The following is a 72,089-nucleotide window of genomic DNA, read 5'->3' on the forward strand; positions in this document are numbered from 1 at the left end:
CACAAAAATTAGTCCAAGATTTAGCATATAACCTAACCTGGGCGAGTGTACAATATAAAGAATTAACATGGACATTCAAGGAAAGAGTGTCTCTCAGATCTTAAGCTGAAAGAATCCTGAAAACTAGAGTTCCCAAGAGCCATTTTACCCCTCATGCTAAGACAGTGTGAGAAGAACACCAGCTCAGAGCAATGCAAAGCTGAGATATGAAAAGAGAGAAATATTTGAGCACCTAGATCCTGCTATGCCTGAGTCCCCAGACTTTTATAGCTACATCAAGCAGATATCCTCACTGCACTCAACACTCAAATTGGGAGCTGGAAATATGAGGAACAGGAATTTCCTTTCCTTTACCTGAATATAGGTATTGTCTTCAACTTAAAATGGTTATCATAGAACAAGCAGAGGAACTGGAGTCAGAACTACGGAACTGAATCCTAGTCCTATTATTTATTTCTTTAAAATCTAATGATGGGATCTACTGATCTGGTCCCAAGGAGTTGGGAAGACAAGGATCTCTCTTCTCATCCCACAGTGAGCTCTCAGCCTAGTGGAGCACATGAACTTGCTAATTGACTGAATAAAATTTTGGAAAATTGTTGGTTTCTTAGAACCTTAGTCTTCTTACCTGTAAATGGGGAAATGTGAGAATCAAATGAGCTGTTGGACATGACAACACTTGGTAACAGTGCAGGGCCTACTCTGCAAGAGAAGGGCCTGTCCTGGTCACCAGTGTATCCTTTAAGTACTCGTGTGCTTAATTAGGTGCTAAATGCCTAACAACCACATGGTTAATGTTCAACTTGCTCGTTGAAAGAATAAAATAATCTGTTATCTAGCAAATCCTCCTCAGCTTGATGCTGAAACATTCTTTATTTTATTTTTACAACCTGGCTTAAAATATTCGCTAAGGAGGGTCTAGCTCTTGTTTGTCATGAGAAACTGTATAGAAGTTCCATGGGGACATTTTAACCCCACCTATATCAGTTGACTATTGCTGTACAACAAACTACCACAACAGGTATGATTAAAAACAAAACAAAACAACTATTATTTTTCTTGAGTCTATGGGTTGACTGGACAGTTCTGCTAATCCCAGCTGAGCTTGGCTGGTCTCACCTGGGCTTGGCTGATCTTGTCTGTTCCTGTGCATCACTGCCAGCTAGTGGGCCAGCCAGGGAATGGCTGGTATAGAAAGGCTTCAGATGAGCTGTGTCCCCTTCCTCAACAGGCTAGCCTGAGCTTGTGTTCATTGTGGTGGCATGTTTCCAAAACACTGCAGAATTGTTCAAGTCCTCTTGAGGCCTAGGCTCAGAACTGACTCACTTCCTCCATATTCTGCTTTCCAAAGCAAGGCATTGGTCAGCCCAAATTCAAGGGGTGGGGATATAGACTTCACCTCTTGAAGGAGGGAGCTATAAATCATATGGCCAGGGCAAAGGGGCAGGGAGGATAGGAGTGAGAGAATGATGCCACTGGTCTATCCAAGAATCTTTGAGCTAAGGTAGGAAAGTGATTTAATGCTGTTAACTCGGAAAAGAAAAAAGGTGGATCCTTTTATCTCTTCTCTCTTTATCTAATCCCTGCTGTTTTGTCTCCTGACACTGCCCTAGTGCAACTTTCATGATCTCTGCTGCCTAGATAATTAGGGTGGCTCTAAACTAATCTTTCTGGCTACAAACCAACTTAAAGACATTTATTTAGCACCTACTATTTCTCCAGTGTCCTGTTAAGCTCAAAGGGATAGAGGAAGTTGTTCTAAGCATATAGTTCTTCTCTTCCAGGCCTCAGCCCAGGTGGGGATACAGATATCTATCTATACTGCTGCCTGTCACCTGCAAATCCCTCTCCACCTTACCACCAAGGTTGTTTTAATAAAGCTCTTCATGTTGCCTACAAAATAAGGACCGCATTTCTTAAGCTGGTATTCAAGGCTTCCACGAATTGCTTCTAATCTTTCTTTCCACGCTTTTGACTCCTTATTTTTGGAAAAGAATCCAACACTTCTATTGCATCAGAATATTTAATATTTCCTACAGTTCCCTGGCTTTAATTCCTTTAGTATTTTCTCTACTTGTATATTCTCACTTTTCTTCTCTGGCTGCTGAAATGCCACTCACTCTATTAAAACCCTGCTCAGTTGTAAACCTCCTTTATAAAGTCTTCCCTTCCTAAACTACCTAGAATTGATCTCTTATTTTTCTCTGTTTCCATAGTCATTTTTTCACACTAATATTATCATCTACTTATGTTTTCCAACACACTAGATTTCATCCCCGTGAGAGCAGGCCTCAGTCTTCCCCACCTCTGTGTCCATCAAGTTACCCAGGATATCTGCCTCATAGTAGGTACTGAGTCAATGCTATCAACTTGATTTGAATCTCTTCCTCCTTCCCTCCTGCTCTGCAACCTTGCTTCCAAACTTGGAGCTGGTGAGAGTCACGGCTACTTTCCAGGACTCTCTTTGGCCAGGAATGTAAGCTGCACTTGAGTTGAGATATGCTGTAGGCTGCTGAATTGGCATGAGCTATAGGCCTAAAGAGTCCTGCTCTGTAACAGGGGACCAGTTGCGAATTGTAATCCCTCCTCTGGCCACTCTTCTGAGGCTTAAACTCACGTTGCCTTGCTCACTTTATTTTTAGGTGTCTGGCAGTTTAAAAGAGGGCTACAGCCATCTTTGGTTTATTATACTTATGCACAGCCTTGGAAACACTGTGCCCTGATTATAATAATACAAAAATTATAATAATACAGATGAGGATTCTTCTTTATTCCAAGTTTGAAACCCCTTGTTTTAGGCGAGTGGCTTTTAAACTTATGTGTGAGTAAGAATCATCTGAGGAATTGGAAGCATGTGAATTCTTGGGCGTTATCACCAGAGTTTTCGAATTCCTAAGTTTGGGCAAGGCCTAGAACTATGTAATTTTCTCAGACTCCCCAGGGGATTTGGCTGCTGCAGACCATACCCGGAGAAAAAAAACTACTACAGAATTATAAGCATCAGACAATGAAGAGAAATGTTGGTAGCATTCTGGCAACTAATATGATGCCAAAGTTGCCATCATATCCCGGAGACCAGGGAGGTCTCCAAATACCTCTCCTTTCACCATGCTACTCCTCAGCTCAAGAACATGCAATGGCTCCATCTTGCCTCTTCCAGATCAAGTCCGAACTCTTCCCCATGCCATTCTAGACTCAGCCCTTCTACAATCACTTCTCTTCTAGGTCTTGCTCAATCCAGATGTATTGCTGAAACCAGGCAAATTCTCCTGCGTTTCTGTCACTCACCCTTGGCTGCTTCCTGACACCTTACCTTCTGCTGGTGATAGTTCATTTCATCTCTACTGCTTTGATTTCTGCTTGTTTTGTATCTAGTTGCTTCTTCATTAAAGATCATCACAATTCTGTTGAATGCCTTCCTTATACCAGGCACTGTCCCACACATTAGTTTATTTAATCATCAGATCAGTCCTAGGTTAGAGGTGTTTTCATCATCCCGATTGCCAAAGATAAGGTTTTGGGACTTGCTCACAGTCACACAACTGGTCAATGGCCTTCAAACCCACAGTGACCCATCTAAGTGCCATTGTCATTTATCTAATGCTGTGCCACTTATTTGAAACCTACTTAAATCTAATTCTTCCTTCAAGGCTCCAGTCAAATACCTTCTTCTGAATTAAGATGGAAACCCCATTTTCTACATCTGTAAATTGAGTAAGCCTGCCTAGCTTGAAGGCCAGTGTGGGAATTAAGGTATCTAATATACTGTGCACAGAGCCAGCCAAAATCTGAGTGATTTAATGGTACTGGCTGCCCAGACGCCATTCACCTAGAAACCCACACAAAATCTCTTTCAGCGGGAGAGATGAAAATCATGTGGCTTTTGAAGAATGATGAGATTTAATTATCAGAATAAACTTTCTGGCATCAAAGCACGATTTACCCTTTTCCTGCAGGTCACAGGTATCATTCAAGGATAAAGATATTAGGAAGCATTCTTCCAGCTGGAACATTTTTTATCTCCTCTTCAAAGAGTAATCTCAGGACAGCCACAGCCATGGAAACAGAACATGGCAGGTGTAGCTGTGCCCTGGATTAGAGGCCCATTTTCCCTAGTGGGAAGGAGAAAGGCTGTGGTCAGGGAAGATGAATGGACCGGGGTCGTTTTGTCACGGTCTGCAAAGAGCACATTCTCCCTGCGCCTCGATCAATCAGGCCTCGTATTGAAGGCCTTTTGCTATCACTTTTGAGTGACTTGAAGCTTTTTTGTGTCACCAACAAGGGGCTTCTCATCTGCGTGGGTGACCCAAAATTGTGATCCAGCTTGCAGCAGTGCCTGGCCCATAATTAAGAGTAGATTTATTTGTTTCTTTGTTCCTTCTCAGCGATTGGGGATGGAGGTTGTTTGGCATTTTCCCTAAGAAGAGCTCACTTGCCTGTGTTTTCACAGCTTTGCCTGTTCAGTCAAGTGTGGAAGAAGCTGTTAGGTATGGTCTCTCATGGGGAAAGGAGAAAAATGCAACACTGAGAGACAATGTTGCTGGTGCTTTGATAAGACATCAATGTAGTATGAAATAACCAGAGTGGGCTATAAAGCGAGGCCAGTGTGGCTTCATATTCGGCTGATTGGCAGACTATTCACATGTCTGTTGGTAAACCACTCACTACCTCAGTTTTCCCAAACTGTAAAATGAAGTGCTCTTGCCTACCTCATCAGGTTGTTATAAGGATGAAAAATAGGTTAACAAAACATCTGAGGCGTAGTAAGACTACAGTGTCAGGAAATAACAGAAGCCAGATTTCGAATCTATCAGCGTTTACCGTAGCATGCAGGCATGTATGGCTGTTTCTTCATTTTAGTTCAGCCAACATCTGCAAGGAGCCTCCTGTGCTCCTGTACAGGAGATTGTACTAGGCTAGTCTCTGAGGACACAAATATGGTGAAGATTCTGTCCTCATGAGGACAGATGTCAATTTACATCTAGTATTTATACAGTACGTGTATCCTTGGAGAAACCAGAGCCCATATAATTTAAAGGGCTCAGATGCAGCCCCAGAGCTAGTTATTTCCAGAATTCATATCCAAGGCTTCTGATAATACTTTTTCCACTGACCGACAACTCTTATTTTAAGAAAGGAGCAGGGCCTGTTATATCATTCTGAACAAAGGCTCTGCTTAAGCCCAGCTACCCAGAGACCAGAGCAGAGTGTTTTACTGAATATAACAAACCAAATAAAAGCTAACTGAAGGCCAAAATGTGATCACATTGGGAAATGGAGCCACTGCTTTCTTGGCCTGAGCTTCTTGTCTGCTGGCTCCGGGAACACCTGGTCACCTCCTCCTCACCCAGGCACTGCAAACAGGTCATTTTGATGATCTAAGAGATGAGCCTTTGGTGATGTCAGTCTCTCCCTAGGCACAAAGCCCATAATCACATGCACTTGATCTTCGATCCCTATGTCCCTGGATCTCAGCACAGGAATGACTCAGCAAGGGCGAGCCTTTGGCCCTCCTCCAGAGAAGGGTCTGCATTGCCTCCACGAAAATGGTACTGGCTGCATCCCCTGGCCCACCCAGGCATATAAAATTATGCCTTTCAGCCAATTTAGACCCTATTTAAAATATACCTGCACCGTAGAGACAGGACAGAAATTTACTGTGTGTGTTTCCTTCAGAGAACTAGGGTGAGCATTTGCTAACTTTGTCCCTGTGGATTTACTTATTTTCCACTAAATTTCACTATGAGGATATTCAAACATAGAGAAAAGTAGAAAGTAGTCCTATACCTACTAACAAAATTATGTTATTATCCTTTTACTGTAACTTGCATCATCACATATTTATTGATTGGTCTATCCATTGGTCTATCCATCCATCAACCTATCTAATTTCATAAATAAAATGTAAAGTAAGCTACAGTATCAGTATATGTTCTCCTTAATACTTCAGCATTTTAATCATTATCTAGAGTTTAATATTTTTATATCCATTTTTCCTTTTGAACATGCAATGCAATGTACAAATGTATAAATCTTAAATCTTAAGGTAAGTGTTGAAAAATGCATATGCTTGTGTAAGGCAACCCCTAATGCGCATCACTGGGACCACCCAAAGCTTCCTCAACTCTGTCAATCCCTGCCCCAACACCCATGCCCTACTAGAAGCAAACACTGTTTTAATGTTTTTTTTTTTTAACCAAATTATTAGTTTGTTCTATTCTAAGACTTCATATGAATTGAGTCATGTCATATGTTCTCTCTTTTGTATAAGGTCCTTTCACTAAAGATAATGTTTTGAGATTCAGTTTCTATGTATTTAGACTAGGGTTTAATTACTGAAAATATTAAGACTTCTGGGAGGATTAAAAAGGATATCATAGCTAAAATACTTAAACGCAATGGCTGGCACATAGAAGGCATGCTATAGATATCAACTACTGATACTGTAATTGTTATTTATTCTTATGATTTTCACATCATCTTACATGTGGGAGTTGTCCTCAGAGAATATTCTAGATCCCAATATTGTGGTCCAGAGCTCCTTGGAATTATATTCTCTCTATGTCTCTCTCTGTGTGTCTGTCTCTCTCTATGTATCTATGTATCTATCTATCTATCTACCTATCTATCTATCTATCTATATCTATCTATCTATCTATCTATCTATCTATCTATCTATCTTTTACTTTTCCAAATAGATTATAACCTTTTTAGGAGCAGCACACATTGTAATTACTACATCTTTTTATCCATTGTAATGCTTTGTAACATGCTAAGCATGTTGGTGACAGTTTATATATGCATTTCATACTAGGTAAAAATTAAGGCTTTACTTGCATGGGAATAACTGGCTTAGGAAATGGCAGGGGGGCTACATTGGTCTGGAGTAGTTGTGATGTTTATCATGTTCACATCCCTGTTTCAGATGTCAAGAGTCCTGGGTTTGAATTCTGGTTCTGTTGTGAATCTGTCTTTTCTGAAGTGATTTACACAGGACTTGTGTCTCTGGATTCTTATTACAACTCTGTATGATAGATCTTATCATCTCCATTTTACTGATGAGGAGACTAAAGCTCATGGAAGTAGCCTGAGCAGTGGAACTGAGATTTGAACCTAGACCTGCCTGATTTCTTATTCCTGTGCTATGTTCTTGAAACTATGGTCTTTCTGACTTAAAGTACATATGGAGGAGAGAAGTAAGGCCAAGAAATTGGGCAGTTGATGCAACTACCAGTATGAACAGTGAATAAGATTAATAATAAATGGTTTCAATGTGTATACCTAGTACACATTGACTCAAACAACAGGCATGTGTCTAACCTTTTCATATTGACCATTTATTTTGGTCCTAAGGCAGCCTGGGAGGTAAACGGGCAAAGCTTATTCTTGCCACTTTACAAGTCAAGAAACTGAGGTTCAGAAAGGTAAGTGATTTACACAATGTCACAAAACTAGTAAGTGACAGGTGGTTACTGGAGGAGAGGGATGGAAGGGGGATTTGAAAACAGGTCTCACTCTTCAAGTAAAGGATATCCCGGTTGTGCTCTTACCTTTTGGAGGAGCGATATGTTGACAAAAGATATCTGTCGGCAAACAAATTTTAAATAATATGTTTAACCATTACTACTTCACGTGAGGTTGTCAAAATGGTTTCAAAATCGACTCATTTAAAAATGTACCTGTTGATGTGCCAGGCCCTGGGCCTGTTGGTCACGCATTCCCAGCAGACTTGACGGAATGAACCTTCCCCAAGAGTGATGCCATGCCATCACACGTTCTTCTTGTGAACCACTCAAAAGGGTTTAGTTCATTTATTCTCTCAAGAATTGTATTTACTTTCTTTATTCTCTCAAGTTATAGGCCTGAGTCATTTCATTAAATAAGTGTTCTGCTTTGGCCTTCTTCCAGCTAACACCTGCAAGATACCAGACTGGCATGAAGCAGGGGAGTAGAATCATCTTAAATTTAGCATCATGGAAATCTGTTCCTCGTGAACTCGTGGAGGCTACTCAGCATCCTCAAGACAGGGTAGTCACCTACACAGCCACTGGGCCCAGGAGAGAGACCTTCTCTCAAGGATTAGAAAGGGCAGCGTGGTTTTCCTTTACTTATACTCTGCCTGGTTGAAAAGCATGGCTAGCCTCTTCTGTTTAGAAAACAACAGAGAAGTCAGTGGGTGAACCCAAGGAGGAATTGTAGGGAACAGAGGAAATGGGAGCAAGAAATTTACATGTATTTTCACAGAATCCTGCAGCCATCCTGTAAGGAAAGAACACTTGTTGTCCCCAGTTTATTGTTTATCCTGTAAGGAAAGAACATTTAGTGTCCCCAGTTTATTGTCCCTTGGGGGACCAACTCACGCTAATTTGTCTGGGAATTTTCCAGACTTACCACTCAAAGTCCTACTCCTGGGAAATCTCTCAGTACTAGACAAGCAGGAATAATGGGTCACACACCGTGGATCTGAGATTCTACCTCTACTATAAAGACTGTGTTTTCAAACTTTGCACTCTCCTGCCTCTCATCCATGATGTCCTCTGATTGTCCAACCACTTTGCAATTTGGGGATTGTTACACCTGCTTTACTAATGGGAAAAGGAGGCTCAGAGAAGCCAATGGCTGGTCTAGGGTCCAGGGCCTAAGCACTAACAATTCAGCTCTGAAATCTAGCTCTCATGGGCTCTGAGGCCCCTCTGTGCAACTCTCCTAAAACCGATTGAGAGGTCAAGACTGACAGGTGTGAAGAAGAGGCAGCAGCTTATTTGGGGACTCCACCATCCGCTCTCAAGCTCCCCAGGTGTAATTCTCTTTCAGGACTTTAGCTTTTTATTCCTATAGGTGTTTATAGCTTTCTGACACTGGACATGATGCAGAGTCACAGGGGAGGAGCATAGTTCAGGGCACAGGTGGGGACTGCTGGGGTCCAGGGAGTGCTGAAAGGAGCCAACAGAAGTGTGGTCATTATCATCTGCTTCCCGGCAGACAGGCTGGATGTGGGATCCAGGCCCTGTGAGGGCCGGCCCGCTCAGAGGACCAGAGGACTGCAAGGACGGGCCAGAGGGGCAGGGCTGGATCTTTTTTTCAGACAGGAGGTGATCTGTTGAAGAAAAAAGCCTTCATGTGAGTCTGATTTGACCTGACAGCCCAGACCAACTGCAGGAGCTGAACACGCTGGGAGGGAGTGTTTTCTGTCCTTAGAACGTCCTTCTCTTGCGTGTCTGCTCTGCTTTTTCCTCCCAAGTCATTTTAAACATATCACAAGGGAAAGAGGTTACACATGCACTGTATTTACTCATCCTCTCATCCAACATTTACCGAGTGCCCACTGTGTAGCAGGGCACTGTGTGAAGTGCTGGGAGTTGGAAATGAAGAAAGCATGGCTTTCTCCCTTATAAAGTGACAACGTATTGAGAAAACAGATATGGAAGCAACTAATAGTGCAGTGTATAAGGAGAATGGGCTTGAAAGTTTCTTATATCTGAGTTCCCATCCTGGCTCTGTGACCTTGCCAAGTTACTCAAAACTGTCTCTGAGCCTCAGGCTTCTCATCTGTAAAATGGGGCTAATAATGCTGCCACACAATTACTGTGAGTGTTCAGTGCAATGATACCTGCCTTGTGCTAGGTCCAGTGCCTGTTGCATGGTAACTACTCAATTAACAAGAGTCATTTTTCCAGTTCTACCAGTAGCCAGTTCTAGAAACTTGGGTAAGTCAGTTAATTTCTCTATGTATCTGTCTGTCTTCTGTAAATTGGGAATAATAATGGTGACCACCTAGGAATGTTGAGAAAATTAAATGAGGTAATACCTGTAAAGCACTTCAGGCAATGTCTGGCATATAGTATGTATCAAATATATAATAGTTATTATCACCAATACCAACGGTAATACAAGCTACAGGTGATGAAAGCAAAAAGAGACATCCTAGGAGCAAATTATAAGAAAAAGAGTTGGAGGCATTGCAGGGTGAGAGTGGTGTGTGTATGATATGGGGGTGTGAAGATGCCCAGCATCCAAACGACAGGCTTCAATAGGGAGATTAGGGTCACACATGGGCAGAGGGTGAGTGGGCTTTAGAATGAGCCAGAATTCAGGTTCTGTCACTTACTAGGTGTGTGACCTTTTGAAAGTGACTTAACCTCGCCAAGCTTCCTCCTCAGTCACATATTGCTAGCAGTTTCTACTTTTTAATGTCAGCCTAAAAATAAAATGACATAACTTGTGCAATTGTTCAGCCAGTGTCTGACTCAAAGGAGGCCTTCAATAGGAGGTAGCTAATTATTATGATTTTTTAGTAGAGGATAGGATGAAGGGTGGGAGGAAGCCAACGGAGAGCGACTACGCTGTGGAGGAAAACTGTGATGAGGCTGGGAGGTGCGGTCTCTGACAATTTAAAATATGGAGATGTTGAATGTGGAAGCAGTGGGAAAGCTCAGTACTGTGACTCCTCGAGGCTCTTTCTTGATGCTGTACCATTTCTACCTCTCTCTGAGCCTCAGCTTCTGAGTCCTACATCCTTCAGTTTTGTCAGGTTCTAAATTTACCCTCATCGTAATTATTCACACTGTGTCTCATCAGCTTGTGAGCAGAAGAACTAGTGGAGGCCAAAACTGCGGGAGAGGAAGGAAAGAAAAGAAAAAGAAAGACAACTTCAAGCAGTAGAGCTGCCCAGTGTTGACTGCAAGTTGCGGGTATTGGCCAGTCCCGCTGAAATAACTCCTAGGGGCAGAGTTGGCTCATGTGTCTTTGAACGTTAAAATTAGAGCGAACCAAGATTAAATGCTCCCGAGAAACTGACCAGCCTGACATTTTTCTCCTCCCTCTCTCTTTTTATAACTATGACCACAGTAGTAATTCAATTGGAAACATATTCTGTCCCTGATTGCTCCAACACTGGCACTAGATCATTCCCAGGGCTTAATTTTTTTTTCTTATTAAATGCACACACTGCTGTTATTTTCTGCCAGGGCTAAAAATACATCTGACCAAGCAGCAAAGGCTCAGCCGGGGCCTCCTCCCTGTTCTCTTAGAGGGCAGGACCAGGCAGAACAAGCAGACCGATGGGCCTTCCAATTAATTTAGACAGCATGTTGTTTCCAAGGAAAACTGCCCCAGATACTGATATAATGGTAAAAATAAAGACGGAGTTCCAGCCTGAAAGGATGAATAACGAGAGCCTATATATCCAACCCCATTTACTACCAGTCTTTTTTCACTTCTGGCTACTACACTTCATCATTTCAAAGCACTTCATGTATTTTCAAGGCCTTTAGTCTTTGCAGATGCTGTTCCCTGGTCAGGAATGCTTTTCCTCCCTCTCCTGTGGATTTGTGATTGTGTCTTAGTCTCAGCTCAAGCACAATCTTATTTTCAGAGCCTATGAGCTGATGCTCTGTCTCTCATACCTTCACATTTCTCCTGCCTTCTCTTGTCTGAATGCATCATCTGCATCATAATCACCAGCTTCAGGTCTGTCCGCCCAAAAATCTTGAAGTTCTTGAGGGCAGGGGCAGTGTCTTATTGACGATTGTATTTCAAGTACCTAGCACAGTGCTGGGCCCAACAGGACTGGCACTAGGGTGGGGCAAGCAAGGTATTTAAGGACCCAAAATGTAAGAAGGTGCCACTCTCAGGTGCTGACTCTGTGCTTGTACCATCCTGAGAATGAGTGCTTTCTTAGAGCTCCCATCCTAGACTCCTAGCTTGTCTTATCCCAGTCTTGGCCTTGGAGCATGAAATATCAATCAATAAATGATTCTTAAGTGAAGGCTTGTCAACCACCTTTTCCTTTTGGAAATTGTCCCCTCAATTGGCATTTAGGATGGTTCTGGTTATCTTCGCACCTCTCTAACAGGAACTTCTCTGCAATCATTTTGGATTCTTCTTCCTCCACCTGTCCCTAAAACATTGCTGATGAGATGCTGCTCCTCTGTGCTCCCATGGTCATGTCAACATACCACCCATGTGTCCATTCAGTCACTTGTTACTAAAGCAAACACTGTTTGTGGAGTGCTTACCAGGTGCCAAGCCCTAGTTCTGGGTGTTTCAAGATAGCCTAGAGAAACAAGAGAATATAAGTTCTTCTGTTTTCAGGAAACTTACACTCTATGATACACACAGAGACAAGAATACAAATATATCAGATACAACGGTATTTGTCACATTGGTCTATCATTCATTATTGAGGTCTAAGACCTTGCTTTATTCATCTTTGTATGCTCAGCTTACCATGGTGCCTAGTAACAGATCATGTATAAAAAACAAGAATAAATGATTGATCGCTTAAATAAATGAATGAAAATGTAGCTTAAGTATCAACTTTTCTATAAAATATGTTCTAAATTTCTCAGGCAAAGTCTGGTTAACTCATTCATTCACTCACTCATTCATTCATTTAACAAATATTTATCGAGTGTCTCCTCTGTGCCTGGAATGGTTTGAGACATCTTATAAATTTCTGCCATGGTGCCTACCACAGTTTAGTACCATTATTTGTTGATTTCCTGTCTCTAGCACTCCACAAGGGCAGAAGCCTTGCCTAATTCATCTCTGGATCTCTCAACCTAACATAGCAGCTAGCATATTGTTGGTATTCAAAGTGTATACATATGTAACTAACCTGCACATTGCGCACATGTACCCTAAAACCTAAAGTATAATAATAATAAATAAATAAATAAATAAAAAAGAAAGAGGTATTTCAACAATTAACAAAGAAATGAAATTACCACACTATGCCCTGGCAGCTAAGTGCCCTCTACTTCTCTGAAAATTCCTGGGTTAATTGTTTATTTATCTTAATGTGCAATGAAATGTAGAGGATACCCAGGTTGTGAAAAGATCTTCATCCTCATTCTGAAATCCTTCCTGCAACTTTCTACTTTCTGTGACTTTGGAATATAATTCATTTTTCTCAAATTATAAGGATTTTGGAGGAAAACTTAGTAAAAGGCAAGAAGATTCTATGCAGCCTTGTCAATTTGCAATGTCCTCAGTATAATAACTCAATGAGAGCTTCTCTCTGAGGTCAAAAAAAAATGTTTTCAAATGGACTGTTACAAACACTTTGACTAGATTTCTTACCTATTCATGGTCAAGACTTAGGTACTAGTCTTAGAACTGCCCACAACTCATTGATGATCTTGGACAAATCACTCTCCTTCTTTGGACTTCACTTTTTCTTTCTGGAAAAGGAAATTGGGCTGAAATGTACACATTTCCTGCAATTCTGATCGTTGGAGGAGTCTGTGAGTCTCCTCCAGAGAAGAGACTGGTTCATATGGATTCTTGTTTTTCCTCCAAGTAGGTTGATAGGCACAAAAATGACATTAAGAAGGGGTACTTCTTGCTGTCCTAAGATGGCCAGTTCATGGACATTTATTGAGAATTAACTGTGTTCCAAGATCTACTAAAAAGAGATGTTTTTTCTAAAAGGCTGTGTTTTTACCTAATAAAGCTGTTGTTGAAATATTTCAATCTCTTAACTAATTCCTGGGAATATACTATAATTCAGGTGGTGACAAGTGGGCAAGAAGACAGGGCAGTGAGCTTCAATTGGGGGCTCACATCCTAATTGAGGATAAAACAGAGCACAGAGCAAGAACTCAATAAAAGCTCCAAAGAAACTCTTTTACATAAATCTTCATTCTGAAGAATACCCAAAATGTATTATTTAGGGGTCAGCAGAGGGAAAAATAAAACTTCTAAGAACTTAAGTGATTAGGAGAAGGGTTCATGACAAGGTGGAACTGGAATTTGACCTTGTGTGATGGGTGACAAGGTAAGTGGGGAGGAGGGGAAACACCTCTGAGAGTGAGCAGGAACTAAGGGAAACTTCTTTCCAGCCTGTGCAGTGGTTTATTTGTTTAACAAGCCAATGATAAGCACAGACCTTCTCTGAATTCTTGGGTCGATGTGAATCTGGGATTTGGGTCTAGTATCCAGGATTGCCTTGAGCAGAGCCCATGTCTCATTGCTACAATGATGTGGTCTTATGTGTGGTATCCATCAATATCCTGTGTGGGCAGGTGACCTTAAGAACTTTCTCTACCTTCTGTCTGCCTATGAGTGAGTTGTACTGAAGGAGAGTCTCTTGTGGGAGAAGAAAGGAAACGCCTCTTTTCTCTATGAGACTAGGAAGAGACTCAACATTCATGGTCCCGTTGGACCTTACAGTTAAGCCTACTTCTGCTCTTTGAGTCCTTAGTTCTCAAAGGTGTGGGAGATTCTGGTGGATGAAAGAACACTACCTGCCCAACTGGAAGCTAATTAGCTGAGAAGTCTTGGAGGTAAGATATTCTGGCTTCTATTATTAGAGCCTCCATTTTGGCTTATTACAGAAAGCTTTATTATAAGAATATGTGTGTGTGCAATTGTGATTTGCACATATTTATGTGTGTGTGTGTTGTATGTATTTTGGTGATCACTAGCCATTTTTTCTAAAAGTGGTAAAGAGGGGAGATGGTCCTCAATGATAAGCCTCTAGGAAATTAGAGTCTGATTTATCAATTAAAAAAAATTTGCTACTAATATTTATTTTTATTGCAAAATGTACATAACACAAAATTTACCATTTAACAATTTTAAGTGAACAGTTCAATGGCATTAAGTATATTTATATTGTTGTGCAACTATCACCATCATCTCCAAAACTTTTTTTCACAAAACTAAAATTCCATCCTCATTAAACAATAACTCTCTATTTTCCACCTGCCCCAAGCCCCCTGTTACCTCCATTCTACTTCCTATCTCAGAGAACTTAACTACTCTAGGTACCTCATATAAGGGGAATCATGAAGCATTTGTCCTTTTGTGACTGTCTTTTTTTTCTGGTTAGCATAATAACCTCAAAGTTTGTTTAAGTTGAAGTGTGTGCCAGAATGTCCTTCCTTTTTAAGGCTGAATAATATTATTTTGTGTGTGTACACCACGTTTTTCTTATTCATTCATCTGTTGATTAGTATTTGGGTTGCTTCCACCTTTTGCTACTGTGAATAATGCCTCTATGAACACGGGTATACAAATATCTGTTCAAATTCCTGTTTTAACTTCTTCTGGGTATATACTTAGAAATGAATTGCTGGATCGTATGATAATTCTGCTTTTGATTTTTTGAGGAATTGTCACAGTGTTTTTCACAGCAATTGTGCTATTTTACGTTTCTATCATCAATGTCCAGGGATCCAATTTCCCCACATTCCTGCCAATACTTCTTATTTTCTGGGGTTTTAAAAAATATGTATTAGCCATTCTAATAGGTGTGAAGTTGTATCTCATTGTGATGTTGATTTGCATTTCCCTAATGATTAATGATGTTGAGCATCATTTCATGTACTTATTCAATTTATTATTTTTAATGTTTCTGTATTTGCTCTTGATCTAAACTTTTCTTCCGGACTACTAAGCTGATTTATACTGAAAAGCAAATTATTTAAATTCAATATTGTTCAGTGTAACTCCATAGGCATTTATGGAACACTTTATTGTGTGCAAGAGATGGTATTCTGCTCTCTCCTGGAACTCCATGGCTGCTCTCTTGGGGCAATCATCTAACAGAGGAGACACACAGATATATAACTCGCAAACCAATCGGCCTATAAGAACTGCTACAAGAGCAGATGACCAACTTACTATATTAGCAAGGCTGAGATTCTTGGAATATGTAGGTCAACTCTTAGAAGACTCTATGATTCATTCACTGATTTATTCATTAATTCACTCATTTATTCAGTAAACAGTTTTCAAATACTTGCTTTGCTTTAGGTAGTGTGCCAGGTAGCAGAGATGTAGAAAGGAACAGTCCCTAGAACAGCCCTGCTCCTTTACAATGGCCAACTTTCTCATTTACCTCTAAGCAATTGCCAGAGAGCCTTAGATCCCTGGACATGGCCCTCTTCTCCCCTGCTCCACCTTACTTCTGTCCTAAGCCTTTCTACTTTATTCCGCTTCATATTCACTTTCCTACTTGCTTTGTATCACCCCAGGCCTCTGTCATCTATCCTCACCTTTTACTACTGAATTCACCTTCCCTCTGTGGAAGTAACGCTGATGGTGCCTCTTTGACTGTGGCACCTTCCGTGGCCCTGATTTGATTTCTTTGCTTACTCTTGGTATAGTGTTTGCTCTGAATAACTGTCTGCTTTGCTCCAGCTCCCAAGGAGTGAGGCTGCTCCAAAGTTGGCTGCTGCAACCAAGTTCCCTTGGCCTCTAGAAAGGAGAATTTGATGATTCCTACTTCTAAGTGGACCACAGCTTGGTGTGGAATTGACTTGTCAACACATAATGCAATGTGCTAAGTGCCAGAATGGAAGGCTCATATGAAAAGTGATTTTGGAATCCAGGGGCCAGTCAAGATGTTCTTACCAAGTGGACCTTTAAGCTGAGTTTTGAGGTAGAAGGTGACACATGGGCAACGGGTGGAGTAGGACTTTCAAGACAGATAGAACAACATAGAAGGCATGGGAATGGTAAAAAAAAACTGTGGCGTGTGTATCTTTGGCTGGTGCTGGTGGCAAAACTATAGATACTTTGAGCTAACTGTAGTGCTCAGTGCTGATGACAGGATATTGGAGCATTCATAACATGGCAGCTTATTCATGAAATAATTCTTATTTTTTATAAGAAGTGGCAAAGTCATGAGTCCACACGTACCTTCTAACCCCCAAACGAGACCAAATCCTTGAATATTATTTTGGAGCAGTGTTCGATGATCAAGAAGCATGAGCCTATGATCTATATTTAGTCATGTGCTCGACAATATGGGGCCACCCTGTAAGAACAGAGTTTCTGTGTCAGCTGGGGAAGTACTGATGTCAGGATGAGATCCTCTGATGATGTCGTCCCCAGCTTGGAAATTACTGGTAACAAAAAATGTAAGTCTTTTATATTGTTTTTGTACTGATTCTGGTTGGCTGATTACAAGGTGCAGGGAAAGCATTGTGAGCTAAAAAAGCACCACTTTAAATATTTGCATGTGGGTTGCTGTATAAGATTTTCTATAATGCAAAAATTGAATGAAGCCATTCTAATGGGTATCTGACTCATTTGGAAAGTGAACACTATAGATTTGCCACATGCCAGTAAACACCCATGCATTTCTATACCTCTTTAAGTAGATGCTTCAATACTTGCTCTCACATTAGTATTATTGCCTAGTTGGCACACTTTAGTGGGAGTGGAAAAAACCATTTCATGTGAGTGAGTAGACACCAGCCTGGGAGTGAGAAAATCTACATTCCAGATCTGGCTGTCTTATTAGGTGCTTGGCTGTGTGACTTTAGGCAAGTCCCTACAGGTGGACATTGAGAAGGAGTTGACATTGCCTTTTTCTAACTTGGATGGCACAAAATGGAAATTGAGTTAGGACAGAAAGAAGCAGGCTAGACACAAACAGGCCTTAAATATCACAGAAAATTAAATCCCTGCAGAATATAATCATGGGGACTCAAATGCAACAAAAATATTAACTGATTTACAACCTTCCCTAAAAATTTGTTTCATAATATTAATATTACAAGAAGACTGAGGAATTAGTATCTTTAAAGCTGGTTCATTCATTCATGGTCTTCTTAAAAAGGACCTATTGAGTGGATGAACTGTAAATTGCAATTTCAAGTCGAGTGTTAATAGGTGGTATGTTATGACCATTTACTGTGGGTCAGCGCTGTTGTAAATAGTTAACATTCATTATCTAATTTAATCTTCACCACCAACCTTATGAGGTAGTGCTATTAATATCCCCATTTTGCAATGGAGGAAATTAAGGTTTGCCAAGGTTAAGCAACTTGCCCCAATCTGATGGCTGTTAAGCAGCAGAAACTAAAATATTGGTCTATCTCATGCCATAATTGCTTATCTGTTATTGCCTGTTCAATTCTTCACATTTACAGAACCCTGAAGCATTGGTTTGCGTCTATATTTCCAAGGACTTGAGATTTGAGAAGGGTCTTTTCATTCAATATCCATCTAATCCACATTTTTTTTTCCTTGTAATCCATGATGAGACAGCTTTATGCCTAAAAAGAACCTTCGTCTATCATTCCTTAGGTCAAAAACTTCCTTCCGTGGTGTCGTTTTACCTTTAAGATAAAATTCTGGCTTTATAACATGGCATTTAATGACCGTTTAGGCCTTTTCCAATGTAACTGTCTGGTGTGAATGCTGTATCCCAACCCAGCTCCCCTCGGGTCAGAGAGGTTTAGTCATTGTACATCCTTGAAACACTCCTCTCCTCCTGCCACCATACTGACTTAGGAAAGTTCCCACTTACCCTCCTCCAGACATCTATAACATGCCTTTTGGGGGATGACCATTTGTATGGTATCTGTCAATCCCCAGTCCTTAATGAAGCCCTACGTTGATGTGTCAAGACATCCACTTAAATCCTGCCTATATTTATTCATTTGTTCACTCAGTTACTCATTCATTCAACATTTATTGAACATCTATGATGTGCCAGTCTTTGTGCTAAGGATGTCCTGTTAAAAACCAGATAGTGCTCGTGTTGTAGATATTTTTCTGTTTAATTATGATGCATTTTTGTAAAGGGATAGTAATCTTCTTGAGAGTAGATCTTTTTCCTTTTCTTTTTCTGCATCTTTGAGTCTTCAATATCGGCACATAGTAAGTTACCAGTAAATGTTTTTATTTTTTATTTTTGATGAATTTCTGAATCACATTGCTTTTTAACCTAATTTATTCATATAATATGTGAGGAAATCAAAACATTTGTGTCTTTTTGGCAAGAATTTTATGACTATAAACTAAAGTATTGGTCTATCTCATGCCATAATTGCCTATCTGTTATTGCCTGTTCAATTCTTCACATTTACAGAACCCTGAAGCATTGGTTTGCAATGCTAAATATCATTTGTGAAAATATTATCAGGGTTTCAAAAAGCATTTTTTTGTTTTTCTTGTCTTTCTTTTTTTGCTCATTACCTTCACCACACTGAATGCAAAGCACCCAGAAAGACATTATATGAATGTAATGGTTAGGAGGTTTTTTGGTGCCCTTTACTTAACTGCAGATAAGAACAGTAAAAGCTACTTGACTTGGAATGAACATTTCCTTAAGAGTCTAAGATGTTTCTGGGTCAAGAGTTCAGATGGGTTTTGCAGAACTTCAGAGGAAGAACTTCTTCATTGTAGGGGTTTCAGCCTCAAAAATGACTTGAAGTACTTTTACATCTAGCTAAATTCAATTCAACCATTTGCTGTAGCACTTACAACTCTGCACATTGGACTTATAACTTAGATATTGACTTTCTGGTAATGGTCTTACCCTAAAGCAAAAGGTCTAGATGAAGATGCCTGAAAGCTGCATCTCCTGAGCAATTTTTCTGGGAGAGAGAAGCAACACACACACACACACACACACACACACACACACACACTCACACAGAAAGAGAGAGAGAGAGAGAGAGTGTTCCAGAGACAAATAAGTTGGAAAGTACTTCTTTACTAAGTACTTAGTAAATATCATCTTTTATATATTTACCAAGTACATTTGCATACAAAAGACTCTGAGAAGTCTATATATAAAGAGGCCTCACTAACTGTATTACCCCAAATTATTAGACTGTACAATTTTCCCCATTCCTATACTACTTGACTCTGGCTTCTTCCCGTGACTCTATGTCTTCATTAATTCATTCAGCAAATTTGCATTGCCCAATACTGCTGGCCACCACGGAGTAGAACAAAGTCCCTATCTTCAGTAGCTCAGAGTCTATTGAGGAAGCAGATAAGTAAACAGTGGGTAAACAGGTCTGTGATCTGAGCTCTAATGGAGGTATTCATCAGGAGCTGGAAATCAGACATTGTATTCAGGAAAGTGGAATAGAAGTAGCCTTGCACCAAGTTCTTCAGAATTGGAAATTGACCAGGCCAGTGATCAAGCATAGGAGATTCCAGGCAACAAGAATTACGTGAAAGTCATTAAATATGAATAAGTGACAAGTCTGCCCTGATTAAGATACAGGGTTGAAATAGGACACTAGAATGTGATGATATGAATGAAGAAGCAAGACAAGATCCTGAAGAGCCCTATTTCTCATCTGGGTTTGTCCTTTGCTTTTTCAGAACTGATCCTTGGGTCAGGCCTGGCAGTTCTAGTTTGGCTTTTCATGCCCTCTTACCAGCAGCAGGGACGGGAGGCACACAAGATGATTCAGAATATGGGAAACTGGGTTCCAGAGTTGTAGGAGTTGGTCAGAATAGGAGGCGGCTGTAGATGCCACTGGAAAGTCCCCAAAGAATGAGTGCTCTTGATAACAAATTGTTTTTCTCTCTCAATGATTTTTGATATAACCAAATGATTCATGCTTTTCTACCTACAACACCCAGTACTGCTTCAGACACGGGTAGTGCACTCACCACCACTCTGCTCTCTGCTTGAAAATTATTGTGTAAAATGGTTTCCCTAATAGAAACTGTCATTATTGACAAGTGGTAAAATGGTACCTCAGGTTCTTTTTCTCTCTCTAAATCCTGGCTGCATAATAATTTTGCTTTTGATTTTTTAAAATATTTTTCCCTCAGCTATGTATGTATGTATCTGTAAGCTTATAAGTGAGATAAAATATTGTTCATAAAAGTTGTTGCATTTTCTCATGTCCAGCAAAAAGAAAAGAAAACTCCCTAGCAAAATGATCTTGAAAATGGAAAACTCTACAAGTTATTTATTCCCTCATCTGTAAAACAGCAGGGCTGGCCTAGCTTGTCTCTGGGGTCCCTTCTAACATTAAGGTAATGTTCCTGGTTTCCATGGGAGTTGGACAAAATTGTGGACAGCAGCTGTGAAAGATAATTGCCTCAGCAAGAAATTTGTCCCTCACAGACTCTGGGAAATGGTGATCATGTACTGTATTTCATGTTATGACTGGAAGATGTGAACAATAATTATGAGAACATCCATAAAATTTCCCCTGGGGTATAAAATACAGATAAAAATCTCATAATATTAACCTTTGATGGCTGATATTCATGAAGACTGGAACTTTCTACGGAGCTCCCTGAGATTGGGACTGTGCTACTTGTCATCTGGATCTACTTGTCTATGAGGATGCCCAGGCCTTGGCTGGCTTCCAACAATCAATTCATTCATCCATCTGACAAAGGTTTACTGGGCACCAGCCTTGTATAGGGCATTATTCTAGGGGCTAAGAAGAAGGATAAATAAGAGCTCAGAGTGTAGAGGGGAACTCAGATATGCAGTCCATTCAACAGACATACATTGGGTGCCTAGAATGTGTGTGGCTCTTGACAAATAGGAATGAAATAAATGATAACTGATACATATGCTCAAGCTCAAACTGATACATGGTTACTAATCCATGGTGTCTAGACTCAGAAGTTTCACAGAGGAGATAGTATAAAACAAGATTTTAAAGGAAGAGTTGGGGCTCACCAAGTTGCTAAGATGAAGGCCCTTCTATGAAGATGGAACACCATCTCCCAAAGTACAGAGGCATAAAGAACGTGGTGTGGTTGAGGTAGTTGCAAGTGGTTGTGATGGTCGCAGTATGGCTGAAGATAAGACTTGGAGGCTTGAAAGAGCCTCATATGCCGGTTCAGGAAATCTGGAGAGAAATAGGGACCCACAGAAAGATTTGGGCAGAATGCCTCAGTTGCTCGTTTATAACACAGAACTGAAAAAGCCAATGTTTATAGAAGTATTGTGAGCATCAATAATAACAATAAGAATAGTGTTTTTTTAATTTTTAATTTTTAATTTAATTTACATGAGATATTTTGATACAGGCATAAGATGTGTAATAATCACATCAGGGTAAGTGGACATCCAACACCTCAAGCATTTATCCTTTGTGTTACTATCTAATTATACCCTTTTAGTTATTTTTAAATGTATAGTTAAATTATTATTGACCATATTCACCCTGTTGTACTATCAAATATGAGATCTTATTTATTATTTGTAACTATTTTAACCACTAACTATCTCCACTACGCCTCCTCACCACTATTATCCTTCTCGGTCTCTGGTAACCCTCATCCTACTATCTCCATGAGTTCAATTGTTTTAATTTTTAGCGCCCACAAGTGAGTGAGAACATGCAAAGTTTGTGTTTATGTGCCTGGCTTATTCATTTAACATAATGTCCTCCAGTTCCATCCATGTTGTTGCAAATGACAGGATCTCATTAAAAATAGTGAACATGGATTGAAGGCTGCCTGTAAACTAAATACTGCTTTTAACACTGTGCACACTTTATCTCATTTCAATGTTACAACACCCCAGGTCACAGATGAAGAAATGGAGGCACAGAGAACTTAAGCAACCCAATGTCACCAAATATTTAGTAGAAAAGTCAGGAATAGAATCCAGGCAGCCTGAATCCAGAATCCTGCCCTCTTTCATAGTTTGTTTTATTTTAAACTTTTAAAAGTTGAACAATACAACACTTGAAGAGAAGTGCACAAATTATAAATACACATTCAATACATTATCATAGGGGTCAGCAAACTATAGCCCATAGGAAAATTCCATCCTGCCACCTGATTTTGTAAATAAGGCTTTACTAGACTGCAATAATTCATTTATTAATTGTTGATGGCTGTTTTGGGGCTACAACAGAGTTAAGAAAGCCAGAGAAGAATGGCCCCCAAAGCCTGAACTATTTGCTATCTGTTCTTTCTCCTAAAAAAGTGTTGCCAATCTTTGTGCTATCACATTGTGAGGGCAATTGGGAACCTATCATCCAGGTCAAAAAGTAGAGTACAACCAGTGTCCAGGAGCCCCTCCACTTGCTTACTTCCAAACACTCTTCCTTCCCTCCAGCCCAAAGATCATCCCCACTTTGATTTCCAACATGATGGGTTTGTTTTGCCTATTTTTGAACTTTATACAAATGCAATCACACAGTGTGTGAGTGCTTCCCTTTCAACTACTGTGCTATGCTGAAGTGCTTAAGTCCACAAGAAATGGGAGGCCAATTTCCATTTTCTCTGACCACACAGCAGGCAAGAACCTAGAAGATTAGGCATGCTCACTTCTTATTGGAAGGGTACCTACAAGGTTCACTCTTTTCAGATTGCAAGTTGAATTAGGGTCCTCTGTGTCTATCTGTATTCATTTCCTGTTGATGTTTTAATAAATTCTCACAAGCTTAGTGTCTTAAACAATACAAATTTATTCTCTTAGAGTTCTGGAGGTCAGAAGTGTGAAATAAGGATTGTAGGCTAAAATTGATGTGTTGGTGAAGTCATGTGTCTTTTGGAGGCTCCTTCATTCTCATTCTAGACTCTCCCTGTATGAACCCTCAATCTTGTAACTTAAGTTACCATATTTATGCTGATAACCCCAAATCTCTTCCTGTGGCCTGCTCCCTCTGCTGAATTTCAGAAATGTGTCTTTGACTCCTCAGTTGTGCATCTGGGATCTCCTGAACACCCTCCACACACCTCAGCCCCACCATCTCACATCATTACGCCTCTATCACCCACCCATCTCATTGATTGGCACCACTTTCTACCTGGTTGCTAAAAACTAGAATCCTAGAAGTCTTTTTGCGGAGGTTTGGTTTTTTGTCTCCCATTCAATCATCAAATTAGACCACTAATCTCATTCTGTCCTTTCTGCATTGTTAATATTTTTTCAGTTTATCTACTCCCCATTTCCATTGTCATTGTTCTTGGTTAGGCCTTCCCACTTTTCACCTAGCTTGTTCTACCTATACGCCAGTCACAGCCTTGCCCCTTCCACATGGTAGCCCACATGGTCTTCCTTAAAGCAAAACCTGATTCTCTCTTTTCTCAACAAAAGAGTTAACTTTTCAAAGATTGGGGTTGTGCCTTGTTCACTATCATGCTTGCTATACCTAGCAAAGAGCCTGGTATTTATTGAGAGCAAAGAGTTCTCAATAAATACATGTAATGAAATAGAGCTTTTACTTCTCTGCCTCTTTCTCACTCTCCTGTCTCTTCACGCTTTCCTCCATTCTAAATCCTCCATCCTGTCCTAGGCTTCCTCTCTCTTTTCTATCACCTGTAGGATTCAACATCATCTTTTTTCCAAGAGTACAAATCTCTGCCTTAATCAGAGTGCCAGGTCCATAGCAGATTTCTGACATAGGTTGATGAGTAAATGAATCCTCACATGAATAAATAAGTGGACTCATGAGGTTTACAGGGAACATTTTCCAGAGGACACAAACATGCTTAGCTGATTTGTCACTTCCATTTGAATTGTGTATAGCAGAAAATGACAGCTGATTTTGGATGGAAGAGATTTGGAAAGCTGATGTGCTCTATTCCCCTGACTCCAGGAAACATTTCTCAAAGTGTGGAAAGTCCTGTGAGATGCTCTAGAAATCCAAAGAATATGTGCAATGATTCACCCTCTCTTGAGAACTGACAATGCACATTAACATGTTAAAGATGAACAATGCTACAGTAAAAATACCTCTTCAACTTTTACCCCAGTTTTTAGTTTTACGCGAGTCTTTCCCAAATCTGGGTACCATGGAGCTCTTGTCTTCCCAATGATATCTACTAACATTCTGAGATCCAGTGGCCCAACTGATACACTTTGAGAAATGTTAGCCTAAAGAAACATTTGCTTTTTGTGTAATAACTTTTACAAGGTGAAGAAAATTTATTGCAATGAATATTCTTCCTGCTGTAAAAGCTGATCATGTTCAGAAGAGTCTTCACAATGACATTTTTTTTTTCAAACCTGCCAGAGCAGAAGCGGGTTTTAATATTCTCTTTGTCAAAGTAAGCCTTTCCTTTAGTTAGAGGGGTGGAAGAAAACTGAGGTAATTATATAGTGAAGGGAACTTTTTTCCCCCCATTGAGCTCCAGTGTCAGTCTTCTCAAACAAAGGTGCCATTGAAATTGTGAATTATAAAGTTGATTTTTCTAACTTCTGGGCACCAGCTGGGCTCAGTAGGGAAGGGTCTCTGGTATGGAGGAAGGAATTTTTAGCCAGAGATCCCTTACTGTGTCCTTCAAGGGCTCTACACAGCTATTTTGCATGTCATTTGTTCATTTCACAAACATGTAGGGAACCTCTATTCTGACAGGTGCTGGCAATGCCCAGATTAACATAACTCACTTGTTGCCTTTCCAAGTGAGTAAGGATTTGAATAAACTCCTTCTTTTCATATTAATACATTTTAAAGTCACTCATTTTGTACCACACACACCATGTTATATACCTTGAAAGCTCTGATGAATTCTCATAGATACCTAGGAGGTGGTTAGCACAGCCATATTATATTTCAGGAAACTGAGGCTAAGGGACTTAGTCAGGAGGCACAGTTATTAAAGGATAATGTCAAAGTTTGAATCAAGGCATATCCTTTCCATGGCTTATTGCTTCCACATTTGGACGGTGTGATGTCATTGGTAGAATGTTTGAAGGTTGAAGGTTTGCTAAAGGTCAAGGTTGGGCTGTTTTGAAACAAACAGTCACTAAGTCCTTTGTGCCTGGTTTTTGGTAGCTATCACACAGCTGCAGCAGCAGCAGAAAAACTTTTCCATTCTATCTTAGACTTCATGCAAATTCCCTTATAGCAACACTGGCTTGTGAAGAATTACATTTCCTGCTGCAGTGATTAGATAGGAGGACGCATTTAAGTCCTATCAGCCAGAACTTAGCCCTGTGTTTTACTGGAAAGTTTGTTAATAAGATTTTCATGCCAGCTTTCTCCCTCTTTGCATTGGGATAATAATTCAGGACTCTCTGTTTTTCATTTACTTCCATCTACATTATTTCCTTTCAGAAACCTAGTGCTCTATAGGCAAGACAGGTGGTATTGTTCCCATTTATGGGAGGCAGAACCGAGGACTAGAGAGAGCTGGGAGCATGACTGAATGCCACACAAACTGCACCTCATAACCACCTTCATCCTAATACTTACAAATCGTATGATCAACTTTTCTCTTGACCTCTTTTCTCTATGGCAGTGAGAATATCTTGAGGGCAGAAGCTAGGTTGTTTACTTGTATTTCCCTAGGATGTAATAAGAAATCTAGAATATATCAATGTGTAGAAACATTCAAGAAGTAGATCCTTGAATGGTATCCGTGATTCTGATAACTCCTAAATTTTTGCCTGTAGTCTGAATGTGCCCTGGAAGCTCAGACTTTCATATCTAAGTGCCAGCTTCACATTTCCATATGAGCATCTTTCGCATCACAAGAATAATATGGTCAAAGTAGAACTCTGGATTTCCCTTTGCAAAACTGCTTTCCCTAGAGTTTGTCCATCCTAGTAAGTAGCTTCATAGTTTTTCATGCCAGAAATCTGAGTTATCCTTGATTCTTTTTTTTCCCAACAACTTCCAGATCTAGTGGATCACCAAGTCCTCTTGACTTTCCATTCAAAACACATCCAGAATTTTCCCTTTCTTCCAACTCCCTTCTTCCACTCCAGTCTAAGCCACCACTTTCTCTTGCTTGAGCTATTGCAAGTATTTTCCTCGCTGATCTCCTTTCTACTCTTGTCATCCTACAATCTTTTCTCCATGCAGTACTCAGAGTGAGCTTTTGAAATGGCAGATAAAACCAACTCACTCTCGTGTTTAAAACCCTTGGCTGGACTCTCTTGTCACTGGAAAAAACAAAACAAAACAAACTCCAATTCCTTCTTTTTGGTTTGTGAAGCCCTCTGATTTTCCCCCAACACCCTGGTAGCTATAATTTAATTTACCTCTCCCGGTACTCTTCATGTTCCAGCCATGGTAGCCTCCTTGATATTCCTTAGCCTTTCTGGGTTCACTCATGCCTAAGGGTCTTTGCGCTGGCTATTTCCTCCATCTGATGCCTCCTGTCCCTTCATCCTATTTACATGACTGGCTGCTTCTTGTCATTCAAATATCAGCCTAAAGTGACCTCATTAGAGAGGCTATTGCTGACCACCCAGTTTCAGATAGCCACATATCTACTCTATTAAATCATCTTACTTTAAGGCTCTCTTTGGACAGCACTTACCATAATCTGATATTCTTGTTTCCTTTGTCTATTTCTCCCTCCACCAACCACCTGTCCACCTACTAGATTACACACCCCAAGAGAGATCCTGACCCTCAGGAGACAGGGATCTTCCTGTCTTTTTCATTGTTACGCACCTTGTACAGTACCTGGGACACAGCATGGGCCCCATGAGTATTTATGTAATGGGTCTCAGAGGTGTCACTTTACACTGTAAAGCCATTGTTGGTATTTTTAGCAGAGTAGATGGTCAAGGACTCAAAGGATGTTGTCTAAATTAATTTTTGAACAACCTGGGATGAGATACATTTTTATCTTTTATTTTTCAGATGATGCAACTGACACACAGGTCAAGCAACTTGCTTAAGAGCATAGAATCAAGTGATCAATTAAACTTGGAAGGTGAGGAAAGAAATGAATCAAGCATAATTCAGATTTCTGGTATGAGAAACCATGGAGCTATTTTTTGAGATGAGAGAATGTAGAGAAAGCAGAATTGTAGGGGGTAAAACTTTCTTCTGCTTTGGGCTATTTATTTTCATAACGGCCAAGGATACACTCTTCGTCCTAGTAAAAGGGTCAGGATTTGAGCTTCTGTCTTTGGATACTAAACATTATGCTGCCTTCCCCAATAGTGTGCTGAACTTTCACAGTTTCTTTCCTTCTCTGCAACAAGGGTGCTCCCTCTAAGTAATTTTCCATATAACTTAGAGAGGTGGTGGGTCATGCATTTCTGCAGTCTGGAGATAAGAAGGATAATATTCCAACTGGGAAGTGTAAGTGATACCCTGTAAAAGAAGGCCAAGGAGGCTGTTTGCTTTGTATTTCGATGGCTGATAAATGGGGCCTTTGAAGATTCACAGGAAAATGTGAATTTCATGGTCAGAATGAGGAAGGGGGACTGCGCACAGGAAGAGCAACCTTCCCCTCCACCCACGCTCAAGTCTGTGATAATAATGTTGCCCCCTGATGTGGACAGTTTCCAAAGAATTTCACATTGCTTCTCGTATGTGAACCTCACATCAACCTGCAAAATGGAGCTTTTTATTCCTGATAAAATAAAGAGGAAACTAAGGATCTAGAGAAGTTATTGTCCAAAGTCCTAGAGTTAGGAGTGAGATGGGGCCAACATTCAAAGCCAGTCTTCCAGCTAATGGTCCTGGTTCCACATACTGCTCTTTTCACAGAAACCCTGTGGCCACTCTTCTCAGGCCCTCTGCTGCTGACCATGTACTTCTATCCTTTCTACTGATCTCTATATTGCACCCACCTCGGTTCTGGAGTTCACTTTCTTGCCAAAATGACTGCAATGTTGTTTATAATCCCCTAGGGCCCCTGTTGAAGAGCTACCTGTCCTTCAGCCATAAGGAAGGTTATTGAGAAAAAAAGTCAGTGGGAATGGTCAAGGGAGGTGTGAGTTCCTTGGTGGTAGCACTCATAACTCTGTGTCTTATGCTCAAAATTAGTGGTTCTTAAACTTTTAGGAATGTTGTGAAGAGCTTGTTAAAACCCAGTTTTTAATAAACATGCATGTGCATGTGTCTTTACAGTAGAATTATTTATAATCTTTTGGGTATATACCCAGTAATGGGATTGCTAGATCAAGTGATATTTCTGGTTCTAGATCCTTGAGGAATCGCCACTCTGACTGGATAAAGAAAATGTGGCACGTATATACCATGGAATACTATGCAGCCATAAAAAATGGGTTCATTTCCTTTGCAGGGACATGGCTGAAGCTAGAAGCCGTCATTCTCAGCAAACTCACACAGGAACAGAAAAACAAACACCATATGTTCTCACTCATGAGTGAGAGTTGAACAATGAGAACATATGGACGCAAGGAGGGGAACATCACACACCAGGGCCTTTTGGGGGCTGAGGGGAGGGACAGCATTAGGACAAATACCTAATGCATGTGGGGCTTAAAACCTAGATGATGGGTTGATGGGTGCAGCAAACCACCATGGCACATGTATACCTATGTAACAAACCTGCACGTTCTGCACATGTATCCCAGAACTTAAAGTAAAATGATAAAAAAAAAACAACCAGTTTTTAAAAACTGAATTGCTGATTGAGTAGGTATCTGGGCTGGGGGCTGAGAATGTGAATTACCATATGATTCTACTGCTGCTTGTCTGAGGCCTACTGAAAGTAAAACTGCTCTAAAACCAGACCTGTTGCCCTCCTTGGTGGAGGTAGGGTGAGGTAGACATTCATTCACAGGTGGTATTGATAGAAGTATCTATTGGTACAGCTTCTCTGGGGGAACAATTGGCAATTCCAATCAAAATCTGAAAAGTATACTTTTCCCAACAGTTCCACTTCTGGGAACTTTACCTTAAAGAAATAATTAAGGATGTGAGCAAAAATTTAGACACTATGTGGCTGGCATTGTAGGTGTTCAATAAATCTTTGTAGAATGAGTTGTTGAGTAAAAAAGGTGCTCCTTGCTGAAATGTTTATAATAGGGAGAAATTGGAAGCAAACCACACATCTTTTCAATTGGATATGAGGCAGCATTAAACTGTTAGAAAGGATAATCATAATATAGCAATATATGAAAAATGCTTGTATGCTTTCATTTTGTTATACATTTTTAAAACCATTAATAATAATGGGATATCAATTAATTCTTGTTTATGATGAATGGGGCTTTTGATTTTTTTTCTTTGCAATGAACAAATATTGTTTGTCTTACTAAACAAACAAAGTCAATTTGTCTAAAATCAGCATAAAAGAATAACTATTCCACCGAGAGCTTCACTCTCTGACCCAGTATCATTTTCTATACATGCCACCTTGGAGGAAGCTGCATTTATAGCTGTGGACAGAGGAATTTTCTTTGCCTTTGAAGAGGCTGTTGCAATCCCAGTTAATGGAAACCAGACACATTTGAACCTTAGCTTTCCGGAAGGCTGGGTTACTCTTTATCTTGGAGCCCACCTTTCACTCTGGCATGAGCTGTCCTTCCCTGTAGGGCTGATGTGCAAGGCTGGCTTTTAGTGGAGGTGAGCACCTTGGAGTTGTAAACATTAACTGTGTTGGGCATCATGTTAAAGTAAACTGCAGCAAATCATGTACTTCTCCTTTCAAACTTCCAAATTAGTTGGATGATATTAACCAGCAATGATTGTTAGATTAAATTTTCAAGGGAGGTTATTGTTTGCCATATGATGATTTAAAAAATAAACAAAACATTGATATCTACTTTTTCTTCAACAATAAATATTATCACCCATAACACAAACAATATTTGGAGTTATTAGCATGGAACTTCACTCATCTGGGCTGTTAAAATGAACGATGTTGCCTCTGGTGGGTTGAATTGTGGGTTAATATGTATTTTCATTTTCATGGAATAGATATTGATTTTCCAAACACAAAATATGTAATAAAGTATAAAATAGTTAAGAAAGAAGATGTAACTAGGGGAAATGTGCATCTGGGTTGTTGGCAAATTGAGTCTAGAGACGAAAATGTAGAACCTGCCAGAAATCTTTGTGATTATTGATTGCTTCAAGGATTTGTCTCAATTTCTAAATTTGTACATTGCATGGATTTTCAAGTCAGACATTCAAGTTAGCATAGTGCTTTCAGCATTTATTCGCTGTGAGACTTGAAGAAAAGATTCTCAACCTTTTTGGGCTATAGTCATCTTATTTGCAGAAAGAGAACCGAGAACCTAGAACCTCACATTAAGTAGATCCCTGATCAGGAAATGTTTGTTTATAGTAATGATGTTGACAGTAATACAAAATAATAGCAAACTTTTCACCAATCAAACATATTCATTCCTATTTGCTACCTAAGCTAGGAAAGTAAAAATCCATTTATAGAATTTATTTCATTGTAAGAATAAATATAAAATTATATAAAATAATAAAAAATTGGGAAATACCCAAAAATAAAAAAAAACTTTTTAGTATTACCATTTCAACACAACCACTAATACTTTTTATGTCACAATTACTTTTTATAAAGAATGCCACCAAGTTGAGAAAAAAAAACTTGAAGTTCAAATTGTAGATTGGATGAGAAGGCTTTTAATTTCCTTTTGACCCTGCCTCCCTTGATTCCAATGATCTAGGAAATTCAGTTTGGAAACATCCTATTTTTCAAGTATTTTTGAGGCTTAACTGTGAAAAAATGATGAAACATTATTTAAGACACTACATCTTAAATAAGTTTTATTAGAAGCCACTGAAGATACAGTAACTTCATTCATTCATTCAACAATTGAACAAATGTTCATGGCTTTTATGTATTTGGAACTAGGCAAAGTGCTGGGGATACAGCAGTGAAAAACAACAACAGTACAATCTCTGCTTTTGTAGGCATGGAAGTCTGATTTAGGAGACAGACCTGAAACAGACAATCACATACGTAAACACAGATTCACACTAACAGGAATCCACAAAGAAAAATGGAGGGTTTTAAGAGATGGTGTAACCAGGAGGCTAATTTAATTGACGAGTCAGAGGAAATCTTTTGAATGATATTCCTGGTAGAGGATGGGTAGAACTTAATCAGCCTACAAGATGGGGTGGGAAGGGGGTAGACTAGAGGAATAAGAGGGATGGGAGTTTAGACTCTGAAGTCTAAACTTGGTGTATTTGAGAGTATGGAGGAAGAGTGGTGTAGTTAGAACACAGAGGTGTGGAGGAAGCACAGTACACTGTGAAGCTAAGAGTGCCGGGGTGCTATGGCACAGAGGGCGAGGCTGACTATGGAAAAATATTTAGATTATATCATTTTTTTTTCTTTTTTAGAGATAAGGTCTCACTCTGTCACCTAGGCTCCAGTGCAGTGGAGTTATCATAACTCACTGCAACCTCAAACTCCTTGGCTCAACCGATCCTCCTGCCCTCTTATCTCAGCCTCCCAAGTAGCTAGAATTACAGGGGTGCTCCACCACGCCTGGCTAACTTTTTATTTATTTATTTTGTAGAGATGGAGTATCCCTATGTGGCCCAAGCTGATTTCAAACTTCTAGATTCAAGCAATCCTCCTGCCTTGGCCTCCCAAAGCTGGAGTTACAGGCATGAGCCACCGTGGCTGGCCTTGGATTTCATTTTAAGGGCAAAAGGGGACACCAAAAGGTTTTGAGTGGACAAGTGGCCTGGTTCAGTTTACAATTTCAGAGAATCTCTCTGTGGATTTTACAGAGATTGAATTAAAGGAGGTAAGAGGGCAAGTGTGGAAGCAGGGAGGACAGTTAGAAGGTCCCTGGAGTGGTCCAGAAAATAAGATGATAATGTCTTGGTTTAGGATGGCATTGATGAAGAGCTGAAAAAGGAGATTTGGGTACTTTGGAAGTGAACTTGATAAGAATTGGTGAAAAGTTAAACATGAAGGCTAGGGAGAAGGAGGAATCAGGAATGTCTTTCAGATTCCTGGCTTAAGAAACTTGATGGACAGTGGTTCTGTCAATGAAATAGGGAGGAAAAAGGAGAAGATTAGGTGTTAGACGAAACTTTCAGTTTGGAACAGGTTGCTTTTGAGATAGATGTGAGACATCCAAGTGGAGAGACAACTGAATATACAAGCCTGGCAATTGCATATGTCTTGCTTCTTTTGACGATTCTGAGAACCAATGAACTTTTCTATCTATTGTAATTTTTGGTTACTTTATATCTAATAGGTAGCTATGAAGTAATGTGAGGCAATTTCTACATATTATTTTATTTAGCCTTATATGCAGTGAAATGTCCTTCTCTAATTTCAGTTGAGAAAATTGAGACCAAGAGGAGTGAAAACATGAGACAATGTATAGATTTTGGAACTGGGTAAAATCTGCTAATAACCAGTGGAACAAAGATTCAAACCCAGGTCCTGTTCTCACCTGGATCCAAATCTTCTCATGCCATATCTGCTATTCCTTCCTTCTCTCCCTTCTTTTCTTTTCTTTCTTTTCTCTCTCTTTCTTTCTTTCCTTCTTTCTCTCTCTCTCTCTTCCTTCCTTCTTTTCTTTCTTTCTTTCTTTCTTTCTTTCTTTCTCTCTTGCTCACTCTTTCTTTTCTCTTTCATTCTGTAATCTATCATTCTTTCATCTTTATCATCAATATAATCTATCTCTGATCATCTGTATTTGTCTACGTAATCCTTTTAAAAAATCAATTCCTCCATCCTTCCATCCATCCATCTATCCATCCATCCATCTTCCCAGAAATAGATAAATCCTCAAGAATTGAAGGGTATTTAAAAGATCGTCACTTTATAGATGAGGAAATTGAGGCCCAGTAGAGAGAAATCTCTTGCCCAGAGGTGCTCAGCATTGGTTAAAGTTTTACTTTGTCACCCCGTTTCCTTAACCAGTACCCTTCTTTCTTTTTCTTTCTTTCTTTCTTTCTTTCTTTCCTTCTTTCTTTCTTTTGCTTTCTTTCTTTCTCTTTTTCTTTCTTTCTTTTTTTTGTGCCTCCTCAGAGAACAGCTCTATTTGAAGCCAAAAGAGAACACTGCCAGGCCTCTGGAGGTAGAGTTTGCATCTATTTCCAGCATTTCTCCCCTCTGGTGTTTAAATGTGTGGGGTTCCCCTTTGAAGTTCTGCAGAGCAAAAGCATCAGCAGGCGGCCTCTCAATGGCTGAAACTTCCAAGGTATCTGCAGTCAGTCTGCTAACACAGTTTTTCTCCCCTGCTGCTGCGGCAAGACAGAGAATGGGTTTGTAACAGGGGACAAGATAATGATCAAAGAAAAACTTAGAGTGAAGGCTTCTTGTGTAATTGATTTGGAGGTGGAGGAGGAAGGTGCTGGCCTCCTGGCTGCAGATTTGGAATCCTGCCAGGAGTTAACTCTTCGGGAGCTGCCCTCCTGAACAGCCTCAGAACAGGAGAGATGAAGCACCAGCAGAGAGTTGTCAGAACAGTGTTCTCTTCTCATCAGAATTGTCCATTCCTGAATCACCTCTGCTTTGAATTTACCCCAAACCTGAATGATATGAAAAAAAAAAAAGAGTAAAAGGGAAAAATATTAAACCACTGTTCATTTTTATATGGCATTAATTTAACCTAGTAGTCAAATTGATGCTCATAAGCTCAATGATTATGTCTTGGCTCATTATTATAATGCACATTTATCAAGGGCCTGTCTATGTGCTAGGCACTAAAGAACCAACAACGAAAAATACAGTTTCTCCTTGATGTGGCTCTGGGCTCCATACTTAGTCTTTTTATCCTACCATTCTCCCCCTCATCAGAATATGAGCTAGTTTCCAAACAAACAACATTTCCTTGGGTCACTGACCCTCTTTGTACATGCTCTTGTCTTAGTTGAGCAGGCTCTGATGCACCCTGGCTTCCTTTGAACATTTTGACCATCAAGTCTCATAGCAGGGAATGACTGTGCTGAATCTTCTTTATTGGTCTCTTCTTCCTTTACATTTCCATTGCAATCAGGTATAACTTGGCTTTATCAAAGTTGTTTTAAAATGAATTGTTTCAGCAAGTAGGTGGGGATCTCCTGAGCACAGAGACCGAGTCCATTCATTTCCATCTCACTCACAGACACATGGCACCTGGCATAGAGTAGGTGCTCAAAAAGTAATGGCTTAATGATGCAATCAGTGAGTGAAGAACTCACACTCCTTTAAAGGAGATCTCAGCTCTACTCTCTACTAACCTAACATACTGGTGTAGATACTACTGTGGATGTATATATATATATAACTTTGGATGCTCAGGGGAAGATTAATCACCTCTTCCCCAGGATAGAGATAATAAGCATATTTAACAGATAATATTTTTGCACTGGGTCTTAAAGTGTGAATAGGTGGAAGAGAGAGGAAATGGCACCCAGAGGTGGAGAACAGCAGAAGCAAAGGCAAGCAACTGGCCATGGTCAGTGTTAAAATACTCTGGGAGCTGTGGGAGTTAGGGGCGGATAGTACCAGAAGGAGTGGGAGAGGGCAAGGTAGAGGAACAAAACACACAAAGAAACTGGTATTATTTTTAAACTTATTACACAAAATTTAGAAGTGTCCAAAAAACAAGAATTGTATAATGAGTTGGCAGCTTCAACGATTACTAATTATTGCCCAATATTGTTTAATCTATAACCCCACCCATTCCCCACCTCCATGAATCTTTTGAAGCAAATTTCCACAGGTTATACTATTTAACTCATAAATATTTCAATATGCATCTTTAAAACATAAGAACTCTATTTTGTTTTTTAAAGCATAACCGCAATGTAATTATCAGAACTCAAGAGTTCTACAAGAATTACCTAATACCATAAAATATGCAGTGTTCGATTTTTTATTGCATTTTTTATTTTTTGCATTTTGTTTGAATTGTTTCAGATAAGTTCCATACATGTCAATTGGTTGTTTATCTCTGTAAATCTACAGCTTTTCAATTTTTCTCTTTTATTCCATTGAAAATTTTTATTTTTATTCATTTGTTTTTCATTTTGTGTCATCCTTCAATTGTTTTATTCATTTGTTTATTTTCATTCATTGGTGTTGTTGAAGATACTGGGTTGCTTGTTCTAGAGTTTCTGACTCCAACAGTCTGGGTTTTGCAGACTGCATCCTCGTGACCTCATTAGCATGTTCTTTTTTCTTGGAGCCAGGTTCTATTTTTTTGGCAAGAATACTTGATCGAAGCCATGATTCAACAATTCACAGAAGTTGCAAAATGGTGATATTCTAATTCCATGTTTGAACCGAATGGTTCCTGAAGCCCCTTCACCTTCTGAAAAGGCTGTCCCAGATACAGAGATGGAATGTGGCAAGGAAAGAAGTGAGGGAGAGCACCTATTCTGCAGCTGGAGTCCTTCTACAGGCACCTGTCCTGGGAAGGCATGAGCACAACAGATGAACAAATGCTGATGACACATTTTTCCTCCTTCAAATTTTCTTCCTGTTCAACTTTAAAGAGAAGAGTTAAAGTACCAGTAGGTGGAGAATAGAGAGAAATGTATAGAAGAGAATTAGTGAGAAGGGAAAAGCAAACATGCTGCTATCTCTATGTGTTTCTTTCTGGGTCTCAGTTTTTCTCATCTGTAAAATAAAGCCCTGCTATAATTTGAATGTGTCTCCTCCAAAATTCAAATGTTGAAATTTAATGGCCAATGTGATGATATTAAAAAGTGGGACTGTTAAGTGGTGATTAGGTCACGACAGCCTTCTCCCCTTATGAATAGGAGTAAGGCCATTATAAAAGAGGCTTCAAGAGCCTCCTACCGTATGAAGACGCAGTATGTCTCCCCTTGGAGGACACAGCAGCAAAGCGCCATCTTGGAAGCAGAGAGCAGTCCCCACCGGACAACCAAACCTGCCGGTACCTTGATCTTGGGCTTCACAGCCTCCAGACCAGTAAGAAAATAAATTTCTGTTCCTGATATATTACCCAGTCTCTGATATTTTTGTTATTCAGCACAAATAGGCTAAGATAACACCCTTCTAGCTCTGACAGAGCCCCGTGACACAGAGTCAGAGCATTTGTACAGGTGTGCTTATAAACATCTGAAGAAGGAAAGAAAGAAGGAAGAAAGAAGGAAGGAAAGAAGGAAGGAAGGAAGAAAAGAAGGAAGGAAGGAAGGAAATGAAGGAAGGAAGGAAGGAAAGAAGGAAGGAAGGAAAACACACACAAAAAAACTCCTGAAAATGCAAAGTTTTATACACAGGACTGCTCTACTAATCCACAGATCCACAAATAAACTTCAGTAAATTGACTTCATAAAGCATTTTCCTTAATTGCAGTCATATTAGCAGATATATTTTATGCTGTTATTAAATATTTTAAATGCTGCAATTTATGAGACTCTACTCTAGTAAGATTTGATGTCTATATAGCTGAGACTACAAAGTAAGCCCACTTTTGGATTCAATAGTAAGGTTTGGGGGGTAAATGGTTAATTATCTTACATTTGGATTACAAAACAGCTTCCTTAGTGGTGTCAATAGCTTCATACTAACCCCAATCTGTAGTAGTATTCTAAAATATAAATTGAACTTATTTTCCTTACTTAAAACCTTTCAAGGGCTCCTCATTACTCTAGCAATAAGCTCTAGACTTTTAGCTTTCATTGCATTACTTTCTGCTCCTTCTCATGTATGAGTTCTGTCAGCATTCTTGGTTGCAACAAACAAAAACTAATGAGACCTAATTTAAGCAAAAATAATGTACTGAAGCAATAGTGTAGCAGCTCTTGAGTGTGTCTCTCCGTATACCCTTGGCACTCACCATTTTGATAGAAGTTGAGAGCATTCTGTTGGGAGCATTTATGACTTTACCTGCAGAATTTTTCTTGACACTTTCGTAGGCAGACTGAAAGTTCCAGGGAGCTCATGCTTGAGAGAAGTCCTCAACCAATGATGGATGGAAATTATACAATAAATACCTTTGGTTCCTCATTCCTCAGATGGGACAACTCTGAAGAATAAATCAGAAGGATTGAGCTCTAGGTTCCTCCAGCAGTAACCTGTTTAATAATGTGCAATATATTGGATTTCTTTCTCTATTTTTTTTTTAAATTTCTCTCTTCTCCACTCCTTTAGTGTTTCCTTCCAGCATCACTTCCTCAATCCTTGTTTCAAGGTCTACTTCTGGGACATCCAGCCTTGGGATATAGTGAGTAGCTCTCAGAATCACCTAGAAGGTAGGGGAATTGGGCTTAGGAAAAATTGCAACAAAGGGAAGTGATGAGACAAAACCACAGAATAAATTACCCCATACACTAGTCCAGCAAAGATACCCAGCTACTCTTGCTATACGTGACTGGAAGCAGAAAGCCACTGGATGATTTTACACCTGCTATATATAGGCTGTACCTACCACCACACTAGAGACCTCAGGCCACCCTGTGGTTACCACTGAAACCATTTGAAAATAATCAGTGACCTGGGAAATTCTTCTCACCGCTGCTACTGCTACCATCAGAACAAGATAGTCCAATGTCTTATCTCTTAAGTTCTTTGCTCTAAGTTCAAAATCTTTGGTAGATGCAACTGATTGAGTGAGCATAGATCACATTCCATAGCTCAGTTACAAGAATATGGAAAAATAAGGATGTATACATTTTTAGCATATATAGTGGGAGGTAGGGTTTGGTTTCTGATTAAGGTTTAGAAAGGAGGGAAATTTCAAAACACAGAAGTGGGTTCAGACACAGAAGAACCTAAAAGGGGACCAAGTTCCACCAAATAACATGGAGTTCCTTTAATCCTACTTTGTCATGGCATGCTGACTCAGCATGCATATCTCCCTCTGCTCTGAATGTTCCACTTGGTCTTGAAAACTACTTTTAGAATTCAGGCTCAGATGCTACTTCTGCAAGGCCTTGCCTTGTTTCACAGGAAGGATTGAGTCTTTTAATTCCATGTGCCCTGGGCTCATCCTGGTCATGGCATTTATTGAACAGTATTATAGTAGAAAGTGTGTCTTTCCTACTATCCATAGAGCTTCTTGCAGACAGGATAACTCCCTTGCTTAACCCTTAGTATTTGACACAATACAAATCACGTCGTGAGAACTCAAGAATCTTTACCTAATAAAAAGCCAGTGACCTGTTGCAAAAGTGATATTCCACCATTTAAAATTATGATGATGAATGTGCACCAAGTATCCAGGAAACATTTTGGTTGAGGGAAAGCCTGAAGTTACTTTCTTTGTCATGCTAGCTCATGGTAGCAGGACTTTGATCATTTGAAAAGGTCCCGTGTTAACAGCTTACAGGATCTAACCTCATGGTTTTTAAAGATGCTGTATTAAAGACAATTCATTAATCTAGTAATTCAACAAGCATGATTAGTTCCAGGCCTGGTGCTGGATATCAGGAACGATATTGAAGAAAGCACTTTTCTCAAAGGAGAGTTGTGCTGGTGGAGGGCAGGCATTTTTACACCGCCTTGTAGTAGTGTGGATGCATCCCTTACTACATAATATAAAAAAGTGCGTAGGGGCACTGAGGAGGGAGAAATCAACTTGTTCTGGGAGAGTTTAGAAAGGCTTCCTAGAGGAAAGCTTTTCAAATTTAAGTTCTGGAGAATTTTACATGGCAGGAACATTAATAGAGGAAGGGTTGGTGGAGGGGAGAGATGAATAGGACAAGGACAGGAGGTGTAAACATTCAGGAGCTACTGGGGGACTGTGTGCTGTCCAGTGTGCTGGAGTCTGGGCTGTGGTAGAGCTGCCTGGGCAGAGCTGAGGCTAGTGGGGAGGATAAGTGAGGTGTATGCAAGCCTTGAATGCCATCCTGAGGAGCTTAGACCTCATCCTTTGTAGGAAATAGGAAGCCATTGGATCATTTAAGGCAGGGAAGTATAAGGGAGGAAAAATAATTTTCTATATTTTATGTTTTTTTAAACTGAGATTCTCCATGACAAAAGACAGATTAACAAGAGAAAAACAAGTTTATCAACATGTACAGCTCATGAATACAGCTGGTCCTCCATATCCATGGTTTCTGCATCAACCAACCATGGATCAAAAATATTAAAAAAACAAAAATAATTTCATCCATGTCCCTACAAAGGACATGAACTCATCATTTTTTATGGCTGCATAGTATTTCATGGTGTATATGTGCCACATTTTCTTAATCCAGTCTATCACTGTTGGACATTTAAGTTGGTTCCAAGTCTTTGCTATTGTGAATAGTGCCACAATAAACATACATGTGCATGTGTCTTTATAGCAGCATGATTTATAGTCCTTTGGGTATATACCCAGTAATGGGATGGCTGGGTCAAATAGTATTTCTAGTTCTAGATCCCTGAGGAATCGCCACACTGACTTCCACAATGGTTGAACTAGTTTACAGTGCCACCAACAGTGTAAAAGTGTTCCTATTTCTCCACATCCTCTCCAGCACCTGTTGTTTCCTGACTTTTTAATGATTGCCATTCTAACAGGTGTGAGATGGTATCTCATTGTGGTTTTGATTTGCATTTCTCTGATGGCCAGTGATGATGAGCATTTTTTCATGTGTCTTTTGGCTGCATAAATGTCTTCTTTTGAGAAGTGTCTGTTCATATCCTTTGCCCACTTTTTGATGGGGTTGTTAAATCATCATTCTCAGTAAACTATCGCAAGGACAAAAAGCCAAACACCGCATGTTCTCACTCATAGATGGGAATTGAACAATGAGAACACATGGACACAGGAAGGGGAACATCACACTCTGGGGACTGTTGTGGGCTGGAGGGAGGGGGGAGGGATAGCATTAGGAGATATACCTAATGCTAAATGAGTTAATGGGTGCGGCACATCAGCATGGCACATGTATACATATGTAACTAACCTGCACGTTATGCACATGTACCCTAAAACTTAAAGTATAATAAAAAAAACCCACAGGAAAACATAATACAAATTGAAAAACTACAACAATTTACATAGCATTAAAATTGTATTAGGTATTGTAAGTAATCTAGAGATGATTTAAAGAATGTGGGAGAATGTGTGTAAGTTATATGCAAAGGCAACCTCATTTTACAATGCGGGACCTGAGGGTTCACAAATTTTGGTATCGAGGGAAGCAGGTGGGGGTGTGGATTGGAACAAATTAGGAGTAAATCTTTAGAGTAGATCTCAAAGAAAGATCTTAAACTTCAGACTTAAATACCATCATTTTCAGAAACTAAGAAGTAAGTATGCGGAAAAGGGTTTGGTTAAGAGGAGGTGGCCAGGAAAATCACAAAAACAAAGGTAGAGTTTTGTTATGAAGATTTAAGAGCTGCCTTCCCTGTTGTTTAAGAGTTGTCCTTCTTTTCCTAGTGCAGAAAGGGAGATACTCTTACAAATGGAGAATTCCATTATAGATGTAAATTTCTCTTTAAAAAGAATAATCTTTCAGAGCTACTCCTGTGTCTATAGTTTCTCAAAATAACCAGTTCAAAATAATTCTTACACCAAAGAGGCATATTTTGGGGTGTCATATTTTGATCTCCTACAGTCATATTTTGGGGTCATGTTTCTTTAGCCTCATTAGGATAGGCTCCTGAAATAATCATTGAAATAATTACTTCATCTCTTTGAGAAACTAAGGCTCTGAGAGATTGGAGTTCCATCTTTCACGAGTCACATGGCCTTCCTTAAGCAAGGTGAGAAACCCATCTGTGTCCTCCTTTTTTCATCTGCAAAATGAGATTAATAGGATTCTTTAAGAATTACATAAAATAAATCAGCCAATTTAAGATAACGCATGGCAATGCTTAATATTTATCCGCAGCTACTATTACTATTATCATTATTGGTTTATTTTGGAGCAGTGTATCTGGCAGCAACAAGAGCCACGGATTGGAGGGGAGGTAAAGACAAGAGGTGGAACCTAGTGAGGACATAGTGTGACCTGGGGAGTCCCAAGAGAGATGAGTGGACTTTCGCTCAAGTACAGCAGTGAGAATCAAGAAGAAAGAGCTGGAAGTGAGTGTCAGGGAAGGTGAAGGAGCCAAGGGTGACTAAGAGATTTCTGGGTTCTTAGACTGGCATACGACATGCTTCATGTTTTACCCTTGATCCACCTCTCAGTCCTATCTACTGCAATGCCCTATCATTTCCAATATGCTCTAGAACTGCTGCTCTAATATATACCCAAGAGAAGCCATGTTGTTCTAGACCTCTACTCCTTTTCTCAAGAATCTCCTGTGTTTGGAACAGCCTTACAACCTCTCTTCCCTAACAGTCTGGGAAAAAGAAATCTTTCCTTTTTCCTATTTCCTGAGGCTGCATTAGATTCTCCCAGAGCATCTTGTCCTTACTCTGTCAAATACTTTCGCACCTTTGGGATTGCTTGTTTATTTGCCTGTCTTACTTTAGAAATTGCAAGCTCCCCAAGGCCAGAGACCATATCTTATTTAAATTGTATTCCTTGCAACTGGCATGATGCTACATAATAGGTGCTCAGTAAATGTTTGTTGACCTGAACTTAACTAGCTTAGGCCAGCAGCTATTTGATAAAGTCCAAAACCAGTGGTTCTTAAATGTAGTGAGCTCCTGATAGACTTCTCCAGAGATGACAGGATCAGACACAGGCTGGCAGCTGCGGGCTGTAGGCTAGGTGTATGAATTTTGACAAAAGTTCCTGAGTGGCTCTGAGGCACATGTTGGGTTCACTTGAACTCACTCTTTGTCCCTCTGTATTATCTGTGAAAGGCCCTATTGTCCTGCCTCTTTCTCAATGAGGCTATGAGCATGAGTAACATAATAACTAGTGAAAATGCTGTATTATTTATGCAACATAAGACCGCGAGTGAAGTTCCTAGCAGTGGAGTTATTAAGCAATGCATTCTTGGCTAATGACTAGCCTGTTGGGGGCCCACTTTGAGAACATCTTTTTCTTCTACATCATTTCCCTTCTGACTTTTTTTTTTTTTTTTTTTGGAAAATCTATGAAACTGCCTTTGCAAAATCATGACATTAAGAGAAATCTGATATAGCTCACCCCATCTTGCTTCTACCCTGTAAGCTGTCCTTGTTCATTCCTAGGCATAGATGAAGTTAGGAGGAATTTATAGTTTAACTTTAAAGTAAGGATGACAACTCTCCTTCCTCAAACTGCCCTCTCCTCATTCAGGGACCAAAACAACCTTGGGAAAACTAATGAAAGGCCACAAGATTAGGATTATGAGAGGGGCCTGAATTCTGCCAAGGTGTAGTCATAGTTAAATAATAACCAGCCATTGTTCTGGAGGTCACAAGATTTGTAAATTCCTCAATTACTTCTATAGATAACATCACTATTGTAGAAATGACAATTGATCTTTTGACATGTTTTTTCAGGCTTTTATATTTCTGGTGATCAACTGACTTCATGCAGCCTCAGGAAATAGGAAAAAGGAAAGGTTCCTCAATCAATCCTGTGACCCCCTCCTAGAGGCTGACCCAGCACATAAGGACTGCCTTCCACACCCCTATGATTTCATCCTCATCCAATCAGCAGCACCCATTCCCTAGCCCCCTGCCCACCAAATTATTAAAAACTCCAGTCTCTGAATTTTCAGGAAGGCACATGGCTAGATTTGTATTAAAAAATTCCTTCCTTCTTTCCTTCCTTCCTCCCTCCATCCCTCCCTTCCTTCCTTCCTTCCTTCCTTCCTCTCTTCTTTCCCTCTCATTCCCTCTCTCTTTCTTCCTTTCTTTCTTTTAAGCCAGGTCTCACTCTCCTGCCCAGGCTGGAGTGCAGTAGCATCATCTTGTCTCACTGCAACCTCCACCTACCAGGCTCAAGTTATCCTCCTACCTCAGCCTCCCAGTTAGCTGAGACTACAGGTGCACACCACTATGCTTGACTAATTTTTAAATTTTCTTGTAGAGATGGGATCTTACTATATTATCCAGGCTGGTCTCCAGCTTCTGGACTCAAGCGATCCTTCTACCTTGGCCTCCCAAAGTGTTAGGATTACAGGTGTGAACCACTGCTCCTGGCCTAAATCCTTTCTTTACTACAATACCACTATCTCAGTGAATCAATTTTATCTGTGCAGTGGGCAAAAAGAATATATCAGGTGATTATTAGAGGGCTTCTCTTTTTCCCCCAAGAGGATCATATTTCGGGTTTCAAGATATGACTTTGACATCATGTTCCCTTGGGGTGAAACCTGTTATTGTAGAAGCCACTTGGAGACATACGCTTGGAAACTTGCCAAGAACTTCCCAGCATTCAAAGGAGCTGCTCACAGTGTCAGGCAGGGGCAGGGCTTGAGGGGACAAAAAGGGATGGGAGGAAGGCACAATATACCACGTTACTTTTGGAGTTGGGAAGCAGCTCTTTCATCACTGGCCGGGTGATTTCAGGGCAAGCCCCTCTTCTCCATCATGTTCATTTCCTACTCTTTATCATGAAACTAAAATTTCCTCTCCAGGTTGCTAGATATAGTAATATAATTAGGAGATGATTCTAAATCAAATAGCACTCAGTGAATGCCCCTCCCCAATCCTTTGTCAGATCGGGTAATCCAGAAAGCCAGGACAGAATTAAATGGATGAGAGGTTTGTTGGGGGAAATGCCCATGTAGGATAAGGAGAAATGGAGGCAGAGCAGGTGGAGAGGCTCAGAATGTGATGTGGGGGTGACAACTGTGAGGGCAGAGAGGGAAAGAGGAAGAGGGATGAAGAGCCTCAGACCCACAACAGCACTGATAGAGCAGGAAGTTGGGGAAGCCAGGAGCAAAGACGGGCTGCTAGAGGAGTCTTGCATTGGGTGAAAATGGCCTGGCTCTAGTGTCCTCACAGTGCTCAGTCATTAGGTGGGAGCTGCCTGAGTCGCCTGAGCACCATGGAGGATTCTGAAGGCTCAGCAGCTGGTGGCTGTCTGTGGACTTCCTTTGTTCCACTCAGCAGGTTCTCTGTTGAGGGGACATCTGAGCAGGTTACTGTCATAGCATCACAGCTTCCACACACCCCTCTTTCTTCTTTCATCTTTTTTCTTGTCTATACCTTGAGGATAAAGACTTCTATTATCCTCTTTATCAGTCTACTTGGGCTGCCATGACAAAACAACACAGACTGGGTGGCAAAATTTTTTTTCTCATAGTTCTGGGGGCTGGAAGTTCAAGATCAAGGTGTCAGTAGGATTCATTTCTCCTAAGGCCTCTCTTCCTGGCTCATAGATGGCCTCCTTCTTGCAGTTTGTGTGCATGCAGCTCTTCTTCTTCTTATAAGGACATTAGTTTTAGTGAATTAAGGCTCCACCTTTATGCCCTCATTTATCCTTAATTACTTCCTTAAAGTCCCTATCTCCAAATACAGTGACACTGGAAGTTAAAGCTTCAACATATAGATTTGGGAGAGACATAATTTAGTCTGTAACTAATTCATATACCTCATTCAGTAAATGTTTCTTCCTTTCCTCCCTCCCTTGCTTCCTCCATCTTCACATTAAAAGCCTGCCATGTCCACCCAGTGTGCTTGGCATGCAGAGACAAAATATACTATTCCTACACTTAGTGAGATGACAATCTGTTGGGAAGGAAGTACTTGGGATTTGCACTCTATGATGATAGGTGCAATGATAAGAGTGAGCCTGGATACTGGATGAACACAAAAGCAAAATCTCTAATCCTGCCTAGGCTTGCTGAGTGTCCAAAAAACACTTTCTGGAAGAGGCAGTATCCAAGTAAATTTTAAAGAATGGGTAGAATTTAGCAAGTGAAGAACATGGAAAGAGCATGTGCAAATACAAGGAACTTTAAGAGATTCTAGTCCACTAAAGCAACTACTGTTACTCCAGTGTGCAGGGGGCACAGAAAAAGCCCTGAGGGATATGCTGAGAACCAGGAATGCAGGGGGGTGCAGCTGCTTGTGCCAGTGTTGCTGGTGTTGGTGCTGCTGGTGCAGGTGCTGGTGCTGTTGGTGCTCGTGCTGCTGGAGATGCAGGTGCTGGTGGCGCTGATGCTGCTGGTGCTGTTGGTGCTGGTGCTGGCACTGCCTGTGATTCTTGTTTTGCTAGTGCTGATGCTGTTGCCACTGGTGCTGGTGCTCCTACTGCTGCTGGTGCTATTAGTGTTGATGCTGGTGCTGCTGGTGCAGATTATGGTGCTGGTGCTGGTGCTGCTGGTGGTACTGGTGCTGGTGTTTGCACTGGTGCTGCCTGTGGTACTGATGCTGGTGCTGGTGCTGCTGCTGGTGTAGGTTCTGCTGCTGGTGCTGCTGGTACTGTTGCTGCTGGTGGTGCTGGTGCTGGTGCAGGTGCTGCTGGTCCTGTTTGTGGTACTGGTCCTGGTGCTGCTGGTGCAGGCACTGGTGCTGCTGCTGCTGCTATTAGTGCTGCTAGTGATGCAGGTGCTGGTGGTGCTGATGCTGCTGGTAGGGCAGGTACTGGTGCTAATGCTCCTGGTGCAGTTACTGGTGCTGCTGGTGCTGGTGTTGCTTGTGCTACTGGTGCTGGTGAAGTTGCTAGTTCTGGTGCAGGCGCTGGTGCTCCTAGTGCAGTTGCTGGTGCTGGTGCTGGTGCAGGCACTGGTGCTGCTTGTGCAGGTGCTAATGCTGCTGGCGCTGGCGCTGGTGCTACCTGTGTTAGTGCTGGTGGTGCTGGGGCAGTCACTGGTACTGCTGGTGCTGCTGCGTGTGCTGGCACTAATGGATTGTACATCATAAGTCTGATGCTCTGCTCAGAGTTTGGATTTACCCTGAATTCTCATTACAGCATCCTTTCCCTCTCCTGCTTTCCTTCCTGTGCTTTGATACATTAACAAACTAATTCTCTAATATTTCAGGGTACCTGGACTTAATCTAAGGCTCACAATGCCTTGTCTCATGTTTCCACAAAACCACAGATGCAAATAACACACTCATAGAAAGGCATCTTTCCCTTCCTCTCTGTAAGCAGAACCCGAAGCTCACAGAGATGCATCTGCTCTTATGCTATAAACAGTGGCATGTCACCATCCCCCTGTTATTAGTGTAACTGCTGTGCATGCCAAGTACGTGCCTTTATCTTAGGAGCTGTATGTGAAATGGCCCAGAAACATCATATTAAGACTCAAAAGATGCAATTTAAATTTCCTGTGGCTGTAGAGATGCCACCAACAGGGTGATTACATGTGTCGAGCAAGTGCAATGCAGGAGGGTTCTCTGTAATTGTGGATCCCAGGCCATGGACTTCAGATGGAGGTGAAGACCTGGTGAAAGGGGCATGCACCGCTGGTCTGTGCTTGGGTATAGTAGGTACTTGGCACATACATGGGTGTTATTCATTTCAGAGATAGAAGGGGCTAAGGGAGCAGTGAGTGGAGGGATTGTTACTGTTAACGAGAAAGATTAGGCTCAGAAAGCCATCATTGGCATAAAGTCATGATCATACATCAAGGCAGAGTCAGGACTAGAACTCAGAACATCTAAATGTAAATCCAAACCCACTCATTTGTCCACAAAATATATTTTGAATGCCTACTAAGTTATAGGTTCTATGCAAAGTAATCCACATACATGGGGAATAAGAAAAGTATTTTTCTCTAAGAGTTTACTGTCTGGCTACATCTTAGAGGCATCCTGGTATTTCAACAAACAGACACCAAAGCCTGGCCCTGGTTCCAGAGTTTCTGATTTAATAGGCCTTTGAAGGGGCCCAGGTATTGATGTTTTCCAAAGCTTCCCAGGATGAAGAACTTTCAGTCAAATGCTGCACCGTCCAACAGGTGGTTGTTACAATGTGGCTAGTTCACAGTGCCATGTGCTATTGAGAGGTGAAGCCAGCTGGACTTCTGGGTTGGGTGAGGACTTGAAGAACTTTTCTGTCTTACAAGTAGTTTGTAAAATGCACCAATCAGTGCTCTGTGGCTAGCTAGAGGTTTGTAAAATGGACCAATCAGCACTCTGTAAAATGGACCAATCAGCACTCTGTAACAGTACTTGAAAGTAAGCCTCTTCCCCCATGGACCAGTGCCCAGCTGGCAGAACTAGTGGTGCTTACCTGAGCCTTAGAACTGGGAAAGGGAAAAAGAATAAATGTGTATACAGATAGCAAGTATGCTTATCTAATCCTACATGCCCATGCTGCAATATGGAAAGAAAGGGAGTTCCTAACCTCTGGGAGAACCCCCATTAAATACCACAAGGAAATCATGGAGTTATTGTACACAGTGCAAAAACTCAAGGAGGTGGCAGTCTTACACTGCCAAAGTCATCAAAAAGGTGAAGGAGAAAAAGCAGAAGGAAACCATCGGGCAGACACTGAGGCCAAAATTCCTGCCATGTTGAACCTTCCATTAGAAATATCTATGGAAGGGCCTTTGGTATGGAATAACCCTTTCCAAGAGATTAAGCCCCAGTATTCCCTGACTGAAACAGAATGGGGACTTTCACGGGGGCATAGTTTTCTCCCCTCAGGGTAGTTAACAACAGAAGAGGGAAAGGTACTCATACCTGAAGCTAGCCAGTGGAAAATACTTAAGACTCTCCACCAAACTTTTCATATGGGTTTTGAGAACACTCATCAAATGGCTAAATCCCTCTTTACAGGGCCAAATTTCCTCTGGACCGTCCGACAAGTAGTCAAAGCCTGTGAGATGTTCCAAAGGAATAATCCCTTGGTCCATCATAAGGCCCCTCTGGGGGAACAAAGAATAGGTCACTATCCCGGAGAGGACTGGCAGTTAGACTTCACCGTATGCCTAAGTCAAAGGGATTTCAATACTTGTTGGCCTGTGTTGAGAGCTTTACAAATTGGATAGAAGCCTTCCCCTACAAGACAGAAAAGACTTGGTAAGTGGTTAAAGCCCTAATTCATGAAATGATTCCTAGATTTGGGCTTCCCCAAAGCTCACAAAGTGACAATGGTCCAGCTTTTAAAGCTGCAATAACTCAGGGAATTTCTAGGGTGCTAGGGATACAATATCACCTTCACTGCACCTGGAGGCCACAATCCTCAGGGAAGGCCAAGAAGACAAAACACTCAAGAGGCACTTAAGGAAACTAACAAAAGAAACTCTTCTCCCATGGCCTACTCTTTTGCCCATGGCCTTGTTGAGAATCCAAAATTCTCTTTACAAAATGGGGCTCAATCCATATGAAATGCTGTATGGATGACCTTTGCTCACAAATGACCTCCTATTTGATCAGGAAACAGCCAACTTGGTCAAGGATGTATCTTAGTATGGGAAAATGAAAACAACAAACTCACACACCTTTTTAGCATACACAACCAGTTTTGTCTACCCAGCCAAGGCATATTCTTCTTATGTGGAACTTCAACCTCTGCCTCCCCACCAACTGGACTGGCACCTGCACCTTAGTCTTCCTAAGTCCCAACATTGACATTGCCCCAGGAAATCAGACCCTATTAATGTCCCTCAAGGCCCAAGCCCATCAGCACAGGGCCATACAACTAATACTCCTACTTATAGGATTACAAATGGCCACTGCTACAGGAACAGGAATAGCCAGTTTATCTACTTCATTATCCTACTACCACACACTCTCAAGGTATTTCTCAGACAGTTTGCAAGAAATAACAAAATCTATCCTTACTCTACAATCCCAAATAGACTCTTTTGGGATTGTAGTGACTCTCCAAAACCACTGAGGCCTAGACCTCCTCACTGCTGAGAAAGGAGGACTTTGCACCTTCTTAGGGGAAGAGTGTTGCTTTTACACTAATCAGTCAGGGATAGTACGAGATGCTGCCTGGCATTTACAGGAAAAGGCTTCTGAAATCAGACAATGCCTTTCAAACTCTTATACCAATGTCTGGAGTTGGGTGACATGGCTTCTCCTGTTTCTAGGTCCCATGAGAGCCATCTTGCTATTACTCACCTTTGGGCCCTGTATTTTTTTTTTTTTGCAGCGCAAGATGTATTAAAGCGAAAGTGAGAGTAAACCAAAAGTGAAAGTTGAGCCTCCAAAAGGGTGGAAGGGGACCCGGAAGGGTTGCCATTTTTTGGCTTGGGTGTCTTACGCTTATACTCAAGAGCCACTTAAGGAAACTAACAAAAGAAACTCATCTCCTATGGCCTCCTCTCTTGCCCATGGCCTTGTTGAGAATCTGAAATCCTCCTAACAAAATGGGGCTCAGTCCATATGAAATGCTGTAGGGATGATCTTTGCTCACAAATGACCTCCTACTTGATCAGGAAAGAGCCAACTTGGTCAAGGATATAACTTAGTATAGGAAAATGAAAACAACAAACTCACACACCTTTTTAACATACACAACCAGTTTTGTCTACCCTTTATGACCCCTCCTCTTTTCCTTTTTCTGTCCTATAGAATTAGCTTATTTTCAATTTGCTTGTGGGTTAGTGGGCCTGATTGGTTAAAAACATCAGGCTGCAGCTAGAGCTTAAACTCCCTACATGATTGATTGAAGTCTCAATCCCTTAGCTTGCAGCTATGACTTATTTTGGCTTAGGGGAAAGTCCCTTTAGGGAAGTCCCTATTGACCCTGGAAGTCCAGCCAACTTAGCCACTTAGTCCCTCAGTACCCCCCTCAATAGGAAAGCTCAAGTGCTGTTGGGAAGTTGGGTGACGATTCTTCTAGCTACTTCCTGCTGAATTAGGGCATAGAAGGGGCTCTGCAGCTGAGGTTTCCTCGAGAGGGGAGTCTTCAGTGTTATGGTGCGAGAACAGGTTGGTGGGTCTGTCTAGGGGTCCTTGATAGTAGGTGCTAGTGGTGGTCATTTTGGGCTCCATTTGTAGAACCATTTGCATGGATTCTATTCTGGAAGAGACAAATTTTACAAGGAGGTTAAAAATGCAGGGTCCAAAGATAAGCAACATCACAATAGCCACCATGGGTCCCAAGAAGGGGAGAAGCCAGGGCATCCATTGTTTGACAATACTCCAAGGTCCTGTGTCTTGGAGATCTTGTGCCTGGCACTGTATTGGTCTCGAAGCTCTTTAACCTTCTTGATGACAATTCCAGATTGATTAACAAAATAGCAGCACTCTTCTAGAAAAAGACAGGTTCCACATCTTTTGGCTGTTAATAAATCTAAGGCTCTCCGATTTTGAAGGGCTAATGAGTTAAGCTGGCTTTATAAGGTGACCAGCAAAGCTATGACTCATTCTATGTAATCATTTAACTCTTGTGATAATTTGTAATAGAATTGGGTGGAGGTGGTAACGCCTCCAATGCTGGTCCATAGTCCTCCAAGTATCCCAGCCCTGGTAATGAATGGCAGGACAGTCCAGGTAAGCTGAGATGCTGGGTTTGACAGATCTTTAAAGGCAAATAGAAATTGAGAGTCAGGATGCAGATGGATACAGACGAAAGTGTCCTTAATATCTAGGACAGTAAACCATTCTGCTTCCTCTGGTATCTGGGAGAGTAGAGTGTAAGGATTAGGTACAACTGGATACAGAGGAAAAACTTCCTCATTGATAATTCTGAGGTCTTGCACTAACCTCCATTGTCTGTTGGGCTTTTGTATGTCTAGAATAGGACTGCTGCATGGACTGCTGCATGGCTTTAGTAACCCCTATGCTTTTAGGTATTTGACAATCTTTTGTAACCCTTGTTGGGCTTCTGGTCTGAGGGGTACTGCATTTGATAAGGAGAGGAGGTAGGATCCTTTAATTTAACTTGAACTTGACAAGCATTTTTTGCTCATCTGTATTGTCCTTCCTCTGCCCAGATGTCAGGATTAACTCCCTCCTCAAGCAGAGGGCAGCAAACAGGTATTCCTTCTCCTGTATTCAATTATATAATAGCCTCTGCTTTAGCTAATATGTCCCTCTCTAGTAAAGGAGGAGGGCTCTCAAGCATAATAAGAAAGGCATGTGAGAAAAATAAGGTTCCCCAGTCACAACTCAGGGGGTGGGAGAAATACCTAGTGACTGGCTGTCCTAGGACCCCTTTGATGGTGACAGACAGGGAGGACAGTTATCTAGGACAGAAGAGTAAAACTGAGAAGGCCACACCAGTGTCCAAGAGGAAGTTAGTTTCCTGGCCCTCAATGGTTAAGCTTATCCAGGGCTCTGTGAGGGTGATGGCATGGGCTGGTGCCTGCCCTGGGCACCCTTAGTCCTGTTGTTGGACCATCTGGTTAGTGGCCTCTGGCCCAGAGGACCTTCACCCTTAGGGGCAGTGAGCCTTCTAGTGATCACCCTGGCACAAGGGACATGGATGAGGGGACAGCTTATTGTTGTTTGGGCAGTCCTTTTTGAAATGCCCCTGTAAGCCACACTGATAACAATCCCTGTTAGGCGGGTTGCCTGCCCAGCCCTTCTTTCTTTCAGCACCACTGAAGTTCATCTACCTGAGGGCCATGACTAAGGTGGCAGCCTTTTTCTTGTCTCATCTGTCTCATTCAGCCTGCTCCTCCTGATCCCTATTATAAAATGCCAAAGTTGCCAAATTAAATAGAGTTTCCAAATTTTGCTCGGGGCCCAGGGCAGACATTTGAAGTTTTTTTCTAATGTCTGTGGCTGACTGAGTGATAAACTTATCCTTTAAAATTACTTTTCTTCTTTTTCCTGCATTATAGTGGACATCATTGAGAAATTCATTGGCTTTTTTCTGGTCTTTCTTAATCCCTCCGGTATACAAGTCAGTAAATGCTTGCAACTCTAGTCTCCATGCTCTGAATCGAGGTCCCAATGGGGATCCTCACTGGGAACTGCCTGTTGGCCTGTGGGGAATAGTTCCCTTTCTTCTGATGTCATTTTATCATTTATCTGGCTTAGGTACCAGAGATCCCCAAACTCCCTGACTGCAGCTAAGGCAGCCTCTTTTTTGCTGGGAGTTAACGTTTGACCTAACAACAACATAATATCTCTCCATGCTAAATCAAAAGATTGTCCTAATCCCTGTAAGAGGTCTATGTATCCATCAGGATTATCTGAGAATTTTCCTAGGTCCAGTTTGATCTGTTTTAAGTCTGAGAGGGAAAAGGGGACATGTACTCACGCTGGGACAAAGTCTCTTCCTCCTCCCACAGCTTGGAGAGGGCACAATTGAGGGCCATTGGCACCTTTTGGTTCCTTGACTATCTTTTTGCCTGGTTCCTTTTCAGGGCTTTAGGGCCAAAGGGGAGTCCTTACTAATGGGAGGGGGAGCCGTGGGGAGACCTGGGTGTGGGGGTAGGCTTTAATGATCCCCGGTAAGATGTAAATCAAATTGGTCCCAATTATCCAGAATACACCTCAGAGGTGGCTTCACTTTTGAGGGAACATCTCCCATCTGAAGGAAGGGCATAGGAGTGCCCATGCTCCTAGTCATCCCCTAGTGAGCACTAGTCTTAGAGCGCCCCCTATGGTTCTAGTGTCCTTTTCTTTCCAGGGTGCACAATAACCCATGGAACCCTGCTTATCAGATTTAACTGCACTTACTGACGTAGCAATTTTGCTGACACTCATTTCCTGCCCTTTTTTAGCTTCAGAAAAGGGCGCTGGGGCTGCTGGATTTTAGTGATGCCTTACCAGTGTGCCCACAATTGCCTTTGCATCTGCAAGTGGGTCTTAGGTTCAGGGTGTATTTTGAGTTTAGAGACCAGGCACCAATTAGCATATTTCCGGGCTTGGAGCTGTCCCAGCAAGATAAATTCCTTGAAAATGGCACTGAAGCACAACAGTTTTAGGGTAGGCAGTGGCAAATTGGAGGACCAAGGTTAGCACAGTGCTTTTTGTACCTGAATTTTCTGTTCCCTATTTGCCTCCCTAAGAATATTCATTGACCTTTGGTCTTGAATAGGGGGACCTATTGTCTATTATATTGTTTTTGGCCCATAGTCTGACTGCTTCGAGTGGAGAAGTTCTATAGTTCTAATCACTGATCCCAAACAGGAAAGGTGGTGATTAAAGTGGCCTCTACAATCTGGAGTAAGTTTAGGGCAACAAAAGGAAAAATGTCCTAGGCCTTCTGTCAGCCACTCACATGCCTTTTGATGTCCCAGATAGTGCCTAGGGTACAGGTTATGAGGGACAGGTCTCATATAAGTATATTGATACCTATTTGCATAAGAATAAGCCTGGGGGCACCATGGGCAAGGGTCTTTGGATTGCCACTTCACTTGACTTAGGCTCCTAGCCAAAAGATTCTTAGACTCAGGGGTAGGAAAGATCCCAGAAGATAGGGACTAAAGTATTCTCTGAGGACATTAGGACCCAGGAGGCATGGGTCAGAAAAGGCAGGGAATGCATGCATGGGTGGCTGCAGACTAGAGGCTTCTTGCTGTGCCATGATCTTGACTGGGTCAGTGCCAGGAGTTTGGGGGACAGTTTTCTACCTCTAGCCAGCCCTCGGCTTTTCCCAGGAAAGGTAGAGAAAGGTGGAACTGGTTCCAGGCAAACCAATGCTCCCAGCCCGGAGGGCTCTCTGTTAGAGAGCTCTTTCCCAGAAAGCCTCACACCTGTGTCTTAAGTCCAGTGGCAGTGCTTGTTGCTTTTAAATGGCCAATGGGTGCCTGGTGTTTTCCTCTGAGTTCTAGTGAGAAGATAGAACAGAATAGCAAGTGAAGTGTTCGATGTTACTCTCTGTTTTGGAGAAATCCCAGGCAGGCCCCCAGAAATGAGACAAGAGGTAATGCCCTGATCAAAGGTCTTTTCTCGATTGAAGGGGTTGGTGGTCTCACGGGCTTCAAGGAATGAAGCCATGGACTGCAGCGGCGAGTGTTACAGCTCGATTAGACCAACGCACAGACCCAAAGAGTGTGTGGTGGCAAGATTTATTAAAGTGAAAGTGAAAGTAAAACAAAAACAAAAGTAAAGCTTCCGCACAATGGAAGTGGACCTGGAAGGGTTGTCCCAGGCCCTGTATTTTTAACCTCTTTGTCAAATTTGTTTCCTCCAGTATCAAGGCCATCAAGCTACAGACGGCCTTACAAATGGAACCCCAAATGAGATCAACTAAAAACTTCTACCAAGGCCCCTGGATTGACCCACTGGCCCTTTGACTGGCCTAGAGTGCTCCCCTCTGGGGGACACTACAACTGCAGGGCACCTTCTTTGCCGCTATCCAGCAGGAAGTAGCTAGAGCAGTCATCGCCCCATTCCCAACAGCAGTTGGGGTGTCCCATCTAGAGGGTGGATTGAGAGGTGAAGCCAGCTGGACTTCTGGGTTGGATGGGGACTTGAAGAACTTTTCCATCTTACAAGAGGTTTGTAAAATGCACCAATCAAAGCTCTGTAAAAAAGCACCTATCAGCACTCTGTGGCTAGCTAGAGGTTTGTAAAATGTGCCAATCAATGCTCTGTAAAAATGCACCAATCAGCACTCTGTAAAATGGACCAATCAGCAGGACACGGGTGGGGACAAATAAGGGAATAAAAGCTGGCCACCCCAGACAGCAGCAGCAACCTGCTTGGGTCCCCTTCCACACTGTGGAAGCTTTGTTCTTTCACTCATCACAGTAAATCTTGCTGCTGCTCACTCTTTGCATCTGTGCTACCTTTGAGAGCTGTAACATTCACTGCAAAGGTCTGTGGCTTCATTCTTGAAGTCAATGAGACCATGAACCCACCAAAAGAAACCAACTCTGGACACACTATGAGACTTGAAATGAGCAGAAGAGCTTAAAATATCTCAACAATAACTCTTTGTGTTGATTTTATGTTGAAATAACAATACTTTAAATATATTGGGTTACATAAGATATATCATAAAAAATAATTTCACCTTTTTTAAAAACTTCAAAAAAGTGGCTACTAGAAATTAATGATACATATGTAGCTTACATAATTCTGTTGAACAGTGCTGGTGTAGAGGAAGATAAAGAGACGTTGACATCTTTTTTCAGTGACTGTACAATATCTCTCTATGATTCACTTACACATACACAGAGCCTACATACAAGGGCACAAAGTGGCACAAAGAGGGTGATCCCAGATCATACCCCAGGCAATATAGTGGAGGTGGAAAATAACCTTTGCCCTGGAGATACACTGCCTAGGTTCCAATACCAACTGCAATGATTATTTTTTGGATGACCTTAAGTATACTAAATCTCTGTACCTCATTTTCCTATCTATAGAATAGTAAGAAAGAGGCTATTTAATTTTCCATTGAGACAATGTTCGATATTATCATTATTCTCCCCTCCATTGAGATTTGGCTCTGTGACCACCTTCCATTGAACCCAAACGTTTCATTTATGAAACACATAATTGCTCCCAACTGATGCAATCCACAAGCATCAACTTAATTCCATTTCATGGTCTGTTATCGTAACTCATAAAATATAATCTCTCTCCCTACTGACTTCCTTTCTGTTAAGTCTTAGGGAAAAGAGAAGTCAGATGAAAATGAGATGAGTTGCTGGCCAGGAAGAGTAGAGATGAAGTTTCTGATTCTCTTCTCCCAAACTCTTAATTTAAATGATATTTTGAGTTGGGAGAATTCCAAGTGGAAGCCAAGACAAAGTACGAAGGCAATTTTTTTCTAAAGTTTCATTGAGACCCAAAAGTTCATTTTTGGTGGTAGGAGTATGTGGTGGAAGACTGAACACTAGGCTGAATAGATCGATCATGGTCCAACTTGTGGTGGCATTTCTTTCATTGTCAGGCTGATGGGCTCAGTGTAGAAAGGGTCTTGTTCCTTCAAAAGCCCTCACTGCCTGCTTTGCTCTATGCTACAGGAGAAAGAATGCTCCTGAGTCTTGACACTTGCCCTGTTCTTCTAAGACTGCCAATTTTCTTAGAAAATCAAAGCTCTATCCACCCCCCAACAACAACAACAACAAATAAGGAAATTAGTAGGAATGAGAAAAAGTTATAATCTCATCAGAATCTTCCTGCAGAAGTTCTTGACCTGCAGCTTGTCTGGGATGAAGAAAGTCAGCCAGAGACCTGGAGAATGAGCTTGGAGAGAGGAATTCTCTTGGGGTGGTTTCAGCAAGAAGAGAGGGAACTCTATATAATGAATATGTTCAGACAAATCCAGACCCACTCCCTGACACGAGAGACTAAGTAATCCACCTTGGAGACTAAAGAGACTGTTAAGAAAAATCCCATCATCACTGTTATCAACTGTGCAGGAGTTAGAAGAATCTGGAAGAGTCTGGAAGAGATGAGCCTGGCACTAAATATATGAACATAGGCAAATCACTGGTTTCTCTGGGCTTACCTTTGCCTTAGTTTAAAGAAATATTATGAAGTTTAGATAAGAAAATCTGCATAAAATTATCTTATTAAATGCTATGATGAGTGCTGCAAAGAGAATAAAAGGCCTTGGTGATTCTGAGCAGGCAGAAATTAGTGTGATGTGGAGTCACTGGAGATTCTGGGGAATGAGCTGGGTTAGACACAATGGATTTACTGGATATTTGCTAATTTTTAAATTTGTATCTTTTTATTACAATAATAATACATACTTATAAAAACAGAGGGGAAAACAAAAGAAGAATTTCTAATCTTCCCACTTAAAAGTAGTAGTTGTTAACATTTTTGAAAATTCTATACCATATATGACTTAGTTTGGTGAAACAGAAGAGAAAATTTAGTTTTTTAATATTATTTAAACACAAATGTTTGGCTTGGGCAAGGAGGATATTTGGGTCTTGGATGGGAAATTTGGGTGAAGATATGGTTGGAGACAAGTCATATGGTTTTTGCAAAAAAGGCACCAATAATTTTCCCTTCTTGCTTTCTTTTTTGGAGGAAATCCATAAACTCTCAACTTCTCTGTCTCCCTTTCCTGCTTTCTGACCTTCTGATTTTGTGAATTTCTTAAACACATTGACATGACATGCTGAGGAAAAGGTGCTCTCTTACTTGGTAAAGAGAACAGAAAGCTCGAGGGCCCTTCCGTCCCTGGTGGAATTGTGGCACTAGAGAGTGTTTTTGCTGTTAAACGAATTGCATGTCTGTGCTGGATTCCTGCACAGGCTGCCTACTGGGTTGTTAATGACAGGAAAATGTTGGAGCCTTCAGATATGAACCCTGCTATACTTGTAAACTTCTAGGTTGCCTTTTCTGGCTCCTGGCTTTCTGGGATCTGGGCATCCTCCAGCCCCTCATACATTTTCTATAATGGTCATTGTCATACATGATATGTGGCTAAGAAGTCTGTAGATTTAGATAGCTCTCTGATTCCAAAGAATGAGGTCAGGTAATGGGACAGGGGAGAGAAAGATGAGTGGAGTGTATATGTGTGGCAGGTATGGGGAGAAAGAGAGAGAGTAGAGTCAGTGAGATAAGATGATGAGTAAGCAGCAAAGTATGAAAGGTAGAGAAAAAAAGGGAAGCGTGGGAGAGGAAAAACACAGAAAGAAAATCAGAGACATAAAGAATGGACAGAGAAGAGAGAAGGAAAGAAGCAAGACAGGAGAGGAGCTTGAGAGGCAAAGAGACACAGTGAGGACAAAGAAGATAGAGACAGTCGTTACCACTTAATGAGTAATACTGGATTAGATGAAATATTCACAAAATGAAATCAGAGCTATAGACCAGTTCAGATGCCACTTCACTGACCCCTTCTATCTTCCAACTCAAAAGTGAATGCTTTGGAGATTCACACCCTCTGTCGTCATCACATGGAAAGAGTTGATGGATGGTACCAGGAGAGGAAGCTTGTTTCTTTGATGGCATTTTGTTCCATTAAAAGCATTCTACGGATCTACTTGGATTATTCCTGAGCTTCTGCAAGACTGAGGAACTTTCCAGAAGGCTCTCAGCACCTTCAAGATGATCCAGGTGGCTTCTCCTTCCTCTGAACTATTACTTTTGGTCAGTCTCCAAGCATTTCCTGAACCAGGGTCTTCCTTTCTTCCAGGAGAAGGCTGGAAACATCCTCCTTGAGGGTAGCGGCCACCTTGTATACATCCGTTCAGAGCCCAGTGCTGGTAGGTAACAGAAACTCACAAAGTCCAAGAGACTGCCATTTGACATCTGACCTGCCCAGTGGCAACAAGAATGTTATGTGAATTCTCGTCATCTCCCTGAGCCTCTGCTTCTCATCTGTGTGCAGGTACTAATACCTAACTTGCTGATAGTACCACCTGCAAAGAGCTGTTAGAGGCCATGAGAGAGTGCTCTCCCAGGGCTTGCTATAGCATGAAGGATTTCATGCTTTCCCCTTCACTTCCTCCCACCTCCATCTCTCCCTTCCCTCTCATCAACATTGGATGAAACTGATGCCACCTGTTGCCACTAGACCTTGCCTCCTGGGGAGTGATTTCATTCCTGGTGATTGGAAGGTAGAGTCCTTTACTGCTCCCCCATAGTAGTTTGCCTTTGGGGAAACTGTGTGGATGTTCTGCTGTCCACACATCCCCTGACCTCTCAATCAACCTGCCTGGGGAACTTTTTGTTTTCGTACTGAATAAGTTATGTATGGGCTAAATTTATCCCTGCTTTTGCCTGGTTTCTAAAAGTATGATATTTCCTTAACTCCAGAGGAGCAGAGAGGTCAATTCATTTACTACAAAAATAACTTGAGCTGTCAATTTCCCATTATAATGATGACTTAAATGGCCTCCTTACCTTCTGACTTCCTTAGTTAGTCTTTGGATCTGAGTGTCCTCATTTAAAACGGGGATAATAGCATTTACTTTCATGGGGCTATTTGAAGATCAAGTGAGGGCTTTTTAAACTGTTAAACCTATTCAAATGTTAAATATTATTGTGACAGCCTGTGCACAGTTTATTTTAGTCTGAAAGATCTGGAAATATAGAAAACATCTCCGTCTTTCTGCTGATGAGTTCCCAGTGCCCCTGCAAAATGCCAGGTAATCAGTTAATGTTTTCTTAACAAATAACTGACCTCAGATCATCAGAGGTTTTTCATCTTTCATCTTTGCTGCCTCATACTCATTTTTTAAAACTTTTTTCTTTTAATTAGAGCCTGTGACTGTCAATATCCCTGACTCTATCCCTCGACCCATAATTCCCAGCCTCCATCCTAGCTTCTGGGATAGAGTTCCATGGATAATTCAGCAATTGCAGGAAAATTTGGGCCCCCAACAGTGGACAATAGAACTCAAAAGACGCAAATACAAGGATAATGGACCACTGGAGGCTGATCCAACACAGAATACACATTACCCTGTGCTACGTTCAGGAATAGGAGGGTTCCTGTCTAGTTGCAGAAAAAGGATAAGAGGTCATATCAAAACAGCACAGTCATCTGAAAATGGAACATATGTCTACAAAAGTTACAGGTATGACAAGCCAAAGATGGCTGGATGTAGCTTGACCTTTCCAGCATAACTCACTGTTGGTCCCATCTTACTAACAGAAGCTGTATATGCTTCCAATGACACCTCATTCATTTCACCTAATCAGGGTATATGTTATACATATAGAAGGCCAGCACAATCCTGGCTGTCTCTATAGGTGTTCAGTAGAGTTGACTGATTAAATGGTTATATGCAAGAGATTTTGTATACCCATTCCCTGTATCGCTTTTTCTCTCTAGACCTTAATATTCTCTAACTTGCCATCCATTTTTCCTATTTATCTTGTTTATTGCATGTTTCCCCCAAGATTTATAAGCTCCATGAAAGTAGAAATGTTCATCTTCTTGTTTGTTTCTTTTCTCTGCTATATACCCAGGTTTAGAACAGTCCCTGGCACATATTAACAAGCACTAATTATTGTTTTTTATGTTTAGTTAAGCAACTAGTTTTCTACATAAGTGATGCTTACTCCTTTATATAAAACAAAATTAAACAAAAACATTTAGATGCTTTTTAATGTAAATACCTTAGAAAATATTACATGGTTCCCTGCCTTCTCAAACAGAGCTTAAATAATAATAGATAACATGTTTAACACATTTTGCTTAGTAAAAAGCGTTTTATTGAAGTCACTCATTAATCTTCTTAATAACCTTTTTCTATAAATGAGGAAAATAAAGAACAGAAAGGCTAAGAGGTTTGACCAGGGTCCCCCAGTGATTAAATTACAAACCCAGCATTTGTATCCAGGCAACCTGGTCTCAGAGCCTGAGGGCTTAACCATCACACTACACCATTTCTGAACATGAGTTAGGTTGTTCTCAAAGAGTCAATGCCTCCATTATGAAGGCAAAATCTCCTATCCCAGTGATCTCCCAAGAGATCTTGAGATGAGAGAAGCTTTTTGTCACACCGACCAGAGAGTAGTGTAGTTTTCTAATTGATATTTCTTCTCCTTCATTGTCAATGTTTGTTAGTTGATGTTGTTAGGACTTTCTTGAGAAGTCCTGTGGCAGTGATACATCTGGTCTGCTGTATCCAACAGGAAATCACATCAAGAAGACTTTGTTTTGGTGCCCCAAGAGGATTAACCTACTAAATGCTACCAGCAAGTTTCTGGAGAACTCTATAAATTTTAGCAAATCAATAACCTCTGAAGTGTAACCTCTACTTGGACTGCAGCCATTGAGAAGATGTTCTCTATACCTTCAAGGACAGAGGTATCCTGGTGTCAGGAGGCAAGTGACTTCTTCAAGCACCGATGTCTATGTTGCTTGTGATTCTCTGTCCTGCAGCTTTGATTGTATAATGTATACTGGGTTAATTTTAAGTGTGTGTGTGTGTGTGTGTATGTATGTGTGTGTGTCTTAATGATTTTTGTTCTTCTATTCTCTTTGCATTCCAAAAAGGCAGTGATATGTAAAAGCAAATTGGTATGACACATGCATCTTATTTATAAAGCACAAGGCCCTGCCCTCACCTTGGCGAACCAGAAAAGAATTTTCATCTTGAAGGTGTGTCAGGTCCTAAGAATTCCATAAGTATGAGTTGTTCTGGACTAAGGCAATAATGTAGATATTGAAGCACTCAATATGGCTTCTTGGTATGAATTAAAGATATTAACATGCATGAGCTTTGTGATGGCTAAAAATGATTTGCCCTTAGATCTGAGTTTGTGATTAAGGATGGTAGATGTTAGTAGAGACCTACTTCTATATAGATTATGTAAGTTTATTTGAACCAGTTCACTGTCTTGACAGTATGAAGTTCATTCTCCTGCCAGTAAGTAAAAAAAAAAAAAAAAAAAAAAAAGCACATAAAATTGAGGTCAAAACAGATTTATGGCCACTTATTTCTTTCCCAAATATAGTTTTTCCCTCTTAAGACATAAATATTAACAAGAGTGGGAAGAAATTCAATGATCATTAATATCTTCATTTGATGGAATCAAAGATCCATCCTGTAGATAACAGTTTCACCACTAATTTTGCATTAGGCATAGTACCAAGAGCTTTATTGAATTAACTCATTTAATCCTCACAATATGAATTTAAAGCATGCATGGAACAAATGTGGGCAAGTCTTTAGGAAAACTTCTCCCTTACTCTGTATCAGAGAAGCCAAACTTGGAGAAACCTGTAATTGTTCCCTCTGGCTAGGAATCTATCTCCTGATTTCTACTTTCAAACCTCCCATTCATCAAATACTGCCTCCCCCATGATTTTCCTAAAGCATGCATTTAATTTCCTTCATTTATAATACATTCCCAAAGCCATCTTGTTTTTTTCTCCTCTGTCATTAATCCTATTCTGTCAGACAGTGTGGTTCTCTGAGGATGTGTGATGTGCTCTAAGCAAGGACTTTGGAATCACGAGATATTGGTTTGATGTTTCGGAGGCTCACTGAGTAAGTGGTACAAAAAGCAGCGTTACTTACCTCTGGAGTCTTATGAGACCTAATCAGAAAGCCTACAGATAATACTTTGTTGACTGGGAACATGGTTTTAAAAAAAACGTATTACTGAACACATTGAAGCAAGTGCTGAGCTGAGTTCATTTTTTTTGTGTGTTCTAGGAAACCTTAAAAGATGCCTGGGAACTAGCCGTCTTGCCTAATTTATGTCAAATAAATATTTTTGGGATAGAACCAGTTACCTTCTTAATAGATAAACAGCTCTGAAACATCTCAAGATCTTGTTCCCCAAGACTCAGAGGCAGGATAGGCAGATCCTTAGCAGATGCTGGGTTCTTTGAAGCAAATGAGGCACCACACTTTCCTTTGATGGCTGGGAGGACACAAGACAGAGGGAGATGCTTTCATCAGCAAAGGAGAAGGTACTCTTTTTAAAAGGCTTCCTTAATATGACAAAATCCTTGATCATAAGGCCAGAAGACTCAATGTCAGGCATGTGAGAGGCATGCTCTATATGGGGTAGAGGGACAACATTTGGCCAAATTTGATTTTCAAATGCAGGCATGTTTGGTGCTTCTGCACCTCTGGAAGGAAGGCTGTGTTTGTGCAGTGATGGAATAATTTCCATGGCAACAGAGTGTCTGGTGTCAGAAGAATAAAATGAAAGCTCCATGTGCCAACACTATATTTATGTGATGTTTATCACATTGATTCCTACAACGCAAAGAGGGCTTGATCTCTCAGCAAGCCTGCTTTTGTCCAACTGATGCCAATGCAGAAATCATGCCATTTCTATCAATATTTCACATCTGAAGGTTGGATATACTATTTTTGTCTTGTGAAGTTTTGATAGTCTGAATGGAGCCTTTAGGCTCCTTTCTACAGGTTTTGTTAGACCTTCATGGGGTGGCACCAGGAATGGTGAAGGAGGTGGCTAGGGTCTGGGTTTTGGTTTCTTAAGAATGCAGCAATATCACTGAGCAGCCACTTTCTGCAGGATGAGGAGAGTGAAAAAATGCACTCAAAGGACTGAATGGACCCTTAACTCCTAAGGGCCAACCAGACAGAATGTGAATGAGCAGAGAGGCTGGTCTGATCTATTCTAAGTACTCTGCTCCCTCTTGCTACAAGTGTCTTCCTGAAATTGATATCCTCCCCTCCACCCCTAAGAAAAGCCCACCTCTGAGCCTTGAGTCCCAATCTCTCATGCCTTCCAAGACTTTTCTCTCTCTCTCTTTCTCTTTTTTTTTTTTTTTTCTACTATGATCTGTACCCTGAATACCTCAAACCAAAGACTTCGCTCTTGGCTTCTTTCCTGATCCCAGGCTTCTCCACAAACCACAGAGCCCTATAGTGTTGCTTCATAGGCCCTTACCCTTTCTAACTCATTCCTGTCTTCCTAAACCATAGGCCTGATACATCATGGGAAACCCAACCACCCCTACCTTGTTCTTTACCCCAGATACTGGGTGTCAAGCAGTCTTTCCGAAAGGAAGGTACTTTTTATCCTGTTGGTTGGCAAGCTGCCCATAGAGAGAACGTAGATGAGCACTTTTAAAAGTGAATGAGGTCAGGCGTGGTGGCTCACGCCTGTAATCCCAGCACTATGGGAGGCCGAGGCAGGCAGATCATGAGGTCAGGAGTTCGAGGCCAGCCTGGCCAGCATGGTGAAACCCCATCTCTACTAAAAATACAAAAAAATTAGCCAGGCATGGTGGCATGTGCCTGTAGTCCCCACTACTCAGGAGGCTGAGGCAGGAGAATTGCTTGAACCTGGCAGGTGGAGTTTGCAGTGAGTCGAGATTGCAACACTGCACTCAAGCCTGGGCAACAGAGCGAGACTCTCTCAAAAAAAAGAAAAAAAAAAGTAAACGAGTAGTGATTAAAATGTCCCCAAATTACTGTAGTAATGGTTGTGTATATCTGTGAACAAATAAAACCCATTCAACAGCACACTTTAAGTGGGTGAATTGAATATATGGGATGTGAATTACATCTCAATAAGGCAATTTTACAATAGATCTTATGTATGACATGGTGACTATAGCTAATAACAATGTATTGTATATTTAAAATTTGCTAAGGGAATGCAAAAAATTAGAAGTATGTGAGGTAACGCATGGTGTATCTAGATCGATTTAGCCATTCCACAGTGTATATATATTTTAAAACATTATGTGTAGACCATAAATATATGTACTTTCAACAAAGCTAAATTAAAAATAAAGCTTTTTTAAAAAAGTAGGTAGACAAATACAGCCATCACATAAAACTCATGTGATAAAAATTTTAAAATGAATGTATTTGGAGAAAATCTGAGTGGATTTAGAGAAGAATGCTGTGTACATCATAGTATGGTGTAAGTGGTTTGGTGGTATGTTGTGGTATATAATATGTGGATGTGGTATGTGAATGTGATCATGGAAGTTTACAAAAAGTTGTTATGATGGGAAAAGCTTTGGTATTTCTCCTGACAAATCACTTCTGAGCTCCTTCTTGCTGTTTGCTGCTACTGCTTGAATGTTCAATAAACATTTTGGATCACTTTATATCTTTATATGAGCCAGGCACTCTTCAAAGCAGCAAGGACACAGCAGTGAACAAGATGGGCAGAGTCTCCGCTCTCAAGAAGTTCATATTCTACATCGGGAGGCAGACAGAAGCCAAATCAACAAATGAATAAACAGTGATTTGGATGGTGATAAATGCTAAGAAGAAAATTAAACAGAGTGATGGGATTGCAAGAGGTTGATGGTCAAAGATAGCCTTTCTGAGGGAGCTAGACATAGTAAAGGGAAGAAATTGCTTTGCAGGCAGGGACACTAACTGCAAGAAAGTCCCAAAGGAGGGAATGAGATACAAGAATTTGGGGAGCAGAAAGAAAACCAGTGTGACTGCCCAAAGGGAGAGGCAGAGAGTGGATACAGATAACATTGGCTTTAGAGTCTGGGGTGAGATGCTTGGATTTTGTTCCAAGTGTTATGGGAAACCACTGGGGAGCTTTGAGCTGGCATGGGGCGATTATATTTTCAAAAGTTTATTCACTCTGGCTGCTGCATGCAAATGGTCTACAGAGTTGCACACATGAGAATAATAGGGTCTGCTAGGAGATGGCAACCATCATTCACAAGAGAGTTTTTGGGAGCCTGGACTAGGATGGCTGTGGTGGAAATGAGGGAAGTGAAAATAGATGCTAATAATTGGAATACAAGGATGAATGAATGCTTTGAGAGGACATGCAAGCAAGAAAGATAGATTGGATTTCTTCCTGAAATTAGGAGTCCATTGATCTTAACCAGACTGGAGTTTTTTTGAGACAAGAAAGATGACTGGCTAACCACATTAGGCTCCATTCTCACCAGATTTTTTAGACAGTGGTTCAAGTTGGGTTTCTTTCATGGAAAGCCCATTGTTTTGTTCCTATAAAGGGGGTTAATAGACTGTAACACCAGTTTAATTATACCTGTTTCCTTGACTGCTTTCTTTAGTTTAATATTTACTAAGTTTAGCATTTAGCATATATCTCAGTATAGATGAAGGTCATTTAAAAATCCCCTGAATGCAAACTTAAGATTTTAAACTTTGCCCATCACAGGGAGATTAAAACAGTTCAGCCTTTTATAGCATACCTTGTGAAAAAAACTGAGTCTCCAAGCCTTCTTGGGTCTCTGATTATTGCTTCTTTTTAATTTTGGTGAACTTGATAGTATTAAAAACAACAACAACATAATTTTGACTACTGTTTATTGAACACCAACTAAGCACTGGGTTTCTTATATTAAATTAGGTTTACTCCTCATTACAATCCAGCGAGTAGGTGTTATCACTCTTATCTAGCAAATGGGGATTAAGTGGCCCAGGGAGAGGAAGTAATGCACCCAAGATCACACAGCTGTTACAGTACTTTCCCAGGGCTGCTGTACCAAATTACCACAACCTAAGTGGCTTAAAGCAATAGAAATCTATTATCTCATAGTTCTGGAGTCCAGAAGTCTAAATCAAGGCATTATTAGGGCCATGCTTCCTTGGAAGGTTCACATGGGGAGACTCAACCTCTGCTATTCTAGCTTCTGGAGGCCCTAGGCATTCCTTGACTTGTGGTTGGTTCACTCCAGTCTCTGCTCCTGTCTTGACACGGCCTTCTCCCTATGTCTCTTGTCTAGGTATCTCTTATAAAGATACTTGTCACTGAATTTAGGACCCACCTAGATAATCCAGAATGATCTCGTCCTAAGATCCTTTACTTAATTACATTTGCAAAAACCCCTTTTTCCAGATAAGGTCACATTCACAATTTCCAGAGTTAGGACATAGATATATCTTTCTGGCAGGCCACATTCAACCCATAACACCTGCTTACTTGTAAGTGGCAAACTTTTTCCTTGCACTGAAGAGCTGTGTTCACACTGAACTTGAAACATAAGAAGAGTAGACGGGCCCAGCCTTTCTGCTTTCATCCTGGTAGTCTCATTCATTCTGACAGCCTATTTTCAGTGACTATGGCCAAAGAGCCAAAAACTTTTTCATCTAAAATAAACTTAGCAGTATAATACAGTAAAAGTTATAATTATAGGTTCACAAGGGAGGAAGCCCTCCAAATGGTGACAGATATTTAAAGAACACTCTTGTGTTAAGAAAGGCTGGTCTTGCTAACTCTAATTACAAAGGAGGGTAAATAATTTCAAAATACGTCTTAAGAGTTTTAGGTGCAATAAAAAGCCAGCATTAACCGAACAATAACTGACATCTGCATGGATTGATGACACAGCTTTTTTCTTTCCTTCTTTTGTTTTTTTCTAATGTTAAATTAAAAGCTAGTTGTAGCATTAAAAAATTGGGTCAAATTTTTAACCCTCAACAGCTTTCCAACCTCTGCCTCCATTTGTATTAAGTCACAAGTCTAAAGAAAATCCACAGCAACTGGGTCTGTGCATCACAGAGCGAAGCAGAGAGCCAGTCAATCACTCTCTAAAGCAGCAGGGCATCTGAGCAAACCAAACACTCTTAGTTGAGGGGAATTCTAGGCAAGTAGTTTCATAAAGCTAGCTGGATCGATTTGTCTCTAGTTTGAACGGTCATCTTCAAGACAGTTGATTAGTTGGCCATTTGTTGCTTGCTTTGCAGGGTTCCTCTGTGTCTCTCAGCGATGTGAGTGTGTCCGTCCTGGGTGATGAATGGGGCTAGAATCTCCAGGTAATAAAGAGCCATTCTCCTCTCTTCTACTGCCAGAATGTTGGCGTCTCTAGCATGGCTCTCATGTAATGTTTAAAAGAGAAAGGAAAGAATAAATCTGAGCATAGCTAAGACTAAGCTAAACTCTTGACTTGAGTGGCCACCATGCTTAATGGCCTAAACTGGTTTCTGGTGAATTATTGATAGATAGATAAGTAGATAGGTAGATAGATAGATAGATACATAGATAGAGATATATTTATCCTAATATATATTTAATATATCAAAATTAGGGTATATTTATCATTATATATTTATATACGCAATTAGAAAATTCATAAAAAAATCATAAAATTATAAAACATGTTAAAGGATATTGGAAAATGTAAAAAGCCAGAAAGAAATGCAATTCATTAACCATACTATTTGTTGGATTTTATAGCCTGCTTTTTAAAATGTAACACTATATTATAAGCATTTATAATGTTGTTGTATAATCCTGAGGCATGTCATTTAAATTGGTATTGACAATTCTGTACAGGAGTTATGCCACAATTTTACCTATCTGAGTATAACTGTTGGATATTTGGGGTATTTTTTCTCTCTACTCATTTAAGGAGGACATGAACATATCTGAATCTAAAATCTTTCAAAAATCTCTGTCTCTCTGTCTCTCTCATGTATCTATTATGTATCTATTTCCCCAGGGTAGGTTTCCAGGTGTGGTCAAAGGGTACAAATCAACTTCATAGGACCAGCTGGGTAGAGCTGGAGTCTTCCTTTCTTTTCTTCTTTCTTTCTTCTCTTCCTCCTTTCTTCTGTCCCTCTCTCTTTCCTATTTTCCTTCTTTTTTCCAACTTTAAAAGTTACTGAGACAATAATCTTTCTCCAGCAATCCTGTAGCTTTGGCTGTTGGGAACATGCTAAGGTACGATTGATCATAAAAATCAAGAAAAGGACTTATTTTTCTCAATCAACCCCCAAGAACGTATATATATCCCAGTGGCTCAAAGAGTTCTAGAGCTGGATCTGGTTCATCACCATCTTTTCTTTTTCAGATGTGGAAAGTGAAGGCAGAAAGACGAAGTAAAGTTTCCCAGAATACAACTGTGCCTAGACTCATAAACCCAGTTTCCACCCTTATTGAGGGCTGCTTCTGTTCCAGGCACAGTTACTCTGCTCCGCAGTATATGCAGAGCACATAATAACATTTATCCTTCTGAAGGGCCCCCCTATATAGGACTTTTTTTGTTATGCCCACTTTACAGATAAGGAAATGAAGTCACAGGAAGGCCAAATTGAATCTCTTGACTGAAATGCCAGGTCTTTTTCCACCACACCATGCTATATGTCTGTCCTGGGACCTGAATGGAAAGCAGACGGGAGAGGAGAACAGTCAAACATTCCTACAGCAGGACTGGGAAGGTGAAGGTTCTGCCCTCTCAGGAGAAGCAAACAGACCTTCCTAGCAAGTTTGTGCAGCTTTTTATGAAAACAGAAAACTCTCCAAGTGAGAGTGGTAACATTTCATTTGATTTTTCCTTTAAAGAAACAACCATCCAGGAAATTGAGAGCCATCTCCCACTTCTCGGTTCTCCCCACAAGCCCAGATCATTGCAGAACAGGAAGGCCTTTCTTTGTGTTTTCTGTGTTGCTTCTGTCACTTTACTTCTCCCAGAGACCCCCTTTTCTCTTTGGCTGCCCAACTCCCACATGCTTTTTAGGATGTACCAATTTATGTTCTTGTCTTCAGATCTTGCCTGCTCTTATCATCCCCAGCCACTCAGATTCATTTGTTCGGCCAATGATGGCAGGGTAGCTGCAGTGTGCAAGCCATTGCATTTGGCCCTGGGGCTCAGCAGGAAACAAGACAGGCAGGGTCTCTGCCAGGGAGACTATGTGTCCCTCTGGGTGCCTGTGACTGGTGGGTGGGTGCAGCCTGCACCTGTGCTAATGAGGCACCATCTCTAATCCAGGCTGTGCTTGTTGAAGCAGCAGGATGTGAGAGGAGTGTAGAATGTGTTCCCTGTGGGATATGATTTTGAAGTGTTGGGGCTCAGAGCATGATATCTCCTGGCACCTTGGCAATTGAGAAAGATTCATGAGTAAGAAGGTCACGCTGACCTTCCCCAGCCTTTCTATGTGAAGCATGGTCATAAAGGAATTCTCTGATCTACCTTGTCTGAAAGTAGATCCTAAGACCCTCATTCCAAAGGGTTCTTCCTCATATGTGGGGGGAAGGAGTGCTGCTCAAGAGAGACCAAGAAAAATTTAAACAGAAAGGCCTTGTTGAGTTTCTCTTCATTTATTATCACTAGATCATAACACTTTTGTTCAGTCATACTTCTACATGGCTGTCTATTCTTCATGGAACCTAAGCATAAAAACTCATTTTCCCTGAGTCTTTGGGTCTCTGTTTTGAAGGCTCCTGTGTCAAGTGAAACTTTGATAGTGAATTTTCTATGCTTATTAAAAATTAATCTGTCTTTTGTTATAAGGGTCTCAGCTATGACTCTTGTGATGGCCGAGGGAAAGGTATTATTTTTTCTCCTCTGCAGAAGGAATAGGACATTAAACTTGAAAAAAATATTTTGGAACAATACTAAAGTCAAGCCAGGGCCAGAGACATACCAATTGAGGGGAAATTATCATATGCAGGAATGTGCTTTCATTTTCTCCTTTAACCCTCACAATAACCCTTATGGACATATTGCAGATGAGAACGACGGCAGAGCTGCTTTTTACATGAGCTCTATCTGGTTCTAAAAATCAGGATTTTTCAGCTACAGAATTCTGCATTATTTATTCATTTGCGTATTCTAAAATCTTTGTTTTTTTGGACTAACATATTAACATGTCAGGGACTATGCTAAGAGTTGAAGATACAGGTTTTAATAATAGTTCCTGGAACTCACATTCTAAAAGGGAAGACAGACAATAAATACACAAATAAAAAATTGTGTAATTTCATGGAGAAATAATACTTCAGACAAAAATGAAGTTGGGGATAGAGAACAAGGAGACAGGGACTAAGAACTCCAATACAAGGGACACCATGGGGGAAGCACCTGGAAAGGATGCTGATAAAGTGACGTGAGCAAGGTGTTCTCAGATCTCAAGATCCATGGCCAGTAAAATTATGAAAACAACTTATGGACAGACATAAAGTTGAAGACCTTTAAATTTGGCAATTAAAAATACATAAATACATTTTTTAAATTCCCAAACAATTACTTTATCACTATGAATTTATAAAGATCCTAACATTTAAAAAAGCGAATATATTTAGCTTCATAAAAATAATTTCACTTATTTTTTTCTCATTTTGTTGCAGATTGTTGAGTACTTGACCATGGACTGACATTTGAAAACCATTACTTTTGTTCACAAATGTTCTGTGTTTTGAGGAAGGACAGGAATTGCACCCTGGTAGTTTAGTAATAGTAGTAATAGAAAATATTTATTGAATTATTTGAATGCTTTAGATGCTATGCAACAAGCTCTTTGCATTATTGAATTGAACTCTCACAGCAACCCTATAAACTAGGTATATAAGGGATAGGTACTAGCCCTTTTCACTGGTGAAAAACTGAGACTTTCAAAGGTTTAGTTTGCCCAAAAAAAGTTCATACATGAATGATATGGTTTGGGTCTGTGTCCCCACTCAAATCTCACCTTTAACTGTAATAATTCCCACGTGTCATGGGAGAGACTTCGTGGGAGGTAATTAAATCATGGGGGTGGGTCTTTCTCATGCTGTTCTCATGATAGTGAGTAAGTCTCATGAGATCTGATGGTTTTATAAAGGGGAGTTCCCCTGCACAAGCTCTCTTGCCTGCTGCCAGGTAACATGTCCCTTTGCTTTTCCTTCATCTTCCACTGTGATTTTGAGGCCTCCCCAGCAATGTGGAACTGCGAGTCCATTAAATCTCTTTCCTTTATAAATTACCAGTCTTGGGTAGGTCTTTATTAGGAGAACAAGAATAGACTAATTCAGCAAATAACAAGATTCTAGTCTAGAGTCAAGGCAGAGCCTATCCTCTTAAATATGGGAGGGGTTTGAACTAGAGCTTGGCTGAGTACAGGGAGGAGATAGAAATACATCTTTTGGCATTTTGTTGGCCCTGTAGCTTTTGGTAGCTTCAGGACAGGTCATATGTTCCTCTTGCATCCTGCTGTAGTGGACATCTCTTTTTTAGCCTTCTCAATGTCCATTCCCCCTATTTCTAGCTACGAACCCTTGTTTTACTTTGGGGACTACCTCATTCCATTGACTAGAGTTTTGGTGGGACTGCCACTCATGGTGTCCCACTCTCTCCTTGACAAGAGGTGGGCAGGTGACTTGAATGAGGCCAGAGTCTTTTGCCATTGAATACATCTCTTGAGTGGAGTAACACAAACCCTGAAAACAGATGAAGCTGATGTGTCCCCATTCCAAATGCCCTCTGAAGAAGAGACAGTCCTTGAATTCCAGGAACTGCTTTGATCCTTGTTCCATTTTAATTGTGTTTGTAGGTTTGTTCTCTTACATTCATCTTCAATCCTAATACATTTCCTTTTTGTATAGGTTAGCCAGAGTCTTTCTCTGTTGCATGCAACTGGGTGGCTGAGCCTGGAGAATTAGAAACCCTAATCAGAGACTCCTAAATCAGAGAGATCTCTATTCTTATCCAAACTCCACTATATTCTAAGTAGTTAGCATTGGAAAAGTCACTTAATCTTTCTAAATATGTTCTGTTACCTATGAAATAAAAATAACAGGGTCATTGTTAAAATGAGCAGACATATATAATATGCTAAACAGAATGACTGGACTTAATCACACAATTTACTTAGCCTTTTCTTATCAATTCCTTAATAAATATTAGCTTATCTGACTTGCATTGGTAAATTATAGAGAGCCATGTTTTCCCTCAATTCAAACTAGAACCAGATAGTTCATACAGTACCAAACATAGATAAATATTAGGAAAAAATCACACAATTGAAATTTTACAATATCAGAGCCAAGGATAAACTGAAAACACATCAAAGCAGAAGACTATAGA

General features: G+C 40.7%; 1 long non-coding RNA gene across 1 annotated transcript; it reads left to right on the top strand.

The window, feature by feature from the left end:
• The first annotated feature begins 1,432 nt into the window (after positions 1–1,432).
• LOC134761875 (uncharacterized) lies at positions 1,433–28,743 on the top strand. The gene is made up of 3 exons (XR_010141031.1): positions 1,433–1,504; positions 27,288–27,360; positions 28,684–28,743. It is a non-coding gene; the product is annotated as an uncharacterized LOC134761875 (long non-coding RNA).
• The last annotated feature ends 43,346 nt before the right edge of the window (positions 28,744–72,089 follow it).

Source organism: Pongo abelii, chromosome 7, assembly GCF_028885655.2.
Source record: "Pongo abelii isolate AG06213 chromosome 7, NHGRI_mPonAbe1-v2.0_pri, whole genome shotgun sequence".
Taxonomy (NCBI): Eukaryota; Metazoa; Chordata; class Mammalia; order Primates; family Hominidae; genus Pongo; species Pongo abelii.